Source organism: Pinus tabuliformis, chromosome 2_2 (assembly GCF_031772625.1).
Source record: "Pinus tabuliformis cultivar Carrire ecotype Pingquan chromosome 2_2, CPIR1, whole genome shotgun sequence".
NCBI classification, from domain to species: Eukaryota; Viridiplantae; Streptophyta; class Pinopsida; order Pinales; family Pinaceae; genus Pinus; species Pinus tabuliformis.
In genome coordinates this window covers 912,919,668-912,991,756 of record NC_142300.1, presented here as the reverse complement: position 1 = coordinate 912,991,756, position 72,089 = coordinate 912,919,668, and the positions used below count along the sequence as shown (strand labels likewise).

Below are 72,089 nucleotides of genomic sequence, written 5' to 3'. Positions count from 1 at the left end.
TTGTTGGGAATGTTTGGCCTGGAAGGTAACAAATAGACATAATGCATGTATGGGGGAGGATCCATGGGTAGGAACGATATGGGACATATTCTTCCTAAGAATATAGTTCACCTTAATCATAGAGTCTACTTCAACCTCTTACAAATTGTCTTCATGAAACTGCTTCCTTTTGGGGACAAGGCTTAGTTACTCCAAAACATCTAGGCTTTATAGAGGATGAAAAGTGAAGATGGACTTACTATGCTGAAAAAAAAAAAAAAAATTGGTCATGTTTTCCTAATAAATAATGAATATTCCCTAGTATAGATCCACACAACCTCTAGATTATATACACAAAAAGTGGGATGCAATTGCTTGAAAATTGAAAATATCATGATGAAGTGATGTGATGGTGACCAACATTCTGGAAGTTGTAATGCCCCTCAAAATGAAATTTATGCATGTGGCTTCTACTACAAATCAAATCCTTGACTTGGGACATACTGTAGATGAGAAGTAGGTTTGGTCTAGGTAGATATAGTATAGTCTTTGCAATTGTAATGAGGTGATAAATTTCCACTTGATATTGGAATGCATTTACATGAAGCAAGTATGGAATGGAACTAAAGGTATAATTGTGTTACAAAATGCGTGGATGGGTCCCAAAATTGGATATTTTTAAGGCACATTTGGTCTTTCTTAGACACCTAAAACATTTTCTTAACCCCTTTTACTTGCACATTATAGAGTTAATTCATAGTATTAATGGGTCCCTAGGAATTCGATTTCCCCTTGCTTATTATGTGCCTAATATTATTTATTTTTGTAGAATATTGTGAGAATATTGGGCAGATTCTGAAGATTTGGAAAATGAGATAATCTAGGGACTTGCTCCCTACTACATGATGGATAATAAATGAATGGGATATTTATGAAATTATTGAACAAATTCTAGAGCTCCATTGATTGAGAAAATCTCAAGAGAAGCCAGATTTTAGTATTTAATAAAGATTCCTCCTGTTGGGGACTAGATCCATTTTTCTAGGAGTTTTGGAGGGAAGCAGTCCCCCTCTTCAAGGAGGTTTCCCCTAAAGTCTTTTTGTATAAATAAAATGGCCTAGTAGCCCAATAGCAAGATCAAATTAGTGAAGAGTAGACTTTGAGGAGTAGCAGGGTTCTTTTATTATTATTTTATTATGTATGAACTCTTTTCACAGTGAATGAAAGCCATCTTATTTCCAATATGATCTATATTTAGAGGGTTGAGTCCCATTAGGTTAGGATCCAACCCAGATGCTCTAGGCTCTCTCCTTTGCATATTTTATTCATGCATCTTCTTTCATGTATCTAGCTAGCAATATTTACTTTCCTTTCTAGCAAAATTTGTTTATGAAAAAGTTGCTTGTGTAGGTCTATCAATCACCTCCCTTGTGGAAAGCATGGTTGTAGATATTGTATTGGCAAGCCAAAAATATAGTTAATTTCCTATTGCAATAGTTAGACCTTGAATTAGTTTCTTTTTTCATCTCTATATTCTACAATTAAATCATTCATTTGCCAATCTTTTCAAGCATCAAAAGAACAATCTATCCTATGTGTAGGTGAGGGTATGGGTTTGCAGGGTTGAGCATTGTCATTTACACTTGTCATTCCATCACCAATACTTTTCTTCCTTCCCCAACAACCTTTTCAAGCAGACTGTATAGAAATCACTTTTCAGATTTGTTAGAGGTCATTGTGCACATATTTCCTTGTGCAATATGGGCTCTTGAGGAGAACTAGGCTTGGAAAGGGCTTCATACACCCTTCCCCTACCTTATCCCACCATTTATTGCCTTCAAAACACCTTCTAATCTGACAGATTACTCTCGGATTTGATCTTGTAGCAAAAGAGGACATCCTGTTGAACTATGGAAAAAGCCTCCAAATGCATTTTGATTTGCCCCACAACACTCCTAACCACTCATAGGCACTCCATAATGATCATAAGACCATAAATATGAATAAAATGGATTCATATATCTAGTAGGAACTTTGTTTTAGATAATAAATTAAATAGATAGTCATTCCCAACAATCTTGTAACAAAATAGTAATAAAATTTTGCTAAATTTTAGCACATGTTAACAAAATTATTTTTGAATGATTCCACTTGGATTGGATTTCTAAGACATCCTAATTAATATCAAAATTTACCCCATCACGTTTGCACTTGATCAAGTTATGCATTTGGTAAGTTAACTAGCTCACTAATTTTTAGCACATGTTAACAAGGACATTTTTTAGTGATTCCACTTGGATTGAATTCCTAGGACATCCTACTTACTATCAAATTTTACCCCATCTCATTTGCATTTGATTTGCTTGGTCATTTGGTGACATAACGCAAAAGACAAACTTGCTGGCAAACGTCGATAGCAACAAAGACTCTCTTGGAACAATTTGTTCTCAAGGTCTTTCGTGGCCCACATTCACTCTAAATTCATGATAAAAGTAGATTTATAGCCTATGAATGCTCCAAGACCACTTTGGTTGAGTTGAAGCTTGGTTAGAACGATATTTAGCTTTTACATTTCTTGCTTCTTGAATGTTGATTTTTGCAATTAGTCTAGATTTCCTTTCTACAATTTACTTACAACTTAAGATTAACAGCTTACCTAGATCTTGATAACCTTAAGAATTACAACATTATTGTTGCAATACGAAACTCATCAACAAATAACTAAAATTTACTTACACAAAAAACAAACCACTACATTTGATGCTTTAACAAAAGAGATACTCACATGGAAACTGGAACTTGATTTATTCTTGAAAAGATAACATGTATGTGATCACAACATTAACATCTTCCATTCCACAAATTTCGAAGTTATGTATTTCGATAATACAAAAAAATATGTATTTTTCAATAATACAAAAAAATGGTATATGATTTCTTCAATTGAAAAAAAAAAAATATTCCACAAATTTCCAAGTTATATATTTTTCGATAATACAAAAAAAATATGTATTTTTCAATAATAAAAAAAAATGGTATATGATTTCTTCAATTGAAAAATAAAAATATTCCATAAATTTCCAAGTTATGTATTTTTTGATAATACAAAAAAATATATGATTTCTTCAATTGGAAAAAATATATATATACTTTTAAATAATAATAATAATATGACGTATATATTTTTGGATAAAAAAAATAGTATGTATTGTTCTTTACAGGGAAAGAGTGAAAGCAACTAAGCAACTGCTTAGCAGTAACAAAATCCAAGCTGAACTTCGCTGACCCACATCATGAACTTTACTAAAATTCAGTAATTTTAGAAGGGCAGCATAGACTAAGTTTGATTATTGCTATGCACACAAAAATGAAACTCAACACCAAGATCACACTCTCCTTATTCTCCATATGCTGAAAGCGCAAATGGTTATTTTGAACTTCTGACCTAAAGAATTCATTTTCTGTGGCTAATTCATTCAGTTTATTTGAAATTGCAGATCTCCAAAACCTGTATTCCTCCATTTCCTTTTCCATCAGAATCTTGTGCCATTGCAAATCATTTAAGTCTTTCCTAACTTGCCTTATATAATGTGTGTTTTCAACTAGTCCCTTGTCAATATCAGACAAGTGATAACCATATTGAACATTCAATTCTTCCCAATATCTTTCTAAAACAGAAAAATCCAATTCCAAAGATTTCACTTTTTGCATTAAAATCTTCATAACTGTGTCTCCTGCCACCCTTCCACCCTGCTGCCTGATAATTTCTATAGTGGAAACAAGCTCATTGCCATTGGAGGGTGCTGATTCTTTTAACTTGGGCATATCAGTTTGTGATCTAGTATCTGCTTGTTTTTCTGATAAACCAACATAAGGGTTCTGATGCTCATCATTACTATTATATCCAATTCCACCTAGCACAGAATCTGGCCTGACAGTAAACAAATCAGGATTTCTCAACCCATGTTGCCCAGGTGCAATCAAGTCTTCAAGCAAATATGCAATAACATCAACTCCATAAACTTCCACCATACTTAGAGTGCAATAAAATTCAGAACCATAATGGCTAAGGGATCGCACTTTCAAATACCGTGCCCATTTAGGCTCCTTTAGAGTGAACCTTTGAACATGCTTAACATTTTCTGCAACATACTTCCCAAGGAGAATCCAATCATCAGTAGGGTAAACTAAACTACCCAGAAGCTCTAGGTCCTTCAAGTTGGATGAATAATGTTCAAAATTTGCAATTGCTACAGTATCAATCAATGTTTCATCAGAAAGCTCTATAACAACAAACTTATCCTCTGCACTGCAGGGATTCCGAAGGTACTTATCTTTGTCCTTCTGCAGAATATTTTGAACACCTTTGGACTCTTTGTTGTGAGCTAAAATTTTGGCTCCCTTGGAAGCAGCAGCATAATTGTATTCACTTCCTTCAGGTTCAAGCCTGTGAGCAATAATTCCATGTTGATCACTCGTACTTCGATCCCTTTCATTTCCAGTTTTCTTCTTGAATTCATCAAACCCTACCAGATTAGGGTTTTTAGCTTCGGATGAGATGGATTTTGCCATAGCTTCGGGTGCAGGAACAGGAACACCATTAAAAGACGGTTTACTCGGCTCGTCAGTAAATAATGCAGGAATTACGTTTGAATTTTGTTCAGCAACCATGGCTTTAGTACCAATTTCTGACCAATCTATTCCAGGCTCTGTATTTACCCATCCCATGGCTACTGTACTGTCATCTGAATATCGTGTATGTTCCAATTTGTTCCCTAAGAATTGAATTTCAAACTCTTTATAACGATTGAATGTTAGTTTCAGATTATACACTGACTGCCGGGTTTTATCAGTTGCAGAATTAATGAAAAAGAAAAGGCCCCCTGCAACAAAAACCATGAAACAGAGCACCACATAAAATCGGCTTCCTTCCAAAGGTTGTTCTTTTCTCATTCGAGCTTTGCGTAATCTCTGCATCGTTTCTTCTGGGACATCCCCTATGCTCAAGCGTTTATAAAGGCAAATCGGATATAATTAGCCGTACCAAAGGGAATATGTATAAAATATTCATACGCCTTTTATAGATATAAAAGAGCACACGTGCCCTGCTTCTGCCGACATATAATGTTATATAAAGACACGGCAAAAACATATATATATAATATTCATACACCTTTTATATATAAAAAAGAGCACACCTGCCATGCTTTTGCTCTATTTATTTATTTATTTATTTATTTTCGTCGATAACTAGAACTTTTTATTAATTTAATCAGTGAAAAAGTATGTGATATAATTGTTGTAATTTTATCTTTTCACTATGTTTTTTATTAATTTAATAAGTAAAATAGTTAGGAATTTTTTTATTTATTTTTAAATAAAATTTAGTAGAGATTTTTAAAAACTGGAGTTTAAGTTGTTTAATTTATAGACATGGTTTTTTATCTAATAGATAGAAAATAATATTCTGAGAATTTTCCTTTTTAACTAAAATTTGGTAGACTTTTAAAAACTTGAGTTTAAGTTGTTAATTTATTTATGTATTCAAAAATATATTTTAAACAATAAAAAATTACAGGTTTGAACTTATATAAAAAGACACTTTTATTAAATCACAGTGTATAGGTTAGACTACACTTTTGTACAAATTTTTCTTTTGTTTTTCATCACGAAGCTTTAGTGGTAGATTTATAGGTAGGTTTATTATTTGTTTAGATCAAAGATCAAATTTGATGGTAACTTAAATATTTTAGTGGTAGATTTATAGGTAAGCTTATTATTTGTTTAAATGAAGAAACAAATTTGAAAGGAATTCAAATATTAAATTCAATGTGAAGAGTTAATTTAATTTTAACTTTTTAACATTGACAAGTTAAAATAAATTATTTTTTTTTTTATAAGAAAAAAAGTCATATATGCTTCATACATCACAATTTCTATTATGTAAAAACTGTGTAGACTTTAAACAAAGAATCTTATATACATGCCTAAGTGCCCAAACTATAGGTACCCTTGAATGGGTATACTTACTTATTGTAATTGGCTCAATCATTTCAAAAATTGCAATGAGATTTTAAACCAATCACATATTTGTAGGAATGTTTCTATTTCTTTTTTGTCTGAATGCTTTAGTGATAGATTTATAGGTAGGCGTATTACTTGTTTAAACTTTAGATATAACAATAATATTTTATAGCATCACTAATAATAATTGATTTAAGGCTTTTGTGATCCATGATAATTTAGTGAATTTTTTAGGATTAATCGCACTCCCATTTGTTGGTTGACGTTTTGAACCATCTAATGTGGTTCATCTTCAGGACAAAGTTGAAAAAAATCCATCTATCAATTCTCATTTGTTGGTTGACGTTTCGAACCATCTAATGTGCTTCATCCTCATGACAAAGTCGGAAAAAATTGATCTATCAATAAAATAAATAGCATAGATGCATCATGTTCTAGCAAATGAACATTAAAAAATATATAATATTTTAAGTGAAAAATGAAAGTTAAAAATATAAAATATTTTAAAGTTATTTAATTTTAGCTTTTAAACATTGACAAATTAAAATAAGTTATTTTTTTCATATGAAAATAAAAATAAAAATTAAATTTCATATATACTTCACACTTTCTACTGTTTCAATTTGTGTAGCCCTTAAACAAAGAATCTTATATACATACAAAAACGCCAAAACTACGAGTATGCTTGAATAAGTATACTTTCTTACATGGTAATTGGCTCAATCATTCAAAAATTGCAATGAGATTTTAAAAGAAATCACATATTTGTAGAAATGTTTCTATTTCTTTTTTGTCTAGATGTTTTAGTGATAGATGTATAGGTAGGCTTATTACTTGTTTAAACTTTAGATATACAATAATATGGCATAACATCATTAATAATCATTGATTTCAGGCTCTTTTGATCCATATTGATATAGCAAATGTATTTTGGGTTAATCACGTTGTCATTTATTGGTCGAACCATCTAATGTGGTTCATCCTCAAGACAAAGTTGAAAAAATCGATTTATCAATAACAATAAATAGTGCATTTGGAGTTAATCACATTGTCATTTATTGGTCGGAACTATCTAATGTGGTTCATCTTAAGGACAAAGTTGAAAAAATCGATCTATCAATAACAATAAATAGCAGAGATGTATCATGTTCCAGTAAATCAACATTAAAAATATAAAATATTTTAATTGAAAAATAAACATTAAAAATATATAATATTTTAATTGAAAAATGAACATTAAAATAGGCCAAAGGATCAATATATTAAAAAATATTAAAAAACAACATTTGATTTTGGAAGGTAACGGTTATAATAACAAAAAAAACTATAGGGAAAGGAAAAAGAATTATTATGTTATTAAAAATAAATATTTTTTATGTTTATTTTTTAATTGATTATGATGGTAGGAAATGTTAATAGTTACTAAAAATAACATAATATTAATGTAAAGAATTAATGGATTGTTAAGGATTATATATATATATATATATATATATATATATATATTTTTTTTTTTTTTTGATAAAAGTTTAAATTTTATATGAAGATAAAAAGTAATATATTATATTATTATAACTTTTAATACTAAGATAGAAAAATAAGTTAAACTAAGGAAAATAATCAATACCTATAAAAATAATAAGAAGTGTGTGTGGAGAAGAACAAATATAAAAATAATAAGAATTATAATTATGTGTGTGTGTGTGGGGAGATCGAAAACAAACGGAGGATAGGATATACCAATAAACCAAAAGGAAGGAAAAAAATAATGAATAGGGGGACAAGAGACAATCATGAAGAGAGAGTGGGAATCCAACTTCTACTTAACTTCCAACCATCGTCACTTTTGAGATTATTTGAATGCTTCTCAATTTCAATGGCTTCCCTTGACTTCCTATGCTGGAAGTGATCAATCCTCACGATGACTTGGGAATCCTCAATGCAAACATGATGCTTAGTTTTCTCCACTTGTTCAGCTATAACTAAGGAGTGGGAACGACTATGCTTAATGTTTATGGCACGCTCTTGAATTCTTTTGTTGATGGAGCGACCGGTTTCACTTATGTAGGGAATCCCATAGGAGCAAGGGATAGAGTAAAAACCTTTCATGTCTTTAGGGTTTGTCGGGTCCTTAACATATCTAAGGGAGTTTCTAATGGTGTTAAGGGGCTTGACGGTGGTGGAAACATTATTCTTCTTAAGAATATGAGCAATCTTATCCATGGTCCCATGGATGAATGAAAGATGAACCATGGAAACTTGTTCACTGAGAGCTTTCTTGTTTTTAGGACTTTTTTTTTTCCTTGTGTGATAATGAACCATTTTTATTGTATTTTATTTTATTTTATTTATTTATTTATTTATTTTATTTTTATTTTTATTTATTTATTTATTTTTATTTTTATTTTATTTTATTTTATTTATTTATTTATTATTATTTTTTATTTTATTTTTTATTTTTTATTTTTTATTTTTTATTTTTTATTTTAAATCCTTGTATTATAATGAACCATCTTCCATTATAGAGAGGAGAACATTAAAGAAAGGAAGGATTCCATCAACCTTAACCTCCATTGTGAATTTGATGGAATCAGATTAGGAATTAAGGTGAAGGAGGAACAAATTCAATTTCTCCCCTCCATTTGAGACCAAAGCTTTGGCCTCTGCTCAATTCTGCCCCAAGCTTTGAAAAATGTTTTTGGATATGGAAAAGTTGGATTTGTTCCTCCTCCACCTTAATTCCCAATATAACTCCATCAAATTCAAAATGGAGGTTGAGGTTGATGGGAGCCTTCCTTTCCTTGATGTTCTCCTTTCTTGAATGGAAGATGGTTCATTATCACACCAAGATTTTTGAAAAATAATAATAATAATAATAATAATATATGTGTGTGTGTGTTCCCACTAATTTTTGGCTCATAAATTCAGGGTTCCCAACATGCTAACCACCAGAGCTCTAAGGATTTCTAATGACAATCACCTAGAAGATGAAAAATACCATCTTTTAATTTTTTTTAAAAATAATGGATATAGCAAACATCAATGTCTAAGAGCTTTTTGAAGAGTCAATAAAGGTCCTAGGAATATGAAAACTCTCAGTGAACAAGTTTCCATGGTTCATATTTTGTTCATCCAGGGAACCATGGATAAGATCACTCATATTATTAAGCAGAATAATGTCTCCACTACCTTCAAGCCCCTTAACACCATTAGAAACTCCCTTAGATCCGTTAAGGACCCAAAAGACTGTAAAGACATGAAAATGTTTACTTTATCTCGTTCTCCTGTGTGATTCCCTACATCGCTGAAATTGGTCACTACATCAACCAAAGAATTCAGGAGCATGTCGTAGACATTAGGTACAATAATTCCTGCTTTTCAGCTATAGTTGAACATGTAGATAAAAATATCATCATGTTTTCATTGAGGATTCCCGGTCCATCACGAAGATTGATCACTTCCACCATAGGAAGTAAAGGGAGGCTATTGAAATTGAGTGAAGCATTCGAAGAATCTCAACAAAGATGATGGTTGGAAGTTAAGTAAGAGTTGGATTCCCACTCTCTCTTCATGGTTGTCTTTTGTCCTTTCCTATTCATTTTCTTCTTCTTCTCTTTTTTTCTTCCTTTTGATTTATTAGTATTTTTCTTCCTTCGTTTGTTATCTATATATATATGAGAGAATTATTCTTATTATTTTTATAGCTATTGATTGTTTTCTCTAATTTAACTTATATATATATATATATATATATATATATATATATATATATATATATATATATATATATATATATATATATATATATAAGCCCTAAGGGTTAGCTCAACTAATCGAGTCCTTGTTGTTAAGTGTCTCCCTGATCGGGAGGTCATAGGGTCAATTCTGCTCGATGCCCTTGGGGTTAGGCCTTGATAGTCTGGTCGGTGGGATTTGATTCCCTTCGGAGTTGATCTGCCCAGATTTGCCTATGTGAAAATTTTTTATTTTTGATATTATTATTATAATAATAATATAATATATTACTTTTTAACTTTATATAAAATTTAATCTCTTAATATTTTATTAAAAACAATATATATATATATATATATATATATATATATATATATATATTCCATTCTTTAATATTATATGTTATTTTTTAGTAACTATAAAATTTCCTATCATCATAAATAAATAAATAACAAAAAAACAAATTCAAAATAAAATTTATTTATTTTTAATAATATAAGATAATATTATTTATTTTTTTCTATTATGTGGTTTTTTGTTATTATAATGGTTAGTTTACAAAACTAATTGTTGGTCTTTAATATTTTTTTATATATTGACCTTCTACTCTGAATTTTCCTAACGCTCTTTTTTCAATTAAAATATTTTATATTTTTAACGTTCATTTTCAATTAAAATATATTATATAGGATGCATCTTTGCTACTTATTCTTATTCATAGATCGTCTTTTTTTCAACGTTGTCCCCAGGATAAACCACATTAGATGGTTCGAAACATCGACCAACAAATGACAATGTGATTAATTCAAAAGATTTATGTTAAATCATTCATAATTTTATGTTGTTTTTAATAAAACTCAAATGTAGAGTCTTTTATTCATTTATAGCTAATATTTTTATTTTTATTTTACTTGGAATGAAAGCATCGGAAACCTTGAGTACTTCCCCACATTTTTGGATAGTAAATCGAGTAAATCATTGCCCTTGATCATGGGGCCTCACCCAAGTGAATGAAAGAAAGTCAAACCCGTGATGAGCAACAACTAGCAACCATATCAAAGAACTTCACGTCTTGCTATAGGCCACTTGAGCTAACCCTTGGGACTTATATTGTTTACTTATTTAGATAAGTTTTTAATAAATATTTTTATTAGGTTATTTATCTTTGTGAAATGTATTTAAATTTTAAATTATAAATTCTAATGGAACATAAATAAATGATCATCATCAACTAATTAAAAAGTTGAAATTTGGTAGCATCGGGAGGTACTCCCATGTGCCCTTAGTTTTCGGTATGTGAGAGGAAAACACTCATGGAAGTGATTGTATGAGTGTATGATCTAAGTGATGGGGTTTTGTACCAATAAACTTATGGTATTATGATGACCCATAGTATAGACACAATGACCCATGGTATTTTGATAAGCCATCGTATAGACTCATGGCATTGCACTCTTTGTAAAGGTATAAATTAAAAGTCAATGGAGAGGCTTGAGAAATTTTTTGGAGAGGAGAATATAGGATGTTTCTTCTTGATGGGGGATTTGATTGGTATGAAAACCGCAAACCTACAAAGGAGTAGTAGGGTACTTTTAATGGATGTGATTAATTTGGTTCATGGGGAAAATCTTCTAAGGAAAATTTGTTACTGCAAAGGTTGAAGGACAAATCATTGGAGGTAGAGGAAGTTAGCCATTATTTTGAGGGACAAAACAACAGTCAAGGGAATATCGTTTCGGAGAACCAGAATAGGTGTCTTGGTGTGAATTTGATATTCTATTAAAGTGTATTGCATCATATGAATAAATTAATTGTAGAAAACCTACCAAAGGCTTAAAATGAAAGAGGGCATTGATGACAACTCAAAACCTCTATGTTGTTAGATGAAAGGTTTGGTGGAGGAAATTATTTAGCATCAGCAAATTGTTGAGGGTTGGCCTTTCAGAGCTGAAATGGTTACAATATGAAGAACCTACAAGAACCCAACTTTAGTTTGAAGTCCGAAAAGTTAATAGGACATGAATTCCCTTGTCAAAAATCTTTCAATCAGGCCTTCCGGCCCTTGAGAAGTCATTTAAGCATCGATATTGCGAGTGCTCCAAGAACCATAGAATCAATTTGACATTTGATGGGCTTGATAGATGGGAAAATTTCCCCATAATCTATTGAGTCGAGCATTGGACCACAAGGTAATGTGGAGGACTATGTAACGATCAAAGTTTGTATACGCAACAATAATATTCCGAATACTTTGAAGAAAAAGACATCCATTTTAGGACAAGAAAATTTTATATTGAATATTATATAAAAGATCTTATGAGATGATTTGAATGTTACAAATGAGATTTTCTTATATAACTAGGAAGATGCCTCTTAATGAATGGTCATGTCTTTAAGACATGCCTTTTCATCACTAATGATTATTTATTTAGCCTTATTATGATTATTATTGTTTACATTAATTTTATTATTTTTATACGAATTATATTCATAAAATACTAAGATTCATTGGAGCTCGAGTATTGAGATCTTGTACCGTGGGGTATTTATGAAGGATTGAGAGTCATCAGTGCCAAGTGTCAAGATCTAAGACTATGGAGAAGTTGTGGAGGATCGAGATTCATTGGAACCCAAGTGAAAGATCTCATTATCACGATTTGTTAAGTGTAGGATGATAATAGATGGGAAAACTCCTTGTTGTTTGTTGTGTCAGGCATCATTACCATTGATTTGGTGGTAGAAAAGACCCATGACCCAACAACGAGGCTAAGACCCAAGACCCCGCCATCAGGGATTTGTAAAGAAATGGGAAGTGGGAGAAGTTGATTGTTAACTAATATAAAATGATCTCAGGTCAAGAGGAAGGTGACATTTCGATATAAGGAGGAGCGTTGAATGGTGAGGGAATGATAGGTTCCCAATTCTGGGTGTGGTCACGTGTGTGAAGAGCAATTAAACCCTAGTGCTTAAGGTTATATAAAGTTAGGGATCGCACGAGGGGGTGTGTTGCATAAAATTCAGGGGACGCTATATTGAACTCCTATATGGAGTGGGGTTACACATTTGAGTTGTGACCTTGTTCACTGTCAAGGTAAAGCGTAAACAACATTGTGTTAGAATTAGCATGGGTCATGGTTGTGCCATGGGGACATTTGGAGTGAGAATATTTGGAAACTGGCTAGCTACCCTGCCCCCATCATCTATCCCTGCCAAGTGGTATCAAAGTGGGAATTTGAAGAAAAAATATCTTATGGTTTTAATTTCTAATGATTTCAAGAAATTATAGAAGAGAATTAGAATAAGTGAAACAATTTCATTCAAGGACTAGAGTCGGGTAGAATTGTTGGCAATAGTGGCAGAAGGAATTTTCTAGGGCTATGAAGAAAAGAACTCAAAAGTTCTTGGGATCACATATCTGACGATATTTGGTATTTTGTAATATTTAATTTTTTATGTAGGTAGCAGCAAGGAAATTGAAGGAAATTTGTAGCAACACTTAAAAGAAGAAAGTTGTAGTAGAGAGGAGAACAATTTCCAGTTGCAATTGGGTAGAAGTTGTCGAGACATCTCCATGATTGCAAACATGGGTAGAGTTTTCCAGAGTAAGAGAGTAGGTGAATCTCTTGAGAAAAAGTGAGAAGCACAAAAGCCTAAAAAAAGGATTTTTGGAGGGGTTCTAGAAAAAGCAACCTAGAATACCAAAAGGGAAAGCTTGGGAGAAAGCTCGATGAGGTATTTGGTAGCAAGTGAAAAGGCTTGCTACAGAGGAAGGATATTTGTAGCTCATCGTGAGTATGGTGAATCTCAGAGAGGTAAATAGAGAGATGACTACGAATAGTTAGGTAAAGTGTTCCATAAGAAGCCATAGAAAGATGAGTGATGAGGAGTTTGAGAGAAAAAGAGACGAGTTGAAGGCACGACTTAGTGTGGTAATGGAGATGTTACATGAAAGTAATGAATAATAGAAATATGATTGGATATTAGGGAAGAATAATGTGAAATGGACTATTTGTAGGATAAGTTGAAGCACAAGAACAATTTGAGTGTTTTGTTGGAGAAAGAAGAACTCATGAAAAATGAGTATGAGGAACACGAGTTTAACCTTTGTGTAGCAGAGTAAGGACTGCATCTTGGACATGATGTTGATGAGGACGGTGAAATGGTTGGAAAATTTAGACCAACATTGAGAGATGATGCCAAAAGCATCATCAAAGACTCAAGAGTCCCATGCTTTTAGAACTAAGTGATTGTGTACATGTGTAGGTTATGCAATTCATGAAGGTGGACATTCATTAAAAGTCATCATATGGAAAGAGAGAAATGAAGAATTGTCTCAAAGAGACAGAGACAACAACATAGTTCCACGTGAGGCAACTCTACAAGAGAACGAAGTGGATTAAGAGTAACATATAGATGCAATGCTCATTAAATGTGATGAAGAAATTGAATTGTTGGAAGAGCTACTGAGAGAACTTGATATAGATGGAGAATTACAACCAGTGATGAGGAATTTTCATGAGTACCTAGTGTAGAAGGCGTGCCCATAGCATCTAAGGATACATAGGTGATTTGATGTTTTCAAACTAATTATGTGTTTGCGGGTACAAAGGGAGATGATGGACATGAACTTGTAATTAGGGATATAGAATCCATGCTATTTTTTGGAGCTAAAGATAAACCTAAAGGATGGCATTTAGAGGTAATGATCAAATATTTTTAGGAAGAGATAATTTTCTTAGAGGAATGGCTAATAAGAGACACAATGGATGAGCCTTTCATGGAGTTTGGGATACCAATTCAGGTTAATTTAACTAATCTAGATGAGAAGTTGAATTTCTTGGAGATGTGGTTAGTAAATACCAAGGTGCATATTCAACATGAAAATTTTGAGCTAAAGGGAGAAAGAATTGTCTTGAAAGGAACCAAGGTGGATGAATATGCAAAGTATGATCAACATGTTGCAAAGGAGGTATTTGAGTTAGAATTGAATAACAATTTTATAATTCTTATGCAAGAGGAAGAAATGCAACAATAAATGAAGAACAATAGCAATTCAACCAAGGATAAAGTTGGATGATAAAATTAACAGGATAGGATGTTGATGACTAAGATGTCCAAGAGAACCTACGGGGCTTTGGATTGACGATGAATGGGTGCACTGTTAAGGCACTTCTTGTGATAGGTCACTGGTTCAAATCCCCTGTGGGTGCTTACCTACCAAAAAAAAGAATAAGATGTCCAAGAGAAGAAACAACAGAAAGAGAAGGAAAACCAACAACAAAATAATTGTCTAAAAGTATTTACACCAATAAAGTGAAAAACAACAATATAAAAATTGGAATCCTAGAGAACTAAAGACAACATCAAAATGACACTGTAAATGAACGAATGAACAACTGCAACATAAGGTTTCAGATATTGGAAGGTTTTAAAATCAATGAAATATGACCAAGAGGTCATGAAAAATTTCTCCCCTAGGAGTTTGATGTAGGAGCATCTTCTCTCAAAAGATTAACCTTGTTGAACCCATCTGAAAGGGGGGTCTCTAGAATTCTAACAAGGGAGTTGGTTCCCTTTAACATTTTCTTTAATTTGTAATATTTTGATCTAGAAAAATATACATAGTTAGTAAGTCATGCTAAGGTGTCCTTAAGGGACAGATGTAGAAAGCTTGTTAGGATAGAATGGCATCTAACTTCTAGAAATAGGGACAAGTGTAATTAAGGGAGAGGACTGCTAGTTAAGCAACCTCCATTTGTAATGGGATATATTTATTTTTTTCTTCTAAGAGAGAAACTCAAGGGATATTAGGGTGGAGCAACTTGAATTAGTTGGAGAGAATGAGAAGGAGAGAAATGACCAAGGCATAAAACACCCATATTGATATAATTATGCCATTGACTTTGTGTAATAGTTATGTTTAATGGAGATTTTTGTCTTAAATCTAGGAATGGTTGTGTTATGATTAGTTTATTTGTGGATGATATATTTGGAAATGTGTATATATGTTAAGGGATTTTATGTGAAAATTGTGTAATGGTTTGTGAAGGATTTATTTATAGGACAAGAGCTTGCGTAGGAAATTGTGTGGAATTCCTATAATGATACATAGGTGTATGTATTACAATGGTTAGGTGTTTTTACTATAATTAATAGCTACGTGAATACAAGCGAATGAATTTAAATTCCATTGCTAAGAATCAGAATAGATGTGTTGGTGTGAATCTGGTATTCTATTGAAATTTGTAGGAATGAAGAAATCAATTACAAAAAGCCTACCAAAGGCCTTCGTTGAAAGAGGGACTTGATGCCAACTAGAAATATTTGTGATATTAGCTAAAAGGTTTGGTGGAGGAAATCCATTAACGATTTTAAAGTGTTGAGGTTCGGCCTTTTATAGTCAAAACAATTACAATGTCACGATACTTGCAAGAACTCGACTTTAGTTCAAAGTCCTAAACTTGAATTGGATATCTAGTCCCCTATTAAGATTCTATCACTCAAGCCTTATGGCCCTCGAGAAATCATTTAAGCACCAAGACTGCAGGAGATCCAAGAACCATTGGGTTGGTCCTCCAAGAACCATTGGGTTGGTCCATCATTTGATGGGCCTGATAAATGGGAAAAATTCCTCGTCATCTATTGTATTAGGCATCAAGACTATGGGGTAGTGCAAAGGACCGAGAGTCATCAAAGCCCAAGTGTCAATATCTTAGGTTGCAAGGTAATTGTAGAGGATCGAGAGTCATCAGCGCTTGACTTTCGAGACTCCATACCATGGAGCAATTACGAAGGACCGAGAGTCACAGGATCTTGAGTGTTGAGATATTGCTATCGATATATTGTAGCTACTAGACGGGAATATATAGGAAACTTCCCCGTCATTTTTGTGTCGAGCTTTCGGTCCACAAAGTGGGTGGTAGCAGAGACCCAAGACCCAGCAGCAAGTCTAAGACCTGAGACCTTGTTATTGTGAGTATGTTAAGAAATGGGAAGGGGGAGAAGAAAACTATTAAATAAAAAAAAAATGATATCAGGTTGGGAGGTAGATAAAAAAATAACATAATGAGGACACTAACTAGCGAGGGACTTGTTATCACTCAAGTTTTCCCAAAAGTTGTAAGAAAGGGAAAGGAGGCCGAGGTAACCACTAACCAATCTTTTAGATACAAAATCTAGCCAATCTGTATCTAGAGAGGGATCTTTCTTTATGATTTAGATTTATTTTTAAAGGTATTAGCTAGTTATGAAGTTCTGGAGTTTTGTTTGAGTTTGGGTGGTGAGATTCAATAGAACAGAGAGGTAAGACAAAGTTCAGTCCATTGGGCTAATGGAGTCAAAGAAGATGGCTTTCTGGATTTGGTTTCTTAACAGAGGATGGCTTCACAGAGCAAGGTAGTCAAACAGGGAACAAATAAAGACTTGAAACATATGGAATGGGCTCAAATGGGGTGAAAGGGTAGTTAAGGATCCTTCAACCTATTTAAAGAGGGAAATTGGATGATTACTGATAAGGAGCAGTTAAGTATTCTTTAGCAAATAATCAACATGAAAAAAATTAGGAAACGAGAGCAATTAAGATTTCACTGCTTACCCTAATTCTGAAGAAAAACACAGAGAACAACAATGACTAAAAACAGAGTGAAATCAAGCATATTCTGAAATTAATCCTTTCTTTATCATTCAGATTATGAAACATAGATGATATAATAAACAAGAAAACTTTAAAACACAAGATATAGAGGACTTATTGATCTGGTGGTTGATACAAGAATTCTGTGACAAGTCCTCTGCTTCAATTCTTCATCCAGTAGGCCATACAATAGTTGATTCCAATAGCTCTTTATTCCAAATATTCAATATTACAGCAAAGTCTAGGAATCCACCCCCAATACTCAATTTGACGGGGTATTTATGCAGAAAATTATCAAACAAATATCTCATAACAGAGTGAGATAATATCTAGGATGACTAAAAATATTTTACAAGAAATAGAAACAGCTAGCCTTGAAAATAGGGAAAAGATGAACTGATGTTGTGTTGGTCCTATTTTTGTTGAATGTAATAGAGGCAAACCCTAGGATTCGGCTTGCAACTATCTTCTTCAGTTACTCTGCATTGGCTGCCTGTCTTAACTAATACTCTTTGACTGTGATCTGATACTCTTTGACCTGTTTTGACCCCTATTCATCCTGCTCTGGTAAAAAGCTCTGTCTGGTCATCTTTCCTCTATCAATTTGTGCCTTTGAAGGTCCACTGGTTAGGGTAGCAAATATCCCTATATCTCTCTTTATTTCTCTCTCTTGCGAGCTTGGAAGTCCCTTGGTGTTGGTTCAAACTGTGTTAAAGAGGAAGACTGCACAATGCAGGTTGAATGGTAGGTTGCGGAGCATCATAATATCGTCTTTCTGGTCAGGAGGCGGTTGAGAAACTGGAGCAGATTGTTTTTTGCACGAGAGCACGATATGCAGCAAAATATAGCAAAAATGACACTTTATCCTTTTATTTGACAAAACGAAGGTTTGGCGGGATTTTTTATTTGATTGGGTGAATGATGTAAGCGGTACTGGAGTGATTTCAGCGGAATCAGAGTGACATCAGTGAGGTGAAGTGACATCAGCGGAATCAGAGTGATGTCAGTGGGGTGGTAAGTGGTTTACCCCGCACCGCTTTTGGGGCTGAGCGGTTTCAGGCCGGGAGGGAGCGAGCACCCCAGATGGGCGACGCGTGGCAGCAGTACGGGCGGAAAACCGCCGGCCAATCGCAGGTTAAAGCGCGGCGATGAAGGGGGTCATGATATTGATGTGGACCGTCGGATGAGCAGGAGACGATCGGGCGGCAGATGGGCGTCAGAGATGACGGGTGTTTATGCTGCAGGGCCGATCATAATAAACTATGTATTGAGCGCATTTTGATTGGTTCGCGAGATTGGTTATTAATTAACCCTGGTGGTTAATTAACCCCTTATAGCACGTGGTGGGAAGGTTCCTTAATATATTTTGAAAAAGACCTATTCATCCTCGTTAAACAATGTTTATGGTCGTATTTCGACCGGGGCGGGAATATATTGAAATCGGGGGTTTTTTTTATATATTTACATAATACGGGACAGGTAAAAATTATCGGGATTTATATAATAATAAACGTTAAATTAATATGAATTATGTAATGTAAACAATGCTAAGTGAAATGTTGGAGCGACGGCGGGATGAGCGCTAGGGTTTGCGCTAGCAGACGAGAGTGACAGGGTTACGGTCGGGTTTAGGCTGGCGGCTGAGCGCGCAGACCTGCCAGGGCAGCGTCTCTCAGGTTGCTGGCACGGGTCAGGTCAGGTCACAAGGAAAAAATCAGTGAGGGGGAACTTTGTGATATCGCCCTGAACGGAATGGGAGAGTCACGGGGGGGGGGGGAGAGACCCCCTCCTTCAGAAACGTGGTCATGGGAGAAACAAGTACGGAAGGAGAGCAACATACGGAACGGGAAAACCAAATCCCAGTAATGGGCAACTTATGGCAGAAGCGAATGAGAGGAAAATGCCTACCGAGGGCCCAAAAACAGCCTAGGTATGTTGTTCCCCATAACAAATTGGAGGAATACAACTGCTATATGAAGGATCATGCTTTAATCTGCCGTTTTGTCGGGTATTGGCCGTCTGAGCGAGAACTCTATAGATGGATTGCTCAGCGCTGGAGACCTAAGGGGCAGATAGATCTCAAACTTGGTGCGCAGGGTTTCTTCACAGCAATATTTTCGAATTTAGAAGACAAGAACAGAATCTTCGAAGAGGGTCCCTATTTCCTGAACAATGCGGGGTTATTCATGAAGTTTTGGGAGGAGAGATACAATCCTGAAAAGGAGAAAATGCTTGATGCACCAGTCTGGGTCAGGTTATTCGGGCTTCCTGATGAATTTTGGGAGCCGGGGATCTTGGAAGGAATAGGCAACACGATTGGCAGTTTTGTCAAAATTGCAGAGGCCACGAAAAGAGGTAAATACAATGCCTATGCGAGAATCTGCGTTTACATAAACTTGGCTAACCCCCTCCCGGAAAACGTTGAGGTTGAGTACCATGACGAAGTCTGGAAACAGCCAATTGATTACGAACATATTCCTTTCCGATGCCGAATATGTCACGAGTATGGCCATTTATATCGGCAATGTCCCCTTAATAAAGATGAAGAAAGCAGGAAAAGTCAGGCGAATCAATCGAGAACCACCGGGAGAGCGGAGGATCCAGAGAGAGGATTTCAACAAGTGGTCAGGAAAAGAAGATCGAATAAAGAAGGTCCAAAGACTCAATCCCAAAAGCAACCCAGTCAAGCAAAAACTCAGAACAAATATCAAGTACTGCAGAGCGAAGATGAAGAGTATGAAGTAAATCTAGAAGATGATGAGGATCCAGAAAATAGCCCAATGGAAATCTCGGGAGAGGAGAAAGGGAAAGGAACAACTATCAGTAAAGTCAACAAAGAAAAAACAGAGGAAGAGGCAACAGAAGCAGATGTAGAGGCTCTGATGGAAGTGGAAAACCAGCCTGAAGCTGAAGCAGAAGAAGAAAAAATCATGAGAAGGCTGATCCAGGAGTGGAAGTACTTAGACAGCAGATTCATACCAGAAGACCAAAGGCAGCTATACAAGGAAGTATTCCAGAAATATAAAGCGAAAAAAGGAGAACCCCCGGATGCTCCAGCAATGTTAGAGAGTGAGCAAGGGACTGAAGATAAAGGAACAGGCATCTCGGGCAAAAACAGCAGAAAGAGAGGCCGGAAAACAATGAACGAAACGATCCAGACGGTGGGAGAGATCTTGATAAACTCAGGTAAGGTGATACCTCTGTCGGAGGTATTCTTCCCTTCCTATAAAAAGTTTTAAATGATAGTTGTCAGTTGGAATATTAGGGGTTTGAATAGCAGAGGAAAGCAAAGGTATATGAAGGATAAGTTACAAAAAGAAAAACCTAGTATTCTGATTTTACAAGAAACAAAGATTTTGATTCACCAACTGGAAGATATCATAGAAAAAAGTAGGTTACCATATCAGGTGATGGGGCAAGATGCAACGGGTTTTGCAGGAGGACTCGCAATCCTGTGGAATCCAAATGATATTTCTATAAGTAACTGGGTGAGCATGAGGGGAATCCTTTCTGGGCTGGGAAGGGTTGTGGGAACTAAACATCAGGTAGTTATTTCAGGAGTTTATGGCCCCCCGACCCCTGGAAATAAGGAACAGTTTATTAACGGTGTTAAAGCAATCCGAAATCTGTACCCTGAAGCTGCTTGGATTATTGGTGGAGATTTCAATCTGATCAGATCCATGGAAGAGAAAAAAGGAGGGATCAGAAGAAGGGATCACTTTATGGACAGATTTAATGAGATGATAGAAGAGCTCCGGCTAGTGGATATCCAAACCATAAACGGGATATACACTTGGAACAATAGAAGGGGGGGCAACAAACAAATTGCCTCCAGGTTAGATAGATTTTTAGTGTCTGAAGCCATAATGAATAAAGATGTTTTTGTGGAAGCCAAGATCATTCCAGCGCTGGGATCTGACCATTGGCCGATCCGTCTAGAGATTGACATCAAAAAGATTCAGGGAAAAAGGCCTTTCCGATTCGAAGCCTTCTGGCTAAGGGACCCAGAGTTTATCAAGAGAATTGAGAAATGGTGGAAACAAAGTAATAGTCAGGGCAGATGCAGAATGCAAACGTTCCAGCTAAAATTGAGAGAGTTGAAAGGCAAAATCAAGAAATGGAACAAAGAGGAATTTGGCAACATTTTGGAGGATAAACAGAAGCTAGAAGGGGAAATGACTGATCTTCAACAGAAGATAATTCGAGAAGGAAGAACGGAAGAAAGCGCTCTCAAGGAAGGGGTAATCCTTGGTAGATTGGAAGAGAGGAGGAAGCAAGAGGAGATCCTATGGCGCCAAAAATCTAGGATAAAATGGCTGAGGGAGGGAGAACGAAACACTAAATTCTTTCATCAGGCCATGGTCAAGCACAGGCAGGGAAACAGAATACTATCAATCAAGGACAGAAATGGAGAAAGAGTGGTTGAACAGAATAAAATTGAACAAGTACTGACAGATCACCATAAAGAAATTTTAACCGAGCCTCCTGGTGATAGGACGAGAGCCATTCAAGAGATCTGCTCTGCTATCCCTAGATTGGTCACTGAGGACCAGAACAAAGCGCTCATGAGGGCCGTGACCCTAGAGGAACTGGACGATGTTGTGAAGGCAATGAAGAAAGGGACAGCCCCTGGACCGGACGGCTTCACGGTGGACTTTTACCAGGCTGGTTGGCACTTCTTGGGACAAGAAATTCTGGAGCTTGTTGAAGAATCAAGAATAAATCAAAAGGTATGGCCAGCCCTCAACTCTACCTTTTATGCTCTTATTCCTAAGGGAGACAACCTGGAGGAAGCTAGTGGATTTAGACCTATAGCTCTGTGCAATGTCATTTACAAAATAATCACATCCCTGATTGCCAAACGATTAAAACCTCTTTTAGACAACTTAATCTCTCCTGAACAAACGGGCTTTGTTGAGGGCAGGCAAATCCTTGATGGTCTTGTTGTAACCCAGGAGGTGATCCATTCCTTGAAAACCAAAAAGCAAAAAGGTATGATGGTAAAACTAGATTTATCCAAAGCTTATGATAGACTTAACTGGAAATACCTCGATACAGTCCTGGAAAGATTTGGTTTTCACCAAAGATGGATTGCTTGGATTCACAATCTGATATCCACTCCTCATTTCTCTATCCTGGTTAATGGAAGCCCTTCCAAAACTTTCAATGCCTCCAGAGGGATTCGTCAAGCTGATCCGCTGTCCCCTTTTTTATTTATCCTAGCTGCTGAAGGACTAGGGAGATTCATCAAACAAGAAAGAGCAGCAAATAGAATTAAAGGTCTGCAAATTTGGGGAAATGATTTGCCCCTGACCCATCAACAATTTGTTGATGACATTATGCTGTTCGGGGAACCAACGGTAAGAGAAATCCAAAATTTAAAGAGGATCCTTGATCTATTTACAGCTGCCTCAGGATTAGAAATCAACAAAGAGAAATCCTGCGTTTTCATCTTCAACACAATAGAACAAGTCAGATCTCACCTAATCAGAATTCTGGGATTCAAAAGGGGGGAATTACCCACCAAATACTTGGGTAATATTCTTGACTTCACTTCTAAAAAGTTGAAAAACTGGCAGGGAGTGCTGGACAAGCTCAACAACAAGATTGCCAATTGGACGTTCAGAGTTCTGAATATTGCTGGAAGAGTTACTCTTGCTAAGTCGGTTCTCCAAGCTATACCTATCTATCCTCTCTCGATTATGGCTGCCCCTGCTGGGGTTTGTGCAAAAATCAGAGAAATTATCCGAAAATTCATATGGAGTGGAGCTGATAAAAAGAAAAAATGGGCTCTAGTCTCATGGAATCAACTCACTGAAAGAAAAGAACAAGGAGGGTTAGGATTAAGAGACCCAGAAATTCTAAACAAGGTCCTGGGAGCCAAGCTATGGTGGAGATGGATTAGTGGAGGAAGCGATCTTTGGAAAACTATTTGGAGGACTAAATACAGAATGCCCAATTCTCCAGTTGATATCTTAAGACTACAAGAAATGCCCCGAGGCTCCAATATTTGGGAATTAGCCTCTCAAAACAGAGATCTGATCGACAAGCACACTTTCTGGGAAATCAGAGGAGGGTCAGAGGCAAACTTCTGGGAGGATAGCTGGTAACAACGAGAAAGGCTAAACAACATTCAAATCCTTCTCCAAGTCCGTGACAAAACTGCAGGGAACAGACTGAAAGTAAAGGATTACTGGAAAGAAAATGATACTCCGGAAGGTTGGAGAGTCTGGGAGGAACCGACAAAATGGGATCAGGGTTTTAATTCTGATATCCAAGATGCTTACTGAAAAGAAATGGGTTCAAGGAAACTCAGAGTTCGCCAGGGGCAAGATATACTTCGGTGGGGAAATTCAATGAAGGGGACTTTCTCTACCAAAGAGGCCTATTTTCTAATGGGGTCTCAAAATAGAGAAGTCAGAAATTTGGAATGGAAGACCATATGGGAATCCAATTGGTGGCCTAAGGTGTCTATTTTTGTCTGGCTAGCCACAAAGAATAAAATTTTGACATGGGAGCGTATCCGCAAGAAGGGGTTCAATGGTCCCTCACAATGCCATCTATGCAACAATGACGAGGAGGATAGAGATCATCTGCTGATTCGGTGTCCATATACTGAACGACTATGGATATCGACTAAGCAATTGTTCAACAAACCAGGGTTCAATATAAGAGAATTTAAGGATACAATCTTTCAGTGGAATAAGGAAACGTTCCATTGCCGGGTTGTCCAGAGGGCTTGGAACCTGATATCTACTTTCATTCACTGGACGGTTTGGAAAGAACGGAATAGGAGGATATTCCAGAATGGGGCTAAACCTTCAGAAGTTGTTTGGACACAGGTGGTGGAGTATACAAGGGAGACCATCCTAGTTGATAAATGGGAAAATGATGACTGGAAGACTACTCCGGAAGAACAAGATATTCTGAACAAACTCAATTTAAAGCTGGAAATGGTTCATTACAAATGCTCGGCCAGCAATGATATGAGAACTCAGAGCCCAGAGAAATTCTCGTACCCGAGGGATCAATTTATGAAGCTCAACTTTGACGGGGCCTCGAAGGGCAACCCGGGAGATGCTGGATTTGGAGGGATCTTTAGAGACAGTAACAACCAAGTCAGGTGGATCTATGCTGAATGGGGGGGACAAATGACCAATAATGAGGCTGAGTTTTGGGCCCTGCACCAAGGTTTACGAATTGCCATTAGGAATGGCTATACCAACCTAGAAATTACAGGGGATTCGCAGTTGGTTGTGGACATAATGAGGAGACTCAACAACGGACAAGGATGGGAGAAAGTAACCAAAAGTTGGAGGACCGTAGGCATCGTCCAGGAAATAGCCAGTTTGATTAAACGCATAGACTACAGCATCATCAGTCATGTGCGGCGAAAAGGGAATCAGGTTGCAGACTGGTTGGCGAATCGAGGCTGCAATGGACGTGGTAGTTCAATTGATAGTCAGTGGAGAGCCATTGAAAATAATCAGGAGTGGAAGGAGCTGGCAGACCTCATCAAGATGGATCATGCTCATGCCACGGAGGATAATGCACGGTCTAGCGGATCGGACTAATAGGGATTCGTGGAGAGTCAGAGGTAAGATTAGGATGAAATCAGGTTTTATCGAAACCATCATGCCAGACAGCAGGACGAAGGACTTAGCCCGGGGTGACAGTACTACGGTGGCAGGTGAAACGGTTGGGAATCAGTTCACCCAAGGCGAGGTTATTATTGCTCGTTCGATGACTGGAGGTGGAGACGGCTCATCAGGATTCACAGCAGAAGAAATGAATAATGACAAGACGGCAAGGAGTAGTGGCTCACCGGAGAGTGACCGGCGGTATTTGATAACCGGTATCTCTTGCGCGCCCGCGGCAAATGAAACTATTTATAATCGAAACGGGGTGATGGTGAAGGTTTTACGAGAGGTCACTACTTTGGCAAGAGGGGCGGGCTACATTGAGAAGCATAAAACTGCAGAGAACAGTCCGAGAGACCAGGGATTGAAGAGGGAAGAATCCCTGGGAATTATGGAGACCAGGCAGAGACAGCGACAGGCGATGGAGCAACAGGGCGTCGGGGAGGAAACCAGCGACAGAAAGGGCAAGAATCTCATGCAGGAGGAGCCTTCCTTCTCTGTTTGGGAGGTTCAGGACGAATCGGAGGAAGACATTATCCCGGATATGACGACGGAAAACGGTCGCCAGCATGAGCACCTGGTTGAGGAAGGAACGGAGCCGGCGAATGCGAACCCAGCGGGCGCCGAGGAAATGACGTTTAGGCGGTATGGGTTGAGGAAACGCGGAACGGGTGATGACAAAGGTGAGGACAGGGCCAGCAAGAGAGCCCGTGGTCGAAAAGGCCAGGGAAAGGAGGTTGGGGAAACTTCCAAGTGGGGCTCGGGAAGGAGCAGGAAGATGAAAGAGACTATGACGGACCGTGTGCGCAAAGCCGAATAGGCCTTCCTTCGTTTTTCAAACCAGGCGGTTCGTAAGGTAATGCAGAAGCTTGAGGAAGAAGCCACTCAAGACCAGTCTGATGAGGAAGTTGAAGACTAGACTTTTCTGTTGCATGACCCGGGTCAAACCAGAGGCCGCATGTCCCTTTATAAACAGTCTCTTCATCTCTACTGGGTGATGAAGGGAATCCTAGCCAAAGCGCTGCTGCAAGTGGCGAAGGAGATGGTGAACTTGGCCAAAGGTAGCCCTGACATCCGCTTGGAACTAAGTTTTCTGAGAGTTGCCATGCTGAAACAAGATGAAGCTATGATGAGGATGGAGGAGAATCTGAACACCATCCAGAACATGCTAACTCGGGACCAGCCGGAGCAAGCCGAAGAGGCGCTGCAGCAACCTGCAAAGTACCATGATTAAATCAAGATATGTTTAGAACTAGCTATAATTTTTGTGGTTTTAGCTCTGTTTCTGTCAAAAATAGGAGAATGCATATCATTCATGGCAGTAGCTTTTGTAATAGTCGTAGTAAGCTTCAGGATTGCATCGTTTATTTAGCAAATTCCACTAGACTATGGACATATTTTTTTTTTGGGCTGCTATCAAGTATTACAGATGGCATTATGACCTGGTTTCCCCTAGAGGGCGGGCATATACTGTTTTATGAACTGATGTAATGTCTTTTTTGATCGAAGTAATAGAATGAGCACCACCTTAGCCTACAAAAAAAAAAAAAAAATGCTAAGTGAAATGTTTAAAAATTTTACATTAAAACTTAGGCTAAAGGGTGAAAAAGGGTTTTTTTTGGAGAAATGTGGTCATTTTCCTAAGTACTACAGGGTTTTACTCAAGCAAATGTTATGAAATGGAATGAGTGGTTTATGAGGGATATTAAGAACAGATCTTAATACTTTGAGGAAATTAGTGAATGATTAGGGAAAAGTATGAAGGGGAGTTAGTTATTTAACCTTGCCTTGCTTGAGCTGCATCAATTATAATGTCTGCCTTGTACTTGTGATAGAGATAAGATTAACACATTTAGAGACATAATCTTTCACAAGTGTCATTCTGCAACACCAATCTACCTACCCTGCCTACTTTAGTCCTAGAATTTTTTCCTTCTTTCTTTGGGTGCACTTAGACTGGAAAACTCTTATCAACCTTCCTTTTCTTTTCATGGTAAGCCTACCTAAGTTTGCACTTATTACATTCAAGGGCTCAGATTTAATTGTTGAGCTCCTTTTTATTTGCTCTACCTATCTACTTATCTACCAAGATTAAACAGTTTGGTCAGACTTTATTCTCTATCTCTAAAACATGAAATTCAATATATGAATGAGCCAAGTTTAAGCTGTTTGACTCTTCATCAATTGTGGCATGAATTAACAAGCTGCACACAATCAAATTATTATAGCAAATGAAAGAGTAGTGGCATTTTTGACTTGCACACTTTCCTGGTCTATTTTTATTTGGGGTTCATTTCTTTCACTTTTTTGACCATTTTATTATTTTCTACCCTTTGATTTTTCTTTTAGGGCATACCCTCTTTACATTTTTTACATTTTTTGATTTTTTGATAATATGGAAAACCTTTGCAACAAGGAAAGGAATGAACATATTACAAAGCTCAACAAGTCAATCATGAAATATGACACCTATTGGTATAGGAGTATAACAGGATTAATAGGAATCCAGCTCTAGGCATGGTCATGTGCTTTAACTGCAATTAAGCATTAGTGCTTAGGGGTGTATAAAGTTAGGAATTGTATGGGGGGTGCACTATGTAGAATTTAGGGGGGTAATATGTGGTGTTGAACTCCTGTAAGGAGTGGGTTTGTGCATTGCAGTTGTGACCATGTGTGTTGTCAAGGTAAAACGTAAAAATTGTTGCATTATAATCATCCTGGGCCATGGTTGTGTCATGGGAACAACATGAGTGAGAATATTTAGCAGCCAACTAGATACCCTACCCTTTTTATGTGGCCTCGTTAAATTAATTGGATGAAGAGGTGGAGTTAAAGAATTTATTCTTGAGAGTTTAAAACCTGGGTGCAACTTTTGGGCTACTACCCCTCATCTTCTTTCCTTTCGAGAGGCTAGACTTCGTTTCAATTCAACTTTGAGGAAGATGCATCTAGAATTCTTCATGGTTCATGAAAATAATACTACTATCCTCTCACTTTGAAGTGGTAGATTCCTTTATTCTATACCAGTTATGAAATAAATTGACATAGTCTCCCTACGGGTAAAATTATAGAATTTACCCTTGGAAGTTAAATCCTTGAATGTATTTAGGGAGGTCGGTAATGGCTTAGGCATATATTTAGATGTAAACATGTTTTTGGAGATGGGTTTATTATTTTTTTCACATGTATTGGTTAGAATGGATTTGTGAGAGGGAATACCAAATTCAATAGAGTTGTATAGAGGTTACCATTTTCATTTGCATTCATTGGATTATCAGGGGGTGCCTTTTCATTTCAACTATTTACATTCTTATGGACATTTGGTTGTAGAGTGCCTTATACTTCTTCATTGTCATATTTGGGTGGAGAAATAAAGGGTTACTCATAATAAGGAGTCCACTTGGGGGGAATAAAAAGAGAGGCAAGGCTTAGAAGGAAAAGAGATGTGAGATGATTCCTTTCACCTTCCTTTGATACAACCTCTAGAGAATGTTGCAATGAATCTTGCAGCGAGAAGCCAGATGATTCTTTTGGGAAGAGGAAAGTGTTGAAGATACACTATATGACAGTTGATTTTGAACCTATCCACTCTTATCCTAAGCCTATTGGTGACTATGTATAAATTTCAACTTTTGATCCTTAAAATTACTCAAGCAAGTTGATTTCTTGCTCCCTCTACAAATTGGCATATCCCATCCTAAAGTCTTACTTATAGGGTTCTAGACTCTAAATGGTTTAATTCGTAATCTTGTAAGAGGATTTGGAATTTCTAAGAAGACATTAGAGGGCATAACTCCTTTCTTGACAACTTCCTTTCTTGAAGATATTTGATAGACCTCCCACCAACCATAAGTAATCATAGTCCAACCTATGTTAAGTTCATTATCATTGACAAACCTACATCAACAACGTTAGATGGGGGGAAGCCAAATATAATAATATTTCATAAAGGATGCATAGAATTATCTCTCTTAAAATGTTTCTAGGGTCTAATATTGAACCATAGGGGGGAAGAATCTCCTAGGAAGAGGGAAAAAATTATTCCTTCATAAAACCCAGGAAAAGGGCAACAAATGATTTGGCCTCTAGAAAACAAAGATCCATTGTTGGGGTGGTTATACCAATAGATTCCTTTATTGATGGTTTCAAATCATTTTTTAGTATTTGAATTGTAGAGAGTTTGATTTCAATTATGTCTTTGAATTGCCTTACTTTTGAAGTCTAATGATCTAGAATCCTTTAAGTAATTCATACCTATCTACCTTTGTAATACAGTCTATAAGATTGTGGAAAACGTTATTTGAAGGCAGGTTAAGAGTATTCTATCTAATTCTATTTTAGAAGAACAATTTGGATTTTTTCTAGGATGATAAATTGATGAATCTATAGGAGTGGTGTATGAGGGACTACATCCCATAAGAACAAAAAAAATGAAAGGCAATAGTTGTAAAAATAGACCTCTCCAGGGACTTTTATTTTTTCATTTGGCTTCATGGAATTGTGTCCCCTTCATCAACTAGGTTATAGGTTGCATCACCATAGTTTCCTTTTCAATTTTGATAAACAAAGTAACATCTAATTTCTTACAAACCAGTCAAGGACTCTACAAGTAGGGGTGTTCACTATCCCTCCTTTTCTTCTAATTATGGTAGAAGGGCTCAATCAATATATTTCGGAGACAAAACAAAGATGAGGGCTCAAAGGAGTACACACTAGAGGCAATCTTTGGCTTACAAATTTAATTTTTTTTTATGACATTCTTATTTTTTGTGAAGAATTTGGAGAAGCTTCAAGGAATCCTTGATTTATTTTGTAAGGTGATCAATATGTTGGTGAACGAGGAGAAGTCGACCATATTAGGTGAAGGAATTGAGGAGGAATATGTGGCTTTATAACAACATTTCTACCATTAAATGGATTTATCTGGATAAGGGATTGAAATAAATTGGCTTTAGGCTAAATCTAGATACATATGTTAACAAGGATTGGGATTAGATTATCATAAATTGTGAAAGAAAAATCTCAAATTATAGCTTTTAGTGGTTTTCAAAGGTAGGAAGATTGTTCCTAATTAAATTTGTGCTAGAGGCCATCCTAGTTTACCAAATATTGCTTACGTGTATTCCAAAAGGGATACTTGAGAGGATTTATAGGTGTTGTTTTTTATTTCTTTGGCTTGGAAGTTTAGCCAAGAAGGATCTAGCTTGGATTAACTAGAGTAGGCAAGCACTTCCAAATCCCCTTGGAGGTTGGGGTATAAAAAATATTGTAACTTTCTCTTGAGCCATAGCTTCCAAAAGTATATATAGGTTGATCACAATACATGACTTTAGGTGAGGGTAATACATTATGAATACATTACAATATATACCATCATAGATTGGATTTACATACCAAGCACGAAACATAAAAATTGCATAGTGATTTGGAAGGAAAAATTATTATCTCTTTCATTTATTAGTGATGGTTCAACGCAGTAGGAACAATATGGAACATATTCTTCCTGAGAATATCATACATCACCTCAATCTTAGAGTCTACACTAACCTTCACAAATTTTTAAACTTGCAATTGCATCCATTTTGGGACAAGGCTAGGTTACTCCAGAACATTTGGGCTTTAGAGAGGATGAAAAAATGAGATGGACTTCCCATGTCGACAAACTAAAATCTAGCCATGTTTTCCTAATAGATAATGAAGACTCCCTGGTATGGATCCACAAACACCCACTAGATTATATACACTAAAAGGGGGTACATTTGTTTGATTTTTGAAGATTTTATGATGAACTAATGTGGTGGTGGCCAACTGTTTGGAAGTTCCAGTGCCCCTCAAAATACAATTTATTCATGTGATTTCTATTACAAAAAAAATCCTTTAATTGGGACATATTGTATAGGTTAAGTTGGTTTGGTATAGGTAGATATAGTCTTTGCAATTGTAATGAGGAGACAAAATTCCACTTAGAAGTGGAATGTATTTACATGAAACAAGTATGAAATAGAATTAAAGGTTAAATGGATTACAGAATGTCTAGATTGACACCTATATGGAGGATTATTTTAGGAATTGGTGCTCAAATCTAACAATTAAAACCTATTAAGCACTTCCTTTGATTATTTTCTAGGGTATATGGCTTGCTAGGAATGATATTATCTTCGAAAATAATTTCATCAATCTTCTCATGTGCACAATCCATGGTCTAATCATTCTTCAAATATTTCGACATGAAAAAGAGGTAGTATTAATGTGATTCGTGGAAAAATTCCAACTATGCAACCATCTCCATATGGGGACAAGGTTGGGTTATCCTAGAACATTTAGGATTTAGGGAGGATGAAAAGAAAAGATGGAATTCATATGTTGACAAAATAAAATGTGTACATGTTTTCCAAATAGATAATGGGGAATCTCTAGTATGGATCCACACACTTGTTGGATTATATACACCAAAAGAGGGCTACAATTATTTGATTTCTTAATATTTCTGGGTTGAATTAATGTGGTGATGGATGGTTCTTTGGAAGTTCTAGTGCCCCTCGAGAAAAAAAAAACATGTGGTTTCTATTACAAAACAAATTCTTGACTTGGGACATATTACAGATGAGAATTAGGCTTGGTATACCTAGATGTAGTCTTTGCAAGTGTAAGAAGGAGACAATATTCCACTTGGTGGTGGAATGTAATTATATTGAACAAGTTTGGAATGAAATCAAAGGTTTAATGGGGTTGAAAAATGTATAAATTAGCATATTTGTGGAGGATTGTCTTGTGAATTAGTACTCAAACCAAATACATAAATCATAAAAAGCACTTTCTTTGATCATCTAGTGGGGCATATGGCTCGCTAGGAATGTTATCTCTTCATGTATCCCCTATTGTGTTAACCCTAGGGTTTAAGCATTCTTCAAAATCCCCCATAAGAAAAAAGTTAGCCTTGATGTGATGTGTGGTTACAATGGAGGATATAAATAAAGAACTATCTTGAGTGTACTTTGATGGTGTAACATAGGTCCAACCACACCTTTATGGAGTAGGAGGTATTCTTCACCTTTCAAATTCTCACTCTAAAATTCAAATTAAATCTAGGCACTCAACATACCAACAGTTTCGCAGAGCTACGTGCTCTTACTTTACTATTGTTGGCTCTAGAAAAGGGAATTACATGCCTTAAGGTATTTAGTGACTCAATATAGTTATCAAGTGGTTCAAAGGTGATCATCAATGCTCAAATTTAACTATGATGCTTCTGGTGAAAGAGATAAGGCATTTGTGCACTAAGCTAAGTGAATTTTACTTCACATGCACATACAAATAACAAAGCATGATGGTTTATGCTTTAACAAAAGAGAGTATCCACATGGAAGTTATAACTTGATTTATTTCTAAGGAGATAACGATTGCTGTGTTAGAGTATTACCATCCTCCAATCCACAAACCTCCATAAGCGATTGTTGAAGTTGCACTTGACTAACATATTATTTAGAGGATTACAACCCTTAAATTATGTACATGATTAAAACCCTTTTTTTTTTAACATTAACATATATTTTGTGTCATATGAATATCTAATAAGGAGCTAGAGAGATGAAAATTACAGCACTTAAAAGAGCAGATAATCTCTACCACTTACAAGAGAATTTCACAATTGTGGAGCTACAATGAATTCTTCATAAAAATCTATGCAATCTTAGAGGCTTGCATGTGAAGATGGCACAAACATTTCCACCTAGAAAGATAAATAAGCAATACATCATGTGAAAACAAAGAAAATCTCAAGAATGGTTTCCTTTTAACCAGTGGAAACTAAATCTCTTCTATGTGGACTTTGTAGAGAAATCGTTAGCCCTTTCTTTGCCTAGTTTTTCCTCTTTGTCTTATTCTTTGGAGATAATCTTATCATTGAGTAGAAAATGTTGTCTTTAATTGTTGAGTCATACTCTTTGACTGTGGTGCTCTGGGAATTCCTTTCTAAATTTGATAATGGGAGGAGTGTATGTATATAGATACCCTTTCTTATTAGATTGATCTGTGAGTGTATAGAGGTACCATATTCTCCAGTAGATGTATTTTGGGAGGGACCTAGCTTCTCTTTTTAGATTCTCTTTCCCTATTATATTTAAATGAATATCTATATACAATGTTTGAAACACGGAGGTCCAATCTTTGTGAATATCAATGAAAATATGAAACTCTTCAAGAGAATACTCCCAAGTTTTTTTTTTGTGTACTTGCATTCCTTGAATAAAGGTGTCATGTTCTCTTCTATATTATGGCATAGCACACATCTCAAGGGGCCCTTTATATTTGTTTTTTGAGGTTTTCAACTGTTAGTATTTTTCCTTGCACCAATAACCAACAAAAAACATTAACCTTGGGTATTCCATCTTTGTGCCCTATTGTTTTTTATATTGACCCTGTGTGAGCATTTCCAAATTTTTATTTTTGATAAACCATAACAACTTTTGACAAAGAAGAATTTATGCATTTCAATCCATCCTCTTTATCTTCCATCCACTTTCTTATTTGGGAATTGCCTTCAGCATGCCCAAGAAAGAAGAATAGGCAATATTCAACTAATTTTTGACTATGATATTAACTATATTTTTCTAAACACTGTTTTTTTCTTCCCACATAGCTATATCCCAAAGAAAATCTAGATTACAACCTTTCATCCACTTTTCCAGATATTTAAGGTCTTGTATTTCTTTTAAAAGTCTTCCCATAGGTTGATTTCTTTCCATTTCCAGAAGTCTATCTTAAATGACGCATTGGTAAATTTATACCTTTTTGGAATAATCTCTAGATGCAGGTTCCAGACTCCTTCCAACTTAGAAGTTTTGGCCTTTCCATATTTTCATTTTGCAAGTATTTCCTTCTCAATTCTTGTTCCCACTAGGAGTTGTCTTCTTTTGGCAGTCTTCACACTAATTTTCCTTCTAGTGTATAATTCAGAAGTATTTGAATCCCTGATGTTAAGACCTCCTTCTTCAATGTCCAACTTGATTGTATCCTAGTTCACCAAGTAATTATATTGTTTCTTTGTGATTTTGCCTTCATTCCATATAAATTTTTCGATGCTTTTGTTGATAATATCTAGAATACTCTTTAGAGCCAAAAGAGTTGAAGCTTGATATATTTAAAGATTGGATAAAGTGGATTTTACCAGATTTACTCTTCATGCTATATTGAGCCATTTTGAGCCCCAAGAATTTATATTTTGCTTAATTTTGGAAAAAATGCTTACCCAACTCTAGGTTTTTTCCCTTCATAGGAAATGGGAAGTCCCAAATAGTTGAAAACAGACCAATATTTCTCACATTTGAAACCAAGGATATCTACAATTTCCTGCATTTTATTATCTGGTTTGTTCCATCCATAGATATTTATTTTGTTAGTATTTATTTGTTTGAATCTATTTGCAATGATTGAAGATGCTCCACCAAGCCTAATTTTCATCTGTAGATTGTGTGTGACTGATTGTTTTTACTCCTAAGATATTTTCAAACATATCAAATCTCCATTTACACGAGAAGATTCGAGACTTCTTCTTAATGATTCTGCCATTAGGATGTAGAGAAGAGGGGTTAAGGGGCAGCCTTGTCTCAATCCCCTTGAAGCTTGAAAATTTTGAGGTCTTATGTTCATTAAAGGTGTTATCCATGGTGAATTTATGCAGTCCTTTGTCCATTCAACAAATAGAGGACTGAAACCAAATTTTTCTAGGACTCTAAGTAGAAAGTCATGATCAACTCTATCAAAAGTAGAGGCCATGCCTAGTTTATTGCCATTCCTTTGATACTTGATATACTTCTTGTGTGAATTTCTTATTGAACCATAATTATGTTGTCAATAATCTACCTTTTGGCTATAAATCCACTTTGATTCTCTGATATTATTTTGTTTATGACTTTTTTCAGTCTAGTAGCTATAATGTTTTGTTGAGCAACTAAGTGCTAGAAGAAAAAGATTTATTTCTCTAAACTTGATAATTACTTGTGAATTTTTTTTGGTTTGATATTACTTATAGTATGTTCTTCATCAAGTAATTACACAAATGTACAAAACATGAAGATCACAAAGAGACAAAGAACACAGAAGTTAGGCTCCAAGCCAGGGTAAAACCCCACAAAGGGGAAAACCCAGACAATCCCTCTCTTATAGAATCATATCAAAATAAGATATACAAAACCCAATATTGCCACAAAGAAATCAAATCAGTCGTCCTCAAAATCTCCTCCAACAAGTCAAAGTCAACAAAATTCAATGTTGGTCAAACTCTTTTGAAATCTAGTCAAATCACAAAAAATCTCAGACATGTAGTGCAGGCCGAATTTCGGTGTTGTAGTAGCCTAAAAATTTCGTATAATTTTTTCACGTGTGAGCATAATTAGGGAAGAAAACACAATTTTTATCTCTCCTTCGACTTTCTTCTCTCTTCTTTGACTTCAGCTGGTTTTTCTTCTTATTCTTGCACAAAAATTGATGTGATGAGTTGAGTGTTGAATGAGGTCGCGTTGACTTGTATTTATAGTTGTCCAAGAGGGTTGAATGGTTGCCACACAAGCCGAATTGTGTTAGGTTGATCAACTTGGTCTTGCGTTGATTATTTGACTCAAAATAAAAATCTATTTTTCTATTCTTTAAAAAAGTCTAAATGGGACTTAAATAGATTTATTTTGCCTCAATAAATTCTCTTTGACTCTTTTGACTCTATAAGAATGAACAACATACTTTGACCCAAAATAAAATTAAAATAATAAATATTTCAATGATAAAATTTACATTTTATTACATTATGAATACTGACACTAGTTATTTTTTCAACACTCCTTAACTAGGGAGGTATTCATAATGAAACAACAAGATACTCTCAAGTTGAAACATTCATATAAGAAAGGATCTAGATTGATAAGAATCAATGTTGATTTACATCATCATAGCGAGCATTGTCAAAATAGCAATGCCTTGATTAACAAGCTCTATTTCTCCACTAGATCATAGTGCAATGTTGGGAGGAATAAAATTTGTACACCGCCACTCTCAGGTACATACCCCATCGTGGTGTTCCTAAGGTATGACCTAACAGGACCGTTTCCTAATCCAAGGAAAATTACGTCCTCTGCACCATTCTATACCAAGTCCATGTATTCAACTTAGGATGTTAATCCTATTCAATCACAATACATGACTCAAGAATGTACATCCCTGATGCTTATCCAATCTTCCATTCTCTAAACGAGTGCCTTTACTAGGCTTATAATACATGGCACATGGAGAATACAGTGTCCATACTCACTCCCTCTCAACCAGGGAGGATATTCTCACTCCCCTTTAAACACTGAGAAATAACCACAAGCCAAGGCTTGTCAAAATAACCATCCATTGTCATAAAAAGAAACATCATCAATGCATCGACTATTTGCTTCATCAATGGAGACAAATTGTTGCTTCACGACTTCATCTTGCATCATGTTAGGAATCATAAAGCACTTCGACCCTCCTAGTTCTCTGTAAATCTTCACATAGTCTTGATCAATATCAAAATCGAATCTATCATGTCATCAAGTAGTTCATCAAACATTCTACTTCAAAACTGACTGTACCAATCGCCACATATTTTTCCTTTATGGTGCTCAGGAATCTACTAGGTATCCTTCTAGGAACCCATACCATATCTCAATCATCAATAGTATCTCTTCTTATTAGCATTGCTAAACTAATCAATGTTACTACAAATTCCAAGTTGTAAGTTCCTTCACTTCTAATTCATATTCATGCTTCCCCTGAAGTCACTATCACTACCTTTGGTTCATGAATCCTTCTTTCCTGAGATCTTGCTTAATCATAAGACTTCTTCAAAATATTGGAGTATTCATCTAACTGAGGAAATTGTCTTTACTTCATTCTTTTTCCTCTTACTGGGAGAACCATTAAACTGCACTTCCTTACTACAATTTTCAAGAGATTGTATTGAATAAGTAGCAATAACAAACAGTAATGTCACCATATTTGTGCCAAAAGTGTGTTCAAAGTTTGAACCAATAAGTTGTTGGATCAAAAACTCTTCAATGATGTTCCATAAACCTGTAGATCGTCAACCAACCTTCTCAGAAGAATTTTGATAGTAAGCACCCTTTACTTTTCTTCCCAACCATCTAGAAGTAATATTTCTAATTAACATATATCATGTTTTGTTTCCAACTCCCTCTAAAGATTATATCTCTAATCCATGAGTTGCCTCTTAGATATCTGATTATAAAACCTTCTATGAGATTCCTTCATTATAAAATAAACCTTTTGAAGTGAATTTCTTCCTCAATTGATTGATACTTCTTTCAAATCTTGCTTTCATACAATAAATTGTTTTGACGCGTGTAAGTTGTATGCTCCTTCTTGTAAAATACTTTTGCTTCTTCCTTCTATTTTTTTCATTTAGTTAATTTTCTTCCGAGATACCTTATTGTATGAAGACATATTTCACTACTACTTGAAAACATATATCAAGCTTCATATTGACTTTAACTTTGCTTATTGTCTTGCTTATACTGTTAACCTATATTCCTTACTTGCTAAATGATATGATGATTGCTTCTAAATCTTCATGATGAAATCATCGTAATTGTGACTATGATCGTAGAATATTGTGACTGTGGAATACTGTGTAGACAACTTTTGATGACTTCTATCTCTTCAAAACTATATGCTCCTTATTAAACTAGACCTTCATGACTTCAAATTTGTGAATCCCAAAAATATTTTATCCCCGAAATATAAATACAACTGCTACTCAAGCTGTCATCTTCTAATAAGAAATGAAAAACAAACTTTCTTGCAAACCTAGTACTTGCTAAAAAATTTAATAGTAGAGGTCCTTATTGTCTTTAGTCTTGGGTTTCTTTTCAACTTCTTCATCTTCTGTTGCATGTGCTTCATCTCTTTCCTTCATTTTGTTGCTTCTATTATCCTTCGCTTCATTTGGATAGTCTCTTTTTGTGTGTTCATATTCATGGAAACCAAAACATTTAACCTTGGACATATCTCTATTTCCATGAGACTTCTTGTTGTTGTTGTATTTGTGATGAGATCCAAATCTTCCAAATTTCCCAAACTTCTTCTTTGATTTAGCAACAAATGCTTGAGAATTTTCATTATGGGGTTTAGTATCTGAGCCCAAAGTTATTCAAAATATGGAGTGCCTTTTTTTGCATAGATTCTACTTGCAAAAATATTTCAAGGTAGATGTAGAGCATTGAGTACATAAGTGATCAATTTAGAATCAGATATGATTTCTCCAAGTGCTTGCAGTTGATATTTTATTTTTTATATTTTCACAAAATATGAAGCCACATATTCGTCTTTTGACATTCTTATTCCATAGATTTGATTCATTAGAGATATTTTATGACCAATAGTATTGACAAAATATAGTTTGACCAAATTTATCATAGAATTCTTTGGATGTGGAAAAATATGAAACAAAAGAGATGAGGTGATCTTTTATAGAATCAAAGAGAATTCTTTGAGCTTTGATTCATCCCATGTTGTACTTGGCCATTTATTGAGCATCATGTTTGTCTTGTATTGGAACAGTGCCTTCATTTTCTTTGAGAACTAGATCAATTCTCTTCTTCCAAGCCTTATAGTTAGAAGTTCCATTAAGATTGTTGATTTCTTTACACAGATTCCATTTGGTTCGGAAGGTTAGACATGGAGTATAGTAGAGTAATTACTTGTCAAAGAAGGAGAATTTATGGTGAGAGTAGTTTCAAGAATGTTGATGAGAGGACAAGAGTGTTGATGAGTGAGTGAGAATTTGATGATTTTTCCAAAATCCTTTAATAATGTCCTTGAGAGAGATGGTTGTTATGAGGATGTCTTCAAAAAAAATATCTTCAAGCCTTCTTTCTTTGGAGAGATGATTATTGCAATAGTGTCTTCAAATATGCCAACAATTAGTGATCTTCAAGTTGCCTTCCCTTCACCTTAGCTCTAATACCATGTTGAGAAACCAAGTGCTAGAAGAAAATGATTGATTTCTCTTAACTTGATAATTACTTGTGAATGTTTGTTGGCTTCTTATTACTTATATTATCTTCTTCATCAAGTAATTAAAAAAATGTAGAAAACATGAAGATAGCAAAGAGACGAAGAACACAAGAAGTTACGCTCCAAGTTAGGACAAAACCCCACAAAGGGGAAAACCCAAACAACCTTTCTCTAATAGAATCAGATTAAAATGAGATATCCAAGATTGAAGACAAAGGCCAAGACTGCCACAAAGAACTCAAATCATCCCTCCTCCAAGTCTCCTTCAACAAGTCAAAGTCAACAAAATTCAATTTTGGATAAATCCTTCTAAAATATGGTCAAATCACAAAAATATCAAACCTGTAGTGGAGGCCGAATTTCAACCTTGTATTAGCCTCTGAAATTTGAAAAAATTTCACACGTGTGAGCAGAATTGGTGCAGAAAACATGATTTTTCTCTCCCATTTGACTTTCTTCTCTCTCCTTTGACTTTGATTGGTTTTTCTTGTTCTTGCACAAAAATCAATGTAATGAGTTAAGTGATGAATTAGATCAAGTTGACTTGTATTTATAGTTTTCTAGGAGGTTCAAATGGCTGCCACACATGATGGATTGTGCAAGGAGGGCCAACCTAGTCTTTTGTTGGCTATTTGACTCAAAATAAAAGTTTATTTTTCTTTTCTTTCAAAAATTCTAAATGGGACTTGACTTAGATAGATTTATTTTAACTCATAATAACTTATCTTTTAATCTTTTGACTCTATAAGCATGAATAACATGCTTTGACCAAAGATAAAATAATAATAATAAATATGAAAATGATAAAAATCACATTTTATTACATTATGAAGACCGACACTAGTTACATTTTTCAACACTTTTGAGAGAATTTTATAGAAGGCATTACATAAGCGTATTGGTCTAAATATGGCAAAAGCAGAGGGATTGACATCTTTGGAGATCAATGCCAGAAAGGTAGAGTTGGTCCCTTCCCCAACTTGTTTCTTCTTTCGTGTCCATTCCAACATTCTACATAAGCCATATTTTATTAGGTGCCAAAAATATTTGTAAAATGCATATTAAATCCATTTGGACTAGGTGGCTTATCTAATCCCAAGCTCCATACTACTACCATGACCTCATTTTCCTCTATGGGTTTGCAGAATACATCATTGTCTTCTTTAGTTTATCCTTCGAGAACAATAAAATTCAATGTTTAGCCAAAGGCATATGAAGCTAGTTCCTGACAGTGATGCCCAAGATGAAGTCCTTCCATAAAAATCTTCTCCATCACAAGTTGCTAAGAGATTGAAGATTGGACTCTACTTTGTTTCTTGGTGGACCCTTGATTAGAATGTGGATTAGGGGCAAAAATTAGCTCAAAAATTAAAATGCTCGGAATTGTTCTAAACCTAAACGGTCGCGTCTGTCTCAGCAAAAGGATCCCAATGCAACTTGTTTTTTTCAAAATGGAGTTCATATGAGGAAAACCGTTGACCGCTTTGCCAAAAAAATCAAATTTATGCAAAAAAAAATGCCCAGTCACTACATAGTCAGCAATTCACACTGCTAACGTGCCAAGTGACTGGGCAGGGTCAACCTCGATCAATGCTTAATTAGGTTATGACAAATTTCAAACTGTGGTTGGTTATTTTATTTGGTGCGTTGGAAAGTTATTATTGGTTTGAAGGTGGTCCAATGAGGAGGGGACAAGTGGCAAGCCCGGAGGCTGCCACGTGTCCCTCCCCAAAGGACCGATTATGGCGTGCATCAAAATTTTTATGGAGGCATTGGGGTTCAACCTCATGACGTCCTCTACATAGTCCAAATTTTTTAACCATCTCCTCTACCATTTTATCTTAACTATAAAAGTCTATCACATATTTTTAAATTTTAACAGTTATGTGGTTGGGGGTTAGGAGGGCCAACCCTCCCATGTGATCACTCTGGCGGTTGTGGTTACCACACCAACAAACACAAACATAAACCACGACGATTAATGCCATTCATGTGAGTGCACCAACCCATGGTGGTCACGGTTATAGTTAACATCGGCGCCAACATAAACCATGAAATCGCAATAGTTAATGTCTCCATGTGAACACCATAACACTAACCGTAACCGCTACTATTATATACCTAGGGGGGATAATATGGGGTACAAAGGGAGGTACCCAAGGGAATGATGTAATAATGGGATGGGCCATAGTAATAAATAAGGTGATTAACTGGTATCATGTAAGGGACCACAAGTAGTTAATAATAATGTAATGGGCCCATGGTATTAGATAGATGGTATTGAGGGAACCATGGTATTGACCCATGGTATTGTATGTATGAGGCCTATATAGAGGCTAGAGACTCCCCATTGAGGGATGTCAAGGATTATTGTATGAATATGCATATGGCTTGTGGAGTGTTCTCCTTCCTTAAGGAGTGAATGTTTGGTGTTGCCCTACCTTAAGGGTTTGATCAATAAAGAAGCATTTATATATATTCAGATCTTGTTATTTTTGGTGATTATTTGCAGTTGTTGGGTATCTTGGTATGTTTTCATATATTTGCAGGTCAGATCTATAACAAGTGGTATCAGAGCTATAACAAGTGGTATTAAATTTATAACAGCCATAGCAAACCATAACCGCTTGCCTATACCATGGCATTATCCACCACCATATGAGCACTTAAGGGAGGCTACCAGCGTTAAGGTTAATAGTTAAGTCTAACCGCAACATTTTATGCCACGACATGTGAACACTCTGCTTAAGCCGCCTGCAGTTATGTTAACTAACTGTGTGATTAGTGCTAGTTAATCTCGGATTATTGTTAATTAACCCACAATTAAATTCAAGTAAACTCTAGTTTAATTTGGTAGTCCACCAATTTCGGCACTAGCTCCAAAATTAGCGGGACTAACTAGAGTTCCTCCAGTTTTAGTGGAGGTTTTCTAGGGAAAAACAGTTTGGAGCATAACTGGAGAAAATTTCAACAAAATTGAGCTCAGGAAAAGGTGTTCCTAGCTAATTTGGACATTTTGAATACAATGGAATAGGTTGTAGAGGTAGAGAGGCACTTATGTACGTGATTTTTCACGTTGAAGTTTAAGGAAGCCTAGGGCCACCAGGAGAGGAGGTCAAGCCTAGATCAGTTGTAGTCCATTTGCAAAGTTTGGAGAGTCATATTTGGGGTTTCTGGATGCTCTGAATCCATTGAAGTAGGTCTCAGGAGCTGTAGAGCATTGTAAACTATACTTTTTTCCATTTTGAGCAAATACAAAGACCTAATCTATGGAAGGTGGACCAAGGAGATGTAGCCCAGGAGGGGTGAACTTCTTTATCAAAGCATTGTGTTAAGTGTTTATCTTGATGGTTTGTTGTACATTTACTTGCTATTTTTCAGCACTTATCTTTCATGTTATTCTTCTCATGATTCTAACATTAAAATTGACATAAATTTACCTATTTTGATTCACAAACACCATAAGAGAACCATGCACCTGAAGCAATTGACAAGCATTTGTCTATAAATATGAAGTTGAAATTAGCACAACAAAAATAACATTCAATAATAGATCAAGTTGGTATCAAAGCAAAGGTTATTTTATTGATTGCTTGATTTTTGTGCAAGTAGGGTTTATATGGTTGCATATTTGTGAAGCTTTTTAATGCATTACAAGTGTGACGACAGCTTCAACAAGTGATGTTTCTAATCCATCTTCCTTAGGAATATTCTGTTATGAAACCAGCTCACAAAAAGATAGAAAAGAGAGATCAACGCCTTAGAAATAAGCCTCTTCGAGGGGGAAACCTCCTTTACATTACAAAAATGAACAATTCTTGGATGATAGAAATTAAAAGACCTCCTTTCTATATATAGGAGTCTAAGGGGTCATAACATAATCAAAGCCGAGATAACAATAATAATGTAAGGGCATAATAATAACAATAGTGGGCTTCTATGTGGCACAATAGTAACAATATGGGCACTACATGGGTACATCAATATAATAAGTGGGTTGTACTACTAATAATAATGGGTTACACTAGTAGTATAGGGGCCTAACATGGCCCTCTCCTTCAAAAGCGTTGTCCTCAACGCTTGAGTAGTTCTTGATGCTTCTGTATAAAAATTTTGTCCTCCCATGTGGAATCTTCAGCAGGTAAGTTCTTCCACTTGATGAGATACTCTGAAATTGATCGATTTCGCAGCTGTCGGGTTCTTGTTTTTGTGACTGCTCCAGGTTCCAATATGATTTTTCCTTCCTCTTCAATTTCTAGAAATATTGTTTGAATTGGGATCTTTTGCAACTTTTGAATAAGTGGCCATACTTCTTCATCCTTCTTCCATTCATCCCTTGCTTCGTTTATCCAATCTGGTTGGATAATAGAAATAGCACAAAACAATGCTTCCACATCCTCATCTTTGAAGAGTCTTCCCATTCGGTAAGGTCACCATTTTTTAAGTGCATGTAGTATTGCCAGCATTTTCTTATCATAAATAGATTGCTTGAGATGTAGCAGTAAAATACCCAATCACCTACATCAAAACATTTTTCACTACGATGTTGATCTACCTGTTGTTTCGTTTGATTTTGCACCAAAGTGGCATTATCCTTTAAAAGTTGGAGAACTTGTTGTTGATGCTCGATGTGATCTTTCTCTGCTTGAACCTTTTTCTTCTTGATATGTACTTCTATAGCTAGAGTTTGAGGAGTGGTAATTTCTTCCAATCCTTTACAAGATATGGTCAGATTTATTTCTTGATGCTCGATGTGATCTTCAACTTCTTGAACATTTTTCTTCTTGATATGTCCTTCTATCTTGATAGTTTGAGGAGTGGTAATTTTGACCAATGAATTACAAGATATGGTTGGATTCATTTCTTCTTTCTTGATATGATATTTCACTTCTTGCACCTTTTTCTTCTTGATATGTCCTTCTATCTTGAGAGCTTGAGGAGTGGTAATTCTTGCCAATGCTTTACAAGATATGGTCTGATTCATTTCTTCTTTATCTGGGGTGGGGTCCTGGCATATATCCTCTTTTTTTTATGTTTCTTGATTCTTTTCTTCCTCCGCTTCATATTCTATGTAAAACAATTTCTTCTCAGAACACTTATGACCTTTAGTGCATTTGCTATCACAATTGTAACAAAGCCCTTTTTCTCCTTTTTATTCCAATTGTTGTGGTGTAACCCTTGTAGGTTGTGGAAGGCTGGGAGAAACAACACTTCCATCTTTATAGTTGTGAGGGGTATTCTTGCTAGTTTCCATAATTTTTCTTTACACTATGTCACAAAGCCCTTTTACTCTTTCCAATTGTTGTGGTGTTGCTCTAAAGAAGGTGTTGCTCTTTGTATCCTCATAATGTGCTATCATTTCCTCCATGAAAATTGAGCACGTAACAAGTTGTTTACGAGAACAAAGCCCTTCATACCATAAAAATTGATCCAGTTCTAAATATGAAGATGCAATACATACCTTTTGTAATAGTGGTACACCATGTAGATCAAAATATTGCTCCATTTGAACTATCCAATTTACCGGATCCTTGCCATCAAACTTCCTCATCTTGCTTTTTCTTGATTTTAGGAGCTCGATATTGAAATGGTTGTAACTCTGTACTTTCAGCTCTTTAAGTTCTAAAATTGCGACCTATAGTAGCCCTCTGTGTCCTCTTTCCCAATGCCACCAATCTGATCCAAATTATAAGAGTTATGTGAAATCTCCCACAGTGACCTGATTATAGACTAGTTCAGTAGAGTGAACTTGTACGACGTGCCACGAGTCACTGTTTCGACCTTTGGCACTGAAAAATATATACAATAAACTACATTGTGTCCTCTTTCTGTGCCTTTTTACGAAATTTCAATCCAATGCTCAGAGATATGACGATTTTCCCCAGGTCACCTGTCTGGAATGTAATTCAGGGGTCTGCAAAAATACCAACTTCCTCAAATCATATCTCCGCAAATATAGCACAACAAGCTCTCAAATTTGGAACCGATATTTAGCGCGATGTCTTCTCGAATGGGGTTTTTTATTTAGCTTCTGAAACATCGCAGAAAAAAAATTAATAGAAAAAATGCCACGATGACCTGTTTGGAGCAGCGAAACCCTAGAATCCAAAGCATTGATACCAAATGTTATGAAACCAGCTCACAAAAAGATAGAAAAGAGAGATCAACGCCTTAGAAATAAGCCTCTTCGAGGGGGCAACCTCCTTTAAATTACACAAATGAACAATTCTTGGATGATACAAATGAAAATACCTCCTTTCTATATATAGGAGTCTAAGGGGTCATAACATAATCAAATCCGACATAACAATTATAATGTAAGGGCACAGTAATAGCAATAGTGGGCTTCTATGTGGCACAATAGTAAAAATATGGGCAATACATGGGTACATCAATATAATAAGTGGGTTGTAATAATAACAATAAGGGGTTACACTAGTAGTATAGAGGCCTAACATATTGTTTTATGAAGAGATGTTGCAAGAGCTTATAATCATGAGAGATATGGTGCAAGAGTCGTATGAATATAGGAAGGAGAACACTATACTTCAAGAGAATTTGATGTCCATGAAGGAGGGGAAGCAAGAACTTCTTGAAAAGATGCATGAGATGGATATTCAACTCCATGATGTCAAGGAAACCCTAACCAAATATTTACAAGGAAAGGAGGTATGAAATTCAAATGTATCTTCAATTTCCTCTCAAAATGAAATTTTTGGTGCTTTTGAGAGACACACTAGAGGAATAGGGTCCAAATTGTTGATGGATATGGGATATGAAGGTAAAGGGTTAGGAAAGCATACACAAGGCATAGTTGAGCCAATTGCTGTTGAGGAAAGGCCTAGGTATTTGGGTCTTGGTTATGGACAACATGATGGATAATTCTCCAATGCCAAGGAGGCATATGAATGTATTTCAAGAAGGAATTTAATTACATGTTAATTACCTCAAGCTTGTGAAGTTTGTGCTCATGAGGAATGAAAAAGTTTTATACCCACTTTGCAAGTAGGTGCTCATAGGAATGCAACTAGTGGAAATGGAAAACAATAGGATGTTGAAAGCTCTAAGGTCATTGAAACCATTGTTGGTATTCCAAAGATAGCCACTACCTCATCAAATTCACCTTCTCAAGAAAGTGAAAAAGGTGAATGTGCAAGGTATAAATCTTCCTTTAATCAAGTTTCTTTTGATTATGATAAATATGGTAACTCTTCACATAATATTTGGAGAGATTTTACATGTTCATTTTGTGGTTTGAATAACCATATTGTTTTGAGGTGTTGGAAGAGGATAGCCATATATAGGAAACTTTAAAAACAAAAGAGACAGAATGCCAAAGTTCCATTGGATAATGGAGGCTATGTTGAAAAGAAGTTGCAATTATTTTGCACTCATTGCCATAAGCAGGGTCATCTTGTATACAAGTGTTGGACTTTGCATCCAACAAGTCATCCATGACAGTTGAAGAAGGATTCCTTAATTGATGTGAGTCAGGATCATACACATGATGAAGTGTAGTTGAAAGAAGCATCATTGAAATGGTTTGGAAAGAGATGATTCGATTTCTTAACCAATTGAGGCCTTGAATTTCTTTTGATAATTGATGAAAATCTTTCCTTAGGGATACATTTCCTATTATTTTCATTTCCTTATTGATGCATTTCTTTTCTCTTGAAAGTATGATGCATATTGCATGAAGCAAGATGTTCGAAAGTAGAGTTATGTTGCTCCGGATTTAAACAGGAATGCAACAAATTACAGAGATAACCATAAACAAAGAGATGCAACGGAAATAATACTTCATTTCATTAATGTAAAATATTGAAATATGCTTATAAACAGAAATGGAAATAAACCAGCTAGGGTGATGGTAGCTTATCTCTGAGAAGAGATGTGGTAGCTACATGCCTTTGAACTACCTTACAATGAGGCTCAAGGGCTTTTTTATTATTAAACAATAAGAGCAAACCCTAAACAACCAAAACCCTAACCCGAGGAGATGTAACACCAAGAGTTTATGGGCCTTGTTGGGGTGAGTTGGACAGCCAACTTCCCGAGGTCGTGACTTGGTCATATTATCTCCGTTTGACACACATGATAACTCATTGGAAATATCTCTCCAAGGACTACGACAGAAAAGGCAATTTTAGATAAAAAAATCATTGGCGATAGATTTCCAAATAAACATCTTTTAGGGCCTCAAAATAGCTCTAGAAGTTTAGGGCCCGAAAAACTGCTAAAAATAGTAAACTATGCTACAATTAAGGAAACTGAAAAACTGAAAGAAGAAATGGTGGGGGTCCAAGTGGAATTGGTGGGTGGCCACCAATATCCACCTAGATCATTCCTCCCCCCTTAGGATGAAATGGTCCCATTGCATTGAGTTACTCCATGAGATGAGGAAACTTCTGCTCAACTTAGTCCCTAGTGAGCCACGTGCCCTGGTGAAGGAGTTGGCCTGCTTTGACAACTCGATATAGTTGGATATTTTGCTGGAAAGTGTGCTTGATTTGTGTCTCCATGATCCAATCAGTTTCATCTTGTCCCATGCAATCTAGATTTAACTTTGTGGGTGTGAGTTGTTCTGCAATGTCGGATGTGTCTCGTAATGGTGGAAAGTATGGCCGAAGGTGGTCCACATTGAACACTGGGTGCAGGCCAAGAAATGGGGGAATGCTGAGCTCAAATGAATTATCTCCCACAGCCTTGGTAATGGTGTAAGGACCATATCGAAGTGGTCTAAGTTTCCAATAGGCTCCGATAAGGCGTTCCTTTTGCAAATGCAACCAGACTTTCTCGCCCAACTGAAACTTGTGTGGCACCTGATGTTGATCATGTTGCTACTTGTACTTCACATTAAATTTCTCCATAATGTCATGGACCTGCTGGGGAATATGTTGGATGTGCTCAATGAAGTTGTTTTCCTTATCTGTTTCAGACTGTACATGAGCCGAATTTGCATGAGTAGATGCAAATGGCATGGCCACATCAATGGGACATAGTGGCTAGAATCCCAAGCCCACTTGAAAAGGGTTGTGACCAGTCAAGTTGTGGAGAGCCTGATTGTAGCTGTGTTGAACATAGGGGAGGCTCTTGTCCCATGTGCGTGGATGCTTTGAGTTGTACATGCGTAGAATGTGTACGATCATCCTGTTGACAACCTTTATCTGGTCATCAGTTTGGGGATGGAAAGTTGTGGACCTAGTGAGTTTGGTGTCCAGCATCGACTAGAGACTAGACCAAAATGTACTGAGGAACCTGCTATCTCGATCTGAGATGATAGAATGTGGGATCCCAAGGTGTACCCACACCCGTTCAAAGAAGAGTTTAGCAGTGGCTTCGACAATGATATTCTTCTTGCAGGCTGCCATAATGGTCATCTTCAAGAACTTGTTGACGACCACAAAAACACAGTTGTTTCCATGCTTAGTGGAAGGAAGGCCTGACATGTAATCCATGGATATGGATTCCCAAGGTTGATTAGGGGTAGGCAATGAGGCATAGAGGCCTTTCTTCTTGATGGTTGATTTGGCAATGGCACACGCAGTGCATGATCTGATGCTTCCCAACATCATTTTGAAGATTTGACCAATAGAAATTCTTATTTAGTACTGCCACCATTTTATTGACCTCGAAATGCCCAGAAGCCCGACTGTAGTGTGCTTCCCAAATAATCTTGGCACGCTCGCTTGAAGGAACACAAAGGTGACCCAGGTGGCATAATAGGGCATCCTGTAGGTGAAAATCTGGAACATGCTGACCCTCCAAGAGTGTCTGGTATGTGTGGTCGAATTCTGGGTCGCTTTTGTAGAGAAGTGGCCAATTAGAAGTCTCGTGCCCACAAGAGTTGAGCACGGTGGTTAACACCATAATTGGTGGTTGACTGAGGCAATCTACAACATTATTGGTGCTGCTCTTCTTATACTTGATATTCAAATGGAACTGTTGCAGGTATGTGGACCACTTCTGATGGTGATCATTTTGCAATTTCCCAAGGGTCTGTATGAATTGCAGGGGTCAGTGGTCTCTGTGGATGACCATTTCCTTCCCCAAAATGTAATGCTTCCATTGTCGACATGCTTGCACAATGGAATACATCTCTTTGTCATAAGTGGGATACTTCCGGACTGTGTCTGAAAGTGTCTCACTGTGATATGCCACTAGATGCCCATGTTGAGTAAGGATTTCCCCAATAGCATAGTCAGAGGCATCTGTCTCAACCTCAAATGGTTGTTGCAAGTCTGGTAATGCGAGCACTGGTGCCGAGCAGAGGTGATATTTCAACTCTGTGAATGCCTTCTATTGAGATTCAGACCAAAAGAATTTTTCTTTCGCTCCTCCCTTGGTGACTTGACTCAAGGGCCAAGTGATATGATAAAATCCCAACACGAACCTGCGGTAGAAGTTGGCAAGACCTAGAAAGTTACGGAGCTCTGTCAGAGTTGTTGGACATGGCCAACCGTGAATGACTTGGATCTTGCTTGGATCCACATGCTCCCCTTGTTCATCAATAATGTATCCCAGATACTGAACCTGGGTCATGCCAAAAGTGCATTCCTCCAAATTCTCACATAACTTGTGTTGCCACAGTGTTTGGAGAGCTTGTCAGATGTGGTGGAGGTGCTCTTCCCAACTCTGGCTGAAGATCAGGATATCATCCAAGTATACCACTACAAATGAGTTGGTGAATGGCCACAAGATGTCATCCATTAGCCTAATGAAGGTTGCAAGAGCATTCATCAATCCAAAAGGCATAACCAACCATTCGAAAAGGCCCTCCTTGGCTTTGAAGGCAGTCTTCCACGCATCGAAGGGTTCAATTGGTACCTGGTGATATCCTGACTTCAAATCGATCTTTGCTGAAATAGTTTCCCTCCTTTAGCTGGTCCAGGAGGTCATCAATCCGTGGGATCGGGTACCTATTATAGATAGTGATCTTATTCAGTGCCCGATAGTCAATACAGAGTCTCCAAGTCCCATCCTTCTTCTATACCAACATGATCGGGCTCCCACAGGGCGATGAACTCAGACAAATGTGGCCTTTCTACAATAGCTCCTAAATCTGCCTCTTGATTTCATCGTTCTGCAGAATGGAGCACCTATATATTGGTCCACTAGGCAACGACACACCTAGGGTCAGATCGATGGAGTGCTTGACCTGACAGTGCAGAGGAACCCCTACGGGGGAGGTGAAGATGTCCTCGTACTCCTCCACGACCTTGTCCATCTGTAGTTGTCGTGCGGAGGGGCCCTGTCTGGAGGTTGTGGCCACCATCTTCTTCTTTCCTTGAGGGTGTATCATCAGGAAAAAAAATTTCCTGGTTTTGGAAAAGAGCTCACTGCATTGTTTTGCAATAACCAAAGAGATGGCGGTAGGCAGTGCTACCTCCGGTATCCTGTACAACTTATTTCCCAAAGTAACAATAATAGCACGGGGCCTTGGTTCATACACAACATGTCTCTTCCACAATTATGGTTGTCCTAATAATACATCACAAACTTCAAGGGGAGCAATGTCACATAATACCTCATTCGTGAAGTGCTTGATGTTGTATGAAAGGCGACAATGCTGGCTCATGCGAAGATCTCGTTCTTGGTGAAGACACCCAATGGTGTATGGTTGTGGATGTGTTCGGGTCATTAATCCAAGTCGCTTCACAACCTTTGCTGAAATGAGGTTCTTTTAGCTCCCGTTGTCAAAAATGAACTATAGCGGGGAGCCTTTTACCCACATCTGGGAGTGGAAGAGATGCTCCTCCTCCTCTGGATCTTCGTGGTGGAAACGGTGGCATTGGGCTCCACATTGATAATCTGCTTCCCTTTATCATTCCCCTTGTTAGGTTCTGACTCAGAGTTGGAACATGCATCTGATTCTGAAACCTTTAGCTTGGCCACCAGTGACTTTTTGGCCCGACACTCACTTGTGTTGTGAGTGGAGATCTTATGGAACTACCACCACTTTCCTGTGTCCTTTTTTGGCTTCGTGGCATTGTTTTTTGCTTGCAGCTTTGGCATGTTGTCTTGGGCCACCCTGCCTTGGATTTGTCCTTTGTTTCTATGGTTTGGGGGCACCTTTCCCTTGCTTCGGATTCGCAGATCCAAAGTCTCGCTTCTTCTGTTTAAACTTTTGCTCAACCTTGACGGCATGCCAGTATGTCGTGCTGAGCGAGGAGATGTTCAAGAATTCTATTTCTTCCTGGATGTACTTGTGCAGGTAGCCACGGTATTAAGTACCAAATGCTGCTCTAAATCCTTGATACCCAACATTGTGCGAAGGGTATGGAAAATATTGGTAAACTCTGGCACGTCTTGGTCCCTTCCCTACCACAGCATGGTCCACTTTATGTATTGATCCTCGTAGCTTCCGACAGGGTAGTACTGCTCCTTGATGGCATCTAGAAATGAATTCCAAGTGGGTACGACTGAAAATAGTGAACCTGTACTTTCATCCTTCTACTCGCAGTAGGTTTCCCACCAATCCTTGACATGGGGGGTTGCTTTGAGAAGAGCGAAAATAATATTTTCCCGACTGGAAAAATCATGAACAAAAAAATAACCCTCTAGCAGATTTAACCATTTATCGACGGCATCTGCATCTATTTGACCCTCGAATATGGGGATTTCAAGATTAACTTGTACTTTAAACGGTGTGGCATTTCCAGAGTAGTTTTTGGAAGCCGATGCATCACCCCTTGGCAGTCGTTGAAGGATCTGGGCAAAGTTGTCCATCATCATGTTCCTTTGTCGCTCGAGGGATTCTTCGAGCAAGATTTTGATAGGATATCCTACCCCCTCGTCTTTCTTTTCATCTGCCATGGGAGGCTGTCAGGATTTGCGAGGTTGGTCTTGCAAAGGTTCGACCAGTCCAAGCCCTAACTCCTAATATCCTGGCCTCGTTGGGGACATGCAAATAAAAACAGAGAAAAAAAGCAGACCGCTCTGATACCACTGATCCAGATTTAAATAGGAACACAAAAAATTAAAGAGATAACCATAAACACAAAGATGCAATGGAAATAATACTTCATTTCATTAATGTAAAATACTGAAATATTCTTATAAACATAATGGAAATAAACTAGCTAGGGTGATGGTAGCTTATCTCTAAGAAGAGATGTGGTAGCTACATGCCTTTGAATTGCCTTACAATGAGGCTCAAGGGCATTTTTATTATTGAACAATAAGAGAAAACCCTAAACAAGCAAAACCCTAACCCGGGGAGCTATAACACCAAGAGTTTATGGGCCCCGTTGGGGTGAGTTGGATAGCCAACTTCCCGGGGTCGTGACTTGGTCATATTATCTCCATTTGACGTGCATGATAACCCGTTGGAAATATCTCTCTGAGGAATACGACATAAAAGACAATTTTAGATAACAAATCGTTGGCGGTAGATTTCCAAAAAAACTTCGTTTAGGGCCTCAAAACAGCTCCAGAAGTTTAGGACCCGAAAACTGCTAAAAATAGTAAATTGTGCTACAATTAAGGAAACTGAAAAACTAAAAGAAGCAATGGTGGGGGTCCAAGTGGAATTGGTGGGTGGCCACCAATATCCACCTGGATCATATGTTGACTCACTTAGATGCAACAAACATGGCAATTTTCAATTACAAATTTGCATGCTTGTTGCATTCTTGAACTTGCATGTTTACACCATGAAGCTGTTCGAAAGTGGAGTATGTTGACTCACTTTGTTTCAGAAAATTTGGTCATTTCAACTCTTTAAATACTCATACATATCAATGGGATTCTTGTACTTGTGATACATGAATGAGAGTTTGTTTGTGTGAACAGTGGAATTTTTAATAGTTTCATTGTGCTTGAACATGCATGAGTGTTGGCTTGTGTCGTCGATTGATTGTTACATGTATGTTATATAGACTTGGAAGAGTTTATTTTGTCTCCAAAGATGAAAGGGAGATGTGATGAATTGTTTCATGAGAATGTGGAATTCTTGTTGTAAATTGTCAAGTTGTTGTATATGATTCTACTTGACTTAAAAGTCAAGTTGTTTGAAGAAGCATGTTTTTGTTGACTTGTGTTTATTCGATATTTCATACACCATGATGTAAGAGTACATGGTGATGTTCACATGATGTGACATTTGTTACTTTGAAGAAGTAAGAGAAATAGGTCATCAAGTTATATATTCTTGCATTAGTGTTTTTCAAGCACCATTAACCTTGAAAGGTGTGTTTTGTGACAAGTTGTCGCAGGATTTTGGAAGGTTTACGCTTGAGCAAGAGGCTCATGATTAGCCTTCATTATTAAATCATGACATGAACAGCATGTTAATATTAGAGGATGATGAAATCAAAAAGAGAAAGTGGACAAAAATGCCATTTGATGTGTTGACACCAAGAAGCAAAAGATATGGCGAATGCATTCTTCCACATGTGGAATTTGGAACCATGGAGGTAAAATAATGGTCATTTATTTTCTTGTTATTAATTATATGGGAACTCATTGTTGTATTTCAATTAGATGGGATTAACTTGGAAAAGTGGTTTCCAAGGAGAATCTTGCATCGAATGCATGTTTTGCAAAAGAGGAACATGATTCTCAGTGGGAAGGTCATCAGTCATCTTTCCAAGCACCGAGGGATCGCTTTGGTACAGAAGGGTAATTAGCAAGCAACCAACAAGTGTTGGATTGGGTCAGCAGCAAAAGAAGAACATTGGTTGAAGTGTCAAGCCATTTGCAACACAAGGCATGTCAGTGAAGCCAAGTGGTTGTCATGGATATTTTTCCAAGTAGAATCAATTGATAGAACTTGGGAAGGATAAGAATATTCAACTCTCATCAGATACCAGCTTTTTTGGGTCCAAATGTTGTTAGTGGGAAGGCGTGATCGGAATTTGGATTAGGGGCAAAAATTAGCTCAAAAATCAAAGTGCTTGGAATTGTTTGAAACCTAAACGATTGTGCTCATCTTAGAAAACTGATCCCAACGCAACTTGTTTCATTCAAAACAAAGTTCGTACGAGGAGGATAGAGCCTAATGACCGCTTTGCCAAACATAAGAAATTTTTGCAAAAGAAAATGTTGAGTCACTGCACAGTCAGCAGTCCATACTACTGACGTGGCAGGTGACTGGGCAGGGTCAACTTTGGTCAATGCTCAATCAGGTTATGACAAGTGTCAAGTTGTGGTTGGTTATTATATTTGGTGCATTGGCAAGTTATTATTGGCTTGAAGGTGGTCCAATGAGGAGGGGACAAGTGGCAAGCTTGGAGACCGCCACATATCCCTCCCCAAAGGATCGATTGTGGCGTGCATCAAATTTTTTATGGAGGCGCCGAGGTTCGAACCCGCAACCTCCTCTACACAGTCCACAATTCTTAACCATCTCCTCTACCGTTGTGTCTTAACCATAACAGTCTATCACATATATTTAAAGTTTAACAGTTATGTGGTTGGGGGTTAGGAGGGCCAGCCCTCCCATGTGATCTCTCCAATGGTTACAGTTACCACACCAACCGGCACAAACATACTCCATGACCGTGATGGTTAATTCCATTCATGTGAGTGCACCAACCCACGGTGATCATGGTTACAGTTAACATCAGTGCCAACATAAACCACGAAACCGCAACATTTAATGTCTCCATGTGAACACCATAATACTAATTGTAACTGCTACAGCAAACCGTAATTGCTTTCCTATACCGTGGCATTATCTACCACCATATGACCACTCAACGAAGGTCGCCAGTGTTAAGGTTAACGGTTAAGTCTAAACACAACATTTTATGCCACGACATGTGAACACTTTGCTTAAGCTGCCTGCATATGTTAACTAACCTCGCAATTAGCGCTAGTTAATCCTAGATTATTGTTAATTAACCCACAGTTAACTTAAATTAAACTCCATTTTAATTCAGCAGTAAATTTGGCAGTCCACCAATTTTAGTACTAGCTCCAAAATTAGTGGGACTAACTGGAGTTCCTCTAGTTTTAGTGGAGGTTTTCTAGGGAAAAAAGAATGGAGCATAATTGGAGCAAATTTCGACCAAATTGAGCTCAAGAAAATATGTTCCTATCTAATTTGGACATTCTAAACACAATGGAATAAGTTGCAGAGGCAGAGAGGCACTTTTGTACATGATTTTTCCACGTTGAAGTTTAAGGAAGCCTAGGGCTACCAGGAGAGGAGGTCAAGCCTAGATCAGTTGTAGTCCATTTGCAGAGTTTGGAGAGTCATATTTGGGATTTTTGGATGCTCTGAGTCCATTGCAGCAAGTTTTAGGAGCTGTAGAGCATTGTAAACTGTACTTTTTTTCATTTATATCAAATACAAAGGCCCAAGCCATGGAAGCTAAACCAAGGAGATGTAGCCCAGGAGGGGTGAACTCCTTTATCAAAACATTGTGTTAAGTGTTTATCTTGATGGTTTGTTGTACATTTACTTGTTGTTGTTTAGCACTTGTCTTTCATGCTATTATTCTCATGATTCTAACATTAAACTTTCCATAAATTTACTTGTTTTTATTCACAAACACCATAAGAGAACCATGCACTTGAAGCAATTGACAAGCATTTTTTATAAATATGAAGTTGAAATTAGCACAAAAAAACTAACATTTAATAACAAATCAACCCTAAATTTTGTTTTCAACATTTACAACAAGTGTTGAATGCATTTCCTTACCCCTTGTTGAATTCAACACTTTCATTAGCCATTGGATCTTTAATGATGTGGGTTTATTGGGCAACTCAATTAGTGGATTCTCCAGATATTAATTTTGTATTTTGGAAGTCATTGGCACTGGTAGCAGTTGCACATGCAATTGGGCATGTAGTAGCAACTGTTATCATGTCCAAGGTATTACTTTCATTCACACACATCATCTTAAGTGCTCATCCAGCCTTTAATGTCTTTGTCTCTCATTTTCTTCTGCGATAAAGCTTTTTAGTGCTAGTATATCTCTCACTAATTCCCATTATTGGGGGTTTTGTGTTGGTGGCAGCTATGAAATTGAATTTTAACATGACATGTTTCATGGGTGCAATGATCTCAAATCTTGCTTTTGTATTCCACAACATTTTCTCCAAAAAGGGCATGAAAGAAGGGAAGTCTGTGGGTGGCATGAACTACTATGCTTGCCTCTCTATATTGTCTTTGGCACTTCTAACCCCATTTGTGTTTGTAGTCAAAGGTCCTCTGGCTTTAGTTGTTGGATGGAAAGAAGCCTTGTAAGCAATTGGACCTCAATTTTTGTGGTTGGTTTTAGCACAGAGTGTTTTTTATCACCTTTACAACCAGGTGTCGTATATTTCACTAAATGAAATATCACCTTTAACATTCAGTATTGGTAACACTATGAAGAGGGTGTTTGTTAATGCATCCTCCATCATAGTTGTGTGTGCTCTAGTGAGGGCAGTAAATGGTTTGGGTGCTACTTTTTCTCTTTTTGGCACCTTCTTGTATTCACAGGTGAAGCAATAAGATATTTTGTGCCTTCTGCAAATGAAAAGTCATCTTGAAAGCAATCACGAAGGACAGAACAAGCATGCAAGGATGGATAGAACAGGCATGCAAGGACAGTTGATGTGTGGCCTCATCCTCCATAGCCCTAGTGATGGCATCATCCGTACATCATCTCAAAATTTTGGTATGAAAGTGTTTAAACCTTAAGTCAACATTGTAAAAAACATATAAAAAAAGTCCTGAATTTTTTGAACAGTGAAAGTATTTCAACGGCATGGTCACTAGATATCACTACCTAACAATAGTGAAATAATAATGAGAAATTTTTATTAGTTTAATCAGTATATAGTTGTTGTACTTTATCTTTTCACATAATTTTTTATTAATTTAATAAATAAAATAGTATGTGATATAAATATACTTTCTTATCTTTTTCACATATTTGTGGAACTAGTTTTTGTCATATTCATACATATTCATTTCACATATTCATACATATTCGCATAACTTGTTTTAATATTCGTACACGGAACGCGTTTTTTAAACTAACAAGTGGAAATGTATTTTTTATGAAATTTTTTTGGTTAATTTTAATTAAAATTTGGTAGATATTTTTAAAAACTTGAGTTTAAGTTGTTTAATCTATATAAAATTGTGTTTTCTAAGTAACAGATGAAAATACATTTTTTATTTTATTTTTTTCCTGGTTAATTTGAACCAAAATTTGGTTAATCTGTAGAATTTATTTTCAACAACATAAAATCACAACCTTATTTGAAATTATATAAAAAGACCATTTCATTTCTAAGTTAGACTACACCTTTGTACAAATGTTTCTATTTGTTTTTCATTACGAAGCTTTCTTGGTAGATTTATAGGCAAGCTTATTATTTGTTTAGATCAAAGATCAAATTTGATGGTAAGTTCCCATGTTTTAATGGTAGATTTATAGAGATGCTTATTATCTGTTGAGATCAAGGATCAAATTTGAAGGGAAAGATTAAATTCAATTTGAAGAGTTAATTTAATTTTAGCTTTTAACATTAACAAGTTAAAAAAAGTTATTTTTCTCGTATGAAAATAAAAAACATTTTATCTATATATATATATATATATATATATATATATATATATATATATATATATATATATATATATATATATATATATATATATATATATAGATATATATATATATATATATATATATATATATATATATATATATATATATATATATATATATATATATATATATATATATATATATATACTTACTTCACACATCATATTTTATACTATGTCGATTTGTGTAAACCTTAAACAAAGAATTTTATATACATGCCAAAACTATAGGTACACTTGAATGAGTACACATTTCACTAGTATTATAATTTATATAAAAATCATATGGAGGAAATTTAATAAGACCATCTACTTAAACTATATATATGAATCATATGGATGGAATTCAATTTGACCATTTACGTATAACAATTATAGATCCATCCTAGAGGAAATTAATAAGACCATCAACTTACAGTCTATATATGAATCATATGGAGGGAATTCAATTAGACCATTTACTTATAACGATTATAGATCCATCTTAAGTACGGATCTACCACGATCTGAGAGGGATCAAATCTCTTCGCATTCAAACCTCTTTTAGAGTGCAAAATTTGATAAAAGAATTGCATCCCTCTTTTTTTTCAACTGAAGAAATTGTGCCTTGAGCAGCTCATAAGAATGCATAGTCCTTCCTGGGATTGGACCACAAGACCTGTGAGACCAAACCTCCCCACCTAGTCACTGGACCACCTCCCTCTTATCCCTTGATAGACCTCAATGAATCTATAGTAGTAGTTCTATGTGTGTGTGTGTAAGTTTTCATTGTTTAAATTGTATTTTTTAATATTATGTAGAGTATATAAATTACACTTCTAAGTCAAAATTTTTGGATTTTAGGGAAAATTAACAAACAAAAAAAAATATACCTAACAGACAACAAAATGTTAAAAAAGTAAGACTGCTTTAAACATTTTAACAATAAAAACTTATTTTTTTCAATTGTTTTATATGATATATACATAAAAAAAATTAAACAGTATATAATATATACATAGTTGGCATTAAAATAGTTTACATAAAATTTTATTTATGGACTATATTATCCACATTATTTTTTTTTTTGTTAATATAATTCTAAGTATTCATCAATATTACTTAATTGTGCATATTAAAATATTTCATTAATTAATCAAATTGAAATTTGTTTTTATTATGAATATTTTTAAATGTCACGGGTGGTAGAAGCGAGAGGGGTTATTTATAGCCCCAAAGAACAAAAGGTTTACAGCTTCACTTGGGGTTTAAGAACAACAACAAACAACCAGGTTGAATTTTTGGCACTTTATAAAGGATTAGACATTGCCATAAGAAAAAGAAAAAAGAAATTAAAAGTCCTAGGAGATTATATGGTCGTTATTAGAAAAATCTCCAAGGTGGTATCAGGTAGCTTCTCTAGTCTCCCTTCAATCATTCATAGGATAGCCCTGCAAAGCTCAAAATTTGAAGAAATTACCCTCCAACATATCATTAGAAATTTAAATGACGAGGTGAACAATCTTGCCAAGCTAGGCTTGCAGCTTGAGCAATGAATTATCAAATTTTAGGATGTTGTAAGGTATATGGCTCTAATCTCGTGATTGCAAAATGAAATTAATAAGAAAAATAAGGAGGTTGTTTTAATAGAAGCTCATGATAATTTGAACAATAGGAATAAATGATGAGCACTAGGTGGAATTCCATTTCCCTAGCATTATTTTCTTAAACAAACATCCGTGTGGTTGGCATGATCTCGGCACATTGCATCTCTTACAAGGAGGTGATAACAAGTGGTTTAAAAGGTATGGAGGATGGTGGTATTTTAATGTGAATCATACTATCCACTTGATGTTGAGGATCTGTTTGAATTTTCTTGATGCCATGAAAAATAATGCTCTAGAGTGATCTCACTTTGTAAAAATTAATTACATGGTAGGGGAGGATGATGGGAGATATCGCTTGTGAGTTGAATTAATGTTCTTTCTCAGGGATATTCATCTGCAATGAGCATGTGAAATAATAAATTGGATGGATATTGATGTATTCACTACCTTTACTTCTTTCCCTTTGTGCTTAGTTTCTATGTTAAGGAATTGGGTAGTTGATATGGTTGACATGGAAAGCCAAGATGCAGAAGATGAATTGACCCACTAGAAGAAGTTTGTGTAGAGGTTGTTTAAAATTTTGATGAGAATGTATGAATTGGTCTACAAGAGGTTGGAGTTTGTGGAGAAGGAAAGGGATGAGAGATCCAAGCTCATGGACCAAAAATTTGAGCGGCTACAAGCACAAATGGAGAGGAATCTCAACGGTATTGATATGGAGATTCTCTTATTGAAGACTCAATCATATGAAGTTGCTTAGAACACTAAGGATGATGACTTGCAGGGCTTCTCTGACCCAAAAATGGACTTTCGAAAAGCTAGCATTGAAGGAGTGTCACTTGGTGAAGGTCAAGTTCGTGGTAAAGAGATATCAAGGAACAAGTTGAAAGTAAGCTCGTCTAGGGTACCCTAGTTAAATATGTGTTATGTATTGTAAATTTGAATTATTTTTGGGTCATTTTGGTAAATTTTATGGGTATTGTCCTGGTGGAAAATCATAGTGTAAAATCCTGTAGAGGAAAGAAAAATTTGTTGTGGTTGTACTGGAATGTTGAAGTAGCAGAAGTAACAAAGGCATGTAAATGGTTTTGGCCATGAAAACCAACTTTTTTAATATAAATGATAGTCACTTTGTTTTATATATATATATATATATATATATATGTCACATATTAATTTTATATTAATAATTGAATGAATTACACCTCTCCCTCTTATTATTTTTATTAGGAAGTGCTTGATATTTTTTTTTCATTTGTTAACTTTCAATTAATTTTTTTCTTTGAACGTGTAGATTTCTATTGTACACTCTACATCTTATGTGATATGCTAAAACACAAGATAAGAATCTACTCTACTCTTTAGCGGAAACCAAAATTGATTGATGAAAATAATAAAAAAAAAAAGGTAAGAATTTAAATCGCACATAACACAATATTTCTTTGGGGAAAGCAACAGCTAAAAACCCCGATTATCTATATTTCATTAACCAGAAGATCTAAGAATAAAATACAATGCTTGTTCAAACAAAACAATTCTTGCACTAGTACAATTTAACTCTTTGCAACTCAAGCCAACACTTAGCCAATTATTTTGCCTGCCAAGGCCCTACTTTCTTCTTGCAACTCAAGCCAACACTTAGCCAATTCTTTTGCCTGCCAAGCCCCTACTTTCTTGCGTAATTTTTGAGAGAATCAGCTTGTATTTAATTGGGAAATCCCCTCTCCATAATTGCACAATCCATCCATAGGTCCTCAACTGATTCCATGCACGATCTATACAACTGATAGTACATTGTCCTTGAACTCTAATATCAACTGGGTCTTCCTCTGAACTGATATGCATGACTTATTTATGAGTGAATCTTCAGTTAACTGGTGTGGCACTGAGCATGACTGGTGCACCTCCCCACTACTAGACTCCTACTAGTCCTCCAACAACTAGAACTAGTTTAACGGACTATAAGTGAGTTATCTAATTACAAATTAAAAAAATCAACCTGGGCCCCTAAAATTTAGGGATCACTCTACATGACTCTAGATAGACTTCCAACTCGAATTTCCTAAGTCAATTAAGTCAATTTAACTTAATTAACTATTACAAGTTGCTATGAGAATATAATTTTGATTTAATTCAAGGACAAATCAAATTGGAATTTCTTGTTGTTATTTTTAACACTCCCTCTCAACAAGAAAGGGATTATCTGCTACCCTGATCCTACCTCTGTGAAAATCAAATTTTCATCTTGACAATGCCTTTGTCAAAATATTTACATCCTGCTACTCTATGGGAATGTACTCCAACAATATAATTCTCCTCTGCACAAAATCTCGAAGATGATTATACCAGATATCAATATTCTTGGATTGATCACGAAAAAATAGATTTTTAGAGAGTTTGATACAACTATGATTGTCACAGTAAATAACAGTTGTATCCATCTACTGAAAAAACAAACCAAAAAGAATCTTCCTCATCCAAATAGCCTCACAAGTTGCTTGACTAGCATCCATGTACTCTACTTATTTTGAACTGAGCGCAACTGATATTTGTTTCTTGTTGTACCAAGAAACAATTTCTAACCCAATACTGAAGATCCCACCTAATTTTCTCTTCTTGTCAGATGGAATCCCTGTCCAATCTGCATCGGTGAAGCCTTGAAGCTTCACTCCCTTTATCAGTTTGTACCATAAACCATACTGAGTAGTGCCACTAAGGTATCTCAACACATGTTTAGCTACCTTCCAATATAGCTTGGTTGTCTTAACCATCGGTTGACTAAGTTGGTTAACTTCATAACACATGTATGGTCATGTTCTCACCAAATACATGAGTGAACACACAAGCTACCTGTAAATAGTAGTCTCCACTACTTCACCAGAAGTAGTATCCTCCTACTTGCTAGAGGAGTCTCCATGGGTTTACTACTCTCCATGTGGAATCTTTTGAGTATCTCGTTGGCATATTTTGGCATATTTTCCTCATCACCTTGCCATACTTCCATACTCAAAAAGTAGTGCATGAACCCCAAGTTCTTCATTTCGAACTCTCTTGCAAGATCCTCTTTACAAGACTTGGTCGGCTTATGATCGCTTGTCAAAATCAAATCATCGACATATAAAATAATAATCAACAATTTACGTTCAACCATAATATGGTAAAGGTTTTCATCTACTTCACTTTTGGTGAAGCCCAACCCAATGAAGTAGCTATCAATACTGGTGTACCAAGCATTTGATGCTTTCTTCAGCACATATAATGCTCGCCTTGAGCTACTAGTCCCACTAAGACGGGTAGCTATCTTAGAAACAAACAAACTAAAGTTACTTGTGTTTTCCTTTATGAGAGATAGATGAGAGAGAAGCAAAGAGTACCAACCTCAGCCTTTCACTAGTCTCCTTGCTTGTTTCCTCTCTCCCTTGATAGAGCTTTCGCCACTCCTTTCTCACTTGTCCTGCTTCAAAGAACAGATGTAGAGTCAAAGCAGCAAAATGCCATCAAAGCATAGAGATCTATAACCATAAGCAATGTAGGATCAGATGTACATTAACCATACAAATGCATATGTAAATACAAAATTCAGAGATATACAAGTATATGGAGGAAAACTCAAATAGCTTTATTGATAGAAGTAGTAGAAGGGACGATTACAACCAAGCTGTCTGATCCAGCATCATCCTCCCAGCATGAAAGCCCTCTTCACCTCATAAAAAGCAAGATCAACCAACAATACAATGTCTCAAAGAGAAACCAACAACACTTCCTTACAAATTACAAAATTCCAGCTTTTGAATCCATAGGATGAGGGATCCATATATAGATGTTTGTAGGAGAGTGAGTCAACTTCTGGGATTTTGATTAGTGTCATTTTACTGATAGTTCTTGGTTCCACGTGGAGATTTCATGATCTATTACTCATCCCTGGGTGAATTCAGAGAGGCAAGTGTCATATGAGCAGTTTCTAGAAGATTCTTTGAGTTTCCACCTAGCAAACTGCCTCTGCCATTTGTCTACTCTCACTCATTGCACCCTACAAAAGGGCTTTTCAGTATGCATCACAGTCTTTGTGTGTAGCAGGTGAGATGCATCGCACCCTCAACATGGAGCAGTCTGTATCGTCCATTTTTAACCAGTTTTGAGTGGTTTTTCAGGGAGAACTTCTAGGAAATGATGTAATTAGTTGACCTTGATACTTTAGGGTTTGAAACAACACTTTTATAGGTTTAGAAGCCCTTGGTTTATGGAAATATTTGATTGGGGTTGCAGTGCCCAAATATGTCTATAACAGTTGCCCCCTAAAGCATGGGGTCGTAAATCTTCTGACGTCGAGTGAAATTCTTTATCATGAGGATCCAAGGTTTTTCGAACTGGAAGGTGACCTATAATAAGATACAATACAATACATTATCTTCGTAATATTTTCATGATCTAGCTGAGGCGAGCATTCCCATGCTCAGCTTTATAAATTCATTTTCATTTACATAGGACAGACAATCGTCTGTGTGGCAGACTAATGATTCTTGTAGAGTCATCATCCCTTAGTTTGGATGATTATCTGTGCAACGATGACGTACATTTGATGTCTTTATCTTCCCGAATATACTGCAACCCAGATGGATGAAACTAGATCCAGGGTCTTCAAACTCGTTCAATCTTCACCCGAAGTACAAATCGATCCCTCTAAAGAGATGTTCTGATGTTGAACATGGAAAGACATCACCTGATTACCAGCCAATGATGTAAGTTGTTAACAGGTGCGAGAGGAATCACTGATAATGATGATGACCCTAAAGGTATTGCAGTATAATTCACATGGTGTGAATACATGAGTCGATGTCGAACACCATGCAAAATCTTTTGGTCGAAGGCCATTAATGTAAACCTGTCGTCGAAAGTGAGAAACTTTCCATTGAGGCATGCAAGCGTCAAAGTACTAAAAGGGTTGTTCCTAAGTCAACTTCTTAGATAATGAGCTGATGTCGACAAGAAGTGACCCGTTGTAGGAGGGCCTTAATGAATCCCACATCTATGACATGGAACGGAGAAAATGATTTTGTGGAGGTGAAAATGATCTGATGATACAAGGTTCAGGGTGGCAGTCATGAAAAATGGAGAGTGAAGGTATTGCAGCAGATGAGACATTAGCTAGGTTGGTGAATTCTCTGAGCGACTTCTCTTGAACATATCAGTGACACTGGAGTGGATAGGTAGCATTAACCCCAACAATGGACGGTACGGAGGACCAATGGTGATATGACCGGTGAACGGAATAACCCAACCCGACTCAATCATGGTGATGGAGGGAAAGTGTCATGCTCAAGAGCGACCTGCTACCAATGAAGTTATTCAAGTTTTCTTCCCTTTTTCCCCAGTCATTGCTAACCAGTACCTCTTTATTTTTGTCAAGCTTGAGGAGGATAACATATGCTTGTTCTATAATTTGCCCTTCGGGCAAACCTGTCGCTATGTTTTAACGAGCCTAGCGACAGTGAAACTCGCTCTTGTCTACATGGACAAGTTTGTCGCTATTTTCTTAATGACTTTAACGACAAAGATAACTCGGTCCTTTTCAATTTTAGGGAGTCTGAAAAGAGATGGAAAGGAAACTTTAATAGTCATTTTTCGTAATATAATCCCTTAAGTCCGAAAAAGTATAAAATAATACAAAAGGGATGACTTTTCGATAGTTTTAACGAGCTAAACAAGACAAGCGCTCGATCTTTTTGTGTAATGATCCCTCGGGTCCAAAAAGATTAAAATATAGAGGAGGGATGGCACTTCCAATCACTTTAACGAGCTGAAGAAGCCAATTGCTCGACAATCTTTTCATATTTTACAAGTCTAAAAAGAGCTTAAAGGAGACTCGTTTTTTGAGGAACGAGTGATGTTTTTTTGGATAGCAACTGGTTCCAGCTAAGGTTTGGAACTTTTCAATCACGGCAGTGTAAATAAGGTGGCTAATAGAATCACTCGTCACAGTTGTTCCTCAAAAGGGTAAACAATCAAATGGAGGCGTATGATTGGCTAAAAAAGAGTGGAGGTGATGGTAAGAACACGACCAAGGTTCAAAAGCTGATAGCTATGCGATCGCAAAGGTTATTTACCGAAGGTGGGTTCATTTTTTAATGAGCTTGAACTCTAGGGGAACATATGCTCATTGCTAGGTTTATTTTTTATTAAGCTTGAACTTCGCGTAAACTTGCTCGTGCCAGTCGTATAATAAGGATGTCTCTCATTAGTAGGTTCATTTTTTAGGGAGCTTGCCCCATGTGAAACTTTGCTCCGGAGCCTTTTGTATGCAAGCTAGGAACGACCAACTACTGTCCTAGGGGTTAAAGAACTACCAAGGTTAGGTAGGATAGTCTCTCGGTGAGAAACAATCTCCTTTACTTTGCCGGTGCCATTTGGCCCTTGCAAAGGTGAATGGTTGATCAGACCAATCACCTAACTTAAGCAGTTGAAGTTAGTAAAAACTATGGGGTTAGAGTTACACTGGTCGCTTTTCACTTGCGTACAAAAAGGTTTGCATGCCCCCAGGTATAAAGAAGAGTAAATTTTCCAGGTTACCATACAGAATTTCTTGCATTAGCAAGATTGTTTCGTCCGCATTTGTAGACAAAACACTTCCTTGGCTATGTCGGAAATAGACAAAGGTGAATGGTGGGAATTTCCAATCAAATAACTTTTGATGAAGCAATCCTTTTCCATTCTAATCCCATTTTCCTAAATGAACGGGTGTGTCAAAGTAGTCATATATCCTACGCGGAAACATATCTTATATCTGGGGCTTTCCTGCCGAAGCAGGCTAGGGCACGTGCCCCCTGGGTTAGTCACATTCACTGAATCACTCGCGATCATCAGGTGGATGGACTGGAGGTTGATGAGACATTCCTTGTGCAAAAATACCATTTAGGGATGGCATTTGACTAGTAGATGTGTTTGAACTAGGGAATACAAGCTGGTCAACTAGATGGACCATTCTGCCTTCATACGGAAAACACATCGCTCGAAAGAGTGAGGAAACAATAGCTCCCATGCTATAAATGTAGTCATGCCCAAGGAGTAGATTGTAATCTAGAGGCCCTTGGACTACCATTACGTTTAGATGAATGGTTTTCCTTCTCAAAGTTATGGGCAAATTTGGAAGGATCCCTAAAGATCGACTGGTTCCTTTATTGAAGCCTAACAGATTTCGAATCTCAGGCAAAAGCGATGGCGAACCAAGAGCTTTCCAAGAAATTGAGGAAAGGATAATCACAGAAGCCCCTGCATCTATGATAGTACCAGCCATGATCATTCTGTAGGCTTGTACTATGATTCGGAATGGTACATTAGATGGTAGGCGGGGTCTCCCTAGTAGATTCCAATCGAAGGAAACGACTAGATTGCTTGGAGGAGGGACCGAATAAACGACCAAATGAATCTCTGATGAAATTCCTTCCTATGGTAAATGAATGGGTAGATTGCCCCCATGTTCATCGTATTCTGTGTTAACAAAAATAATTTGAATGGTGTCATTCTCATTCTCTTTGGTGACTATATCATCTGAAGGTGGACCTTTTAAAGACAAGACTGGGTCAATTGCCGTCTCGACCTGTTGACTTTGGTCCAGTGTGGACTCAGAGGGTTCATCTTCAATGATAGATACTTCGACCGACAACAGAGGTGTATCAGTCAGATTTTCAACTAGCGATGGACTTGGCAAGAGTTTCTTGTATCTAGGTGGAAGTCACCACGGTGAAGCAAGACGGTTATCCAAGACTCTTTTAGCTTCATCTAAGAAGGGACAACGGTGGAGGGTATGATCACCTTCACACAACCTACAAGGAAATTTAGATCTTCCTTTCTGCCCTTTGACTTCATTTTCACTAGTTGATGGTGTGCTCTCAACATGATCGTCAAAGGTTGAAGACACTGGATTGTGCAAGTAGGGAGACCAGTCCCTCAAGATTCATTGGATGCAGGGACAATCTCGATGATAGTGGTCTCCCTTGCAAATGAAACATGGAGATTTAGTCTTGGAAGGTGCAGTGTGTGGATTTTCACCAAAGGATGCATGGTTGCCCCCTTTCACCGTTGGCTTCTTCTTCTTCTTCTCCTTCCCTTTCTTCTTCTTCTCAGTTACTTGGTTTTTAGTGTCACTAGTTTCACCAAGCGAAGAGGAAGAAAGAGAGTGAGAAACAAATGAAGTAGAAGGTGGGGGAGTGACTTCAGTATCATCTGGTTGTTGGTTTGATTGTTGAGGATTTACGGTGTTTTGAACAACAAAGGTCGAGAAAAGCCATACTGGCAGGCCAATTGTGAGTCTTGGAAGGGACAATATAGCCATGTGTGGAGCACCAACATCTCCCCAAGGGGAGAAAGAACTAGGATTTCCCCCAAGGGGAAATCCTTGATTGGTAGACTCCATTTTCTCAACCTAAGACCAATGAGGGAACAATGATGAATTAAATGAATTTTATGACGCTTTGACACAACTTGCTTTTTCAATTTTTAAGAGTCGAGAAAAAGCTAAAGATGACTCTAGTCGCCTTCAATTTTTAATGAGCCTGAAGTGACAAGTGCTCAGATGGACCTTTTCTTTTAAGGAGTCTGAAAAGGAATGAAAGTTACTACTCTGGAAATCTAGACAGAGGGATTACCAAACCAATCGCAAAAATGCAGAATACTTTTTACGGTACGGCAGTCAATCTTCCCGAATGTTGTGTTTAGTGCATTGCAATTGATAGGGCGGCAGGCACAGCTTCCTAAGGATAAAGGATATAGCCTATTGTGGTCTCCCAATATATACTTGAAGGTACGTGGGAGCACAAGTTCGTACTAGCACTTGTTGTATCAAAGAGGAGGAATCACCCAACCTACGATGAAAATGATAGTTACTAGGCTTTACGACGTTGGGATACATCTCTAGCCTAGACTTCTAGATGTTGTGTGTTAGGTTCCAAAGCGTTTTTATGTTCATTGAGGTTTATTTTATAGTTGATCTTTCTTAAGAAGTTTGCATTTAAGGTTCACCGCGTGATGTAGATATACAATTCCTAAACATGCAATCTAAGATGATAAACAGTCGTTTACTTTCTTTTAGCAATGAAAATCCTAGCTGCTAAGGAAAGAGAAATAAAATTCTTTCAACATAGAGTAGAGAGCACACACTAGATGCACTTTTCCTAAATCAATTTCTGCATGCAGTCTAAATGCAAATGCACATGCATGTATTTGTTTTTTAGTTCCCTTAATGTGAGAATGACAAAAAGAAAACTAAGTACAGATCTGAACTATTTTCTTTCAAAGCAACAGTACTAACAATTTTCTCTTTTCAAAACGAAAGGAAGACTAAGACGACACTTTCTGATTTCGAATTTAAAACTACTTTCGACACTTGAAATACTAATAATTTCAAAATTAAGTACAATGGAAAAAGTGTAATTGACTATATAAAAGAAGAAGACTTTACGACCCTCTTTTTCTTGAGTGAAAACGACAGTTGCAACACTTTCAAATCAAAAGATGACAGTTCGATTAAGCTACTATTTGCAAAGGAGAACTGTAAATGATGAAAAATATATAAAAAACATTCACAATTCCTTATCAATGGAGACTAAATAATGCAAAGGAAGAAGGTTTCAACAGTGATATACTGATCATAGACAACAAAACTACTGAATAAAGATGAATACAATGAAGAAAAAAAAAAAATTGGAGGCAGAAACAGTCTTACTCAATCATCGCACCTGTAACACAGGGAAACAGGGATGCATCTCACTTGCAACACATGGGAGGTGCAATGCATCTCGGTTGCCAATGAGAGACAGTGCGATGGTCCAGGGACGAGACTGTGCTTGGTTTTCACTCACAGTTTGCAGCTAAGTTCAGGGATTTAGGTTGAGCTTTTGATAGCAGTAAACACAAAGTATATGGGATGATCTAATGAGGTTATTTGAGCTACCAGCAGGGCATTTAGGATGTTTGCAAGTCAGATGTTTAGTTCATAAACTACCAGGACATTGATTGAAGCAGCGTTTATTTACTTTGCAGTTACATAGCAAAAGCAAAAAAATTCAGAGATATATAAGTATAAGGAGGAAAACTCAAATAGCTTTATTGATAGAAGTAGTAGAAGAGAGGATTACAACCAAGATGTCTGATCTAGCATCATCCTCCCAGCATGAAAGCCCTCTTCACCTCATAAAAAGTAAGATCACCCAACAATACAATGTCTCAAAGAGAAACCAACAACACTTCCTTACAAATTACAAAATTCCAACCTCTGGATCTCTAGGATGAGGGATCCATATATAGATTTTTGCAGGAGAGTGAGTCAGCTTCTGGAATTTTTATTAGTGTCATTTCATTGATAGTTCTTGGTTCCACTTGGAGATTTCATGATCTCTTACTCATCCCTGGGCGAATTCAGAGAGGCAAGTGTCATATGAGCAGTTTCTAGAAGATTCTTTGAGTTTCCACCTAGCAAACTGCCTCTGCCATTTGTCTTCTCTCACTCATCGCACCCTACAGAAGGGATTTTCAGTATGCATCGCACCCTTTGTGTGTAGCAGGTGAGATGCATCACACCCTCAGCATGGAGTAGTCTGTATGGTCCAGTTTTGACCAGTTCTGAGCAGTTTTTCAGGGAGAACTTCTGGGAAATGATGTAATCAGTTGACCTTGATCCTTTAGGGTTTGAAACAACACTTTTAGGGGTTTAGAAGCCCTTGGTTTATGGACATATGTGATTGGGGTTGCAGTGCCCAAATATATCTATAACAATGTCATTGAGGAATGTTGTCTTTACATCCATCTGATGTATATTCCATCCCATATGTGCTGACATTGCAAGAATGGACCTTATTGATGAGTACCTTGCAGCAGGAGAAAAGGTATCATCCTAATCAATCCCCTCCACCTGATAAAAACCTATGGCCACAAACCTAGCCTTGTGTTTCTCCACAATACCATCCACTGCTTGCTTTACATTGTAAATCCATTAGGAACTCACCACTAACTTATCTCCGAATCTTGGGAACACGTCCAAAACACAGTTCCTGACAATGGATTCAGATTCCTCAACCATGGCATCAACCCAAATTGGTTTTTGCACTACTTCCTCAAAATAGGATGGCTCGGTCTCTACACATCCACTCATCAGAGCCATGTAGCCAGTGTACCTCTTCAATGACCTCATTTGTCTCAACTGTGGTGTGGATACTCCCACATTCTCTCTAGCATCATGCAATAACATGTCAACCTCTCTTGTACGCTTTCTCCCATATCTAGAAGAATCTACATGAGTTGGTGTCTCCACTCCCTAATCCTCGGCATGTGGTTGATCCACATCATCCTGAGGTTCCTCCTTAGGAGCTAGAAGCTCCTCAACTACGTGTAGTTGTATCTCCCTCTCAAGGGAACATCTCCTGGCATTCTCTTCATCGAATTTTACATCCCTACCAACCACTACCATCCTGTTGGTCTGCAGGTACACCCGATAGGTGTGAGGTGTATCAATGTACCCCACAAATGTCCCCAACTCTATTGTTGGCTCAAGCTTCTTTCATGCATCTTTGATTACATGGTAGTAGACTGATGAACCAAAAATCCTGAAGCATCTGACATCTCATTTCTTCCCTAAAAAATCATCTTCGAGTGTACTCATCCCAAGAATTTGATGAGAGATTTTGTTCTGCAAATAAACAGTTGTGTTGCATGCCTCAGCCAACAAGTGTAGTGGTAGGCCCTGATCATGCAACATCGCCCATGCCGCTCTTACTATGCTTCTATTTTTTCTTTCAACCACCCCAATCTGTTGTGGGTTATGAGGTGCTATCAACTCTCATTGAATGCCTTCTTCTCCACATAAGTTTTTAAACTTGTTTGACACATACTCTCCATTGTTATCACTCTTAAGAGATTTAACCTTCCTTCCAGTATCTTTCTCAACCAATGCTTTAAATTCACAAAACTTTTCAAAAGTCTGATATTTCTTCTACATGAAGAAGATCCAACATTTACGAGAAAAATCATCAACAAATATAACATAATACTTGTGCTTGGTTGTGGATGTTGTCGAGAACGGTCCACATACATTTGAGTGAACTCGACCGAGGATTACCTGTGCTTGATTGTCTTTTTCATGAAAGGAAGATTTGGTGTATTTTCCCAAGGTACACCATTTTCATGTGTCAACCTGCTCTATGATCTTCAAAGCGCCATGGTGCAAGTTACCCAACCTCCTGTGCCACAAATCACCGATGTCTCGTCTCTGCACCTTATCTACTTTCGTGCTCAAGGAAACACAATCTTCTACCTCCAACTTGTAGATATTCTTCACTCGAACCCCTATCCTCTTCGCCTTTCCTATGGTTATGTGATGAAGGAATGCCTTTCCCTTACTAAATATCACATCATAGCATTTATCCTCCAACATGGAAACAGATACCAAGTTCTTCTTCAAACTAGGAACACACATAAAATCTCACAAAGTGAGGGGAGAACCTGACTCCCTCTGAAAGGTAGCTGTACCGATCCTAGTAGTGTTATACTTCCCATCGTCACCCATCTCGATATGCATATGGAGATCCTTCTCCTCCAAGTTACTGAAGAGCTCTTTATTATCATTCATGTGGAAAGAAGCTCCCCTATCTAGGTACCATACACTACCCATCATCGATGACACCATACAAGTGATGAGGGTAAAGCCCAGTTCGAATTGTGAGGCAAGGGCCTCACCTACCGCTCCTCCTGAGGGATTATTATCAGTATTCTTGAGCAAACACTTTGTGAAAAAATGTCCCATCTCGTGATAGTGAAAGCACTTGACTTTCAACATGTCATTCTTCTTGCTGCCTTGGCAAGAATTTGATTTGGAATGGGAAGACTTCCCCTTCCCTTTC

At 36.8% G+C, this 72,089-nt stretch overlaps 2 pseudogenes; one reads left to right on the top strand and one right to left on the bottom strand.

Moving 5' to 3' along the window:
• Positions 1–3,194: 3,194 nt before the first annotated feature.
• Positions 3,195–4,703, bottom strand: LOC149195990 (SUN domain-containing protein 3 pseudogene; annotated as a pseudogene).
• Positions 4,704–26,008: 21,305 nt separating this feature from the next.
• Positions 26,009–56,260, top strand: LOC149195989 (glucose-6-phosphate/phosphate translocator 2, chloroplastic-like; annotated as a pseudogene).
• Positions 56,261–72,089: the final 15,829 nt, after the last annotated feature.